A 72,089-nucleotide genomic window follows, 5' to 3' on the forward strand; every position below is an offset into this window, starting at 1 on the left:
AAGTCCTGCATGCTTGGTGAGTATGTGGGTCTCCATGAGTCTGTTTTCACATCACTAACGTGGTGATACCTCTTCTGGTTTCTTCAGGGTTGTAAGGCTAAAATTCACTTATTCAACAAAGAGGAGAGAGATACTGGGAATTTTCTAAACACTCATATACCAAGTTCTGGGAATGTGTGAATATAAGTAATTATGACTCCTCCCTCAAGTTGCTCAGATAGTTGGGGAAATATTTAAGAAAATAGCAATTTCAAGCTGGGTGTATCCCAGCTGCTAGAGGAGGCTGAGGCAGGAGGATCTCAAGTCACAAGTTGGAGGCCTGTCTGGGAAGTTTAGTGAGACTATCTCAAAAACAAGCAAATGAAACAAATACAAAAGAAAACCCCCAGAACACGACATGAGTATCACGGGGGTGAGCAAGGATTTGCTTGCAGGCACCCTGTGACACCTGCTTGATGCTGCCCCACCAACCTGAGAACTGCTCGGTTCTTTTCAAGGCCACCCTTGATCAAATACTGTCTGTCCTCTACAATTTCCTCAGGGTCCGGCTCCCCAAAATGTGGAAATTATGGATGCTAATTTAATGTGTTACTTCTTCCAGGTGACATATGTACATTTTAATAGAAGACAATTCAAAGGAGGGTATTTATGTGCCGTGGCAGGTAAACGGGGATATATTTTGAGTTAGGACTCACTCTGTGTAAGCACCAACTCGTTCTACTTCATGGAGTTGGCTGCTCCCCAGGAGCCCAGAGAGGAGACTCACCTCCCAGGGCTGTGCCGCCTCCCCATGCTGTGGCAGCACTGTGGAGCGTGGGACTCCTGGTGCAATGATGGATGAGACATCTGTTCCAAGATGGGCTATTACCAACAATTCATTACTGCAAAATGGACTTACCCTCATTAGCCCAGGAGCTCCGAGTTTAATGTGGCATTCTGCAATCTCACAGATTCTGCGGCACACATTGAAGGCGTGCATCACATTTTATAGAGCCAGGAAACCTGAACTTCAGAAAACAATGGAGATTTAGCATGCTTCTGGAATTAGTTGACATATTTACTCTTCATGAATAAGTCTGTTTTGTAGACAAACCCTGTAGCTCTCAGCCTCATTATTAGAAATTAGTTCGCTCTGCTGCTCTGCCCAAGGGCACAGTTCTCCTTGGGGAACAGTTTTGCCCTTATCATCCTGGTACTTGCTGTAGGTGAATAGGTTTCTGAAGTTCTGGCCCGGGGATGTTTCTCCTGGGCTGCCTCTGGGGAAGGGCTGGGCCTGTGGGTTTTGTGGGTCTTTCATCCTGGGTCACCTGTGTGATGTCTGTACTTTCTGCATCTGGCCGTTTGGGGAAGGTTTCTTTATTGTCCCCCTCCTTATTGTGCTTTTGAGCAAAATCATGGTCATATGTTCACATTATTTTGAGGACTGAATTATCCAGAATGAGTAATCAGTTTAAATAATGTGTGACAGACACAGTGTCAATTTGCTAAACTTCTGAGACTATAGGTACTGCTGGGGATATGTGAACTCCTTGTCTGAGCTCAGAAAATTATCCTCAGAAAATTACCCAACCACTTGTCACACTCCCCACAAAATGACAGTTCTCTTTCCAGACTTCTTTTCCTTTAATAGCTCAGGCAACTCTGAGGACTCTTCTAGCTAGAAAATTCTATGTTGCTATTGGCCAAACTACCAATCAACAATTCGGGGATTCTTTAAAACTCAGGCCCCAGATTACAAATGTCCTTCTTCATTGATAGCAGCAATTGTGGATGAGAAAGATAACATTTTGGGGACCAAAGCAGGGTCAATTATTCTATTTGTTCCCTTGGGATTTGTGCTTGGTTAATTATTTTCTTCCTTCTGATATGTCTCAGAAATATTCAGTAACCTGTCTCCAGGTGAAAAATGCTCATTCATCCACCCCTTTCACAAACATGCTATGGACAGTCATATAGAAACTTGTGTTTTCATTTCTCTGGGCTAAATGCCTAGGAGTGGAACCTCTGGGTTGTCTGGCGATTCTTTGTTTACTGTTTGGTGAACTGCCAGCTGTTTCCCAAAGTGGCTGATTATTTCCCATATTTGTTACCAAATTTGCAGGTTCTTTTCCTTCTCAGTACTGTTCACACATAATAACTGAACAGTTCTAGGAGAAGGCAGGAAATTTCACTCAGTGGTCAAAGAAAGGGAGAGGGGAGCTCACGTTCTAAAGTCATCTTCTCTGGGAACAGGTCTAGGCTCTGGGTCTTTTCTAGGGCTGGGTGGTATGAAAGGCAAGATGATATGAGAGCCTTTCATGGGAAGGAGAGGAGACTTCCAAGGATCAGGGTGACACCTCTTTTCTTCCCTGATTTGGGCATGGTCAGATCTCTGGTATCACCAGTGTCTTTTTTTAAAAAAATCATTATAATGGGATTATCATGATCACAAGGTTGTCTGGAGTGTCAACATGACGTCTGCCCTCCATGATTGGGAACATGGGACAATGAATGTAGAAGCATGTGTTTATCAGGCTTCAGCCTTAGTAAGAAGGGGCGTAGCTGACAGGACATCAGGCTGTCAGTAATTTCAGGGTTCCGGCTGGTGACGTTCACCAGCAGCTAGTCACTGATTCTCCATCAAGGTAGCAACCAGCCACCCTCTAAAGAGAGGGTAAGTGGAAGAAGTTACCGTTCCCATCCCTTCCACTTGTTGGAAGCCATAGCTAATATTCATCCCCATCCTCATCACTCATTCTAGATTTCTCTTACCTCCAGCTAGAAGTTCTGGGTTGCTGGCTTAGTGGGTTGCGTAGTATGCTTCTCAGCTTTAACTCCATAACAGCCATCCAGAGATCAGATAAAATGCATGGTCTGATTCAGTGGTCTGGGGAGCTGGCTCAGATGCTGCATTTCTGACAAGATTTTAGGTGATGTTGATGTGGCTGGTCCAGTGATACAATGGGTAGTGAAGACCTAGACTAAATTTGTTCCTTTTTGCCACATCCTTGCTGGACTGTAGTTGCTACCATTGCACCTTTCAGTTTTTTTTGCTGGGTTTTAAGGACCTAGAAAAGCATCACTGACCCTACCCCCACCCCCCAGGATTCTAGAAGCAATCCTCTCTGCTACCATTGCACATCAATAACTAGCTCCTTCTGGCAACCAGGGTTATTGATTCCACTAGTTTAGTAACTCCTCTATGAGCAGAGGAGTGCCAAGTGGCTAAGTGATGGTCTGAGCTTCTAGTTGAGGGAAACCCTCACTAGCATTAGAGTTTCTTTCATGACAAGAGGGACAGGTCCTCCCCACTCCTTTGTTCCCATAGTGTGTATCCTTGCTGATGGGGACAGAGCACCATATATGATGCTGGCTCCATGCACACACTGTATCCTAGATGACAGTGCCCTAGTCCTTCAGGGTATTGCTATTCTGCTATTCGTGGACTGCTGATTCTGGATGATGATAAGACCAGTGAATCCCATGGTCATGCTCTCATTGTGTCTCCTTTGCTGAGGTAACAGTGTCCCGGGAGCCAGCATGCTTGGGTGGCAGTTGGATGGAGTCCATTCAGACAACCCAGGTGGAACAGTGAGTGATAAAGCCAAGAGGAGGTGAGCAGATGTATCTAAAGGGAGAGGATGGAATCCAGTTCAGAAAGTGTTATGATGTCGATATGAGGTGTCCCCCCCAAAACTCACATAAGAGACAATGCAATAAGGTTTAGAAGTGATATGATTGAGTTATGAGGGCCTTAACCTAATCAGCGCAGTTATCCACAGATTTAGATTAACTAGGTGGTAACCGTAGGCAGGTAGGATGTGATTAGAAAAGTAGGCCACTGGGGTGAGCCTTGGGGTTTGTTTTTTGTCTCTGTGAGCAGACCTCTTTCTGCTTCCTGAGTGCCAGGTCCTGGGTTTCTCTCCTCCACCAATCACTTTCATGGTGCTGTTCTAATCTAGATCCAGATCTAGCCAATCTGGAGCCAGATTGGGGGTACGTTGGACAAACAATGGAGGATTGAGCCTTTACCCTTTCCACACCGGCAATGGGATTGATGAGGGCCCCTTAGGGCCAACTGCTTTCTAACATTTATGTTCTTCATGCTTTATGTAGGTCCTGGCACATGGGAAAGTTTTCATGATTTTTCTGACTACATGTAACAATTATGCTTAATAAAAACACTCATTATATACAAAGTGCTTGCCATGGAATACTTATTTCTTACTCAATGCTGTAAGATAGACATTATGAATGTTCTCATTTTATAGATGAGAAAGTTGAGGCACAGAGGAAATGATATGTTTGAAGTAATATAGCAAGAAAGGGCCAGAGCCTGGATTTGGACCCAGGCAGTCTGGCTTTGGAGTCCATGCATTTAATTACTGTACCCCTTGGCCTCTCAAAACCATTTTGGAGAAAGATTTGGAAACTATATTGTAAGTTAAGTGGTGATGAAGCTTGTAAGACTGGGTGAATGAGATGTCAGCTGTTTTAGGGGTAGGAGGGGATGTGCTTCATTGGATCATGCATCTCTCCTTTTGCCTTTTCCAGAGAAAATGCATCTTCTCCAGGCCTTGAATACCAGCAGCTCTGCTGCTCTGCACATCACTAGGTGGCTTGTGTGTGTGTGTGTGTTTTCTCTTCTCCCCCCACAGTGTATTTATACTCAAGACTGAGAAAAACATCCATTTGCTTCAACACATGTGAAAACACCTTAGCAACTTCCTGCAGCTCTGGCCTGTTGCTAAGCAGTGACCCTACTGCTACCATGGCAACATCATCAGGGACTCCAAAGCACTGTGGATACCAGCCTCTTGACTAGACCTAGGCCCTCTGGAGCTCGTTCACTCTTGGGGGCAGCCTTGCTTTCTTGTCATTTTGTCCTATCAGAAAGCCCTGAGGGAAGCTGCCTGGGGAGAAGAGCCCTCCAGTGCTTGGATGATAGGATCCTGGTCACATTGGCTGTGGCTTCACCTTTGCTGCTGTCTCCACTTCAGCCCTGTGGGGTGGAGTTCAGGATGGGTGCAGGAGAATGTGCAGGGAGCTGTTTGTCCGTTTAATTCTCCAGAAACCCCTTTTCATGTACTTCTGTCTGGCAGAGGGGAGCTGTGGCACACCTTTGGGTGTGGCTAGGTGAGAAAGCTGTGTTGGTTGGTGTCCCAGCAGGAAACAATTCCAGAAGTTCAAAAGACTTCAAAGGAGGAATTGCTTATGGAGATGTGGGCAGGATTAAGGGAATAAGTAAGAGATGGTGATGTACCTGGAAATAACAGAGGCAGGAAGCCACTACCACCTTCAGGGAAAGTTTTATGCAAATAAGTTTCCAGTCTTAATGTTGGAAACATGGTTCAGGGGCCACTCGGTAGAAGGTGTAGAGAGGGTAGGATGCAAATATAGTCATGCACGGCATAATAATGTTTTGATCAACCACCGACCACATGGTGGCTGTCCCATATGGTCCAGATGTGTAGTAGATATGCCATCTAGCCTTGTGTAAGTACACTCTATGGTAGTTGCTTGTCAATAGAACTCATTTCCCAGAAAGATATCACCATTGTTATGAGACATTTGACTGTATTATAAGAGACGCAACTGTTGGCAAGAAGGAGTGTGAAAGAAATACCTGGAACTCATCCTTTGGTCCCCTGCCAGTTCTTCTCATTGCCAAACTGAATTGTAAATAGGCCACAAGGCAGTCCAGATGTTGCAATCTGTTTGAACATCAGCCCTGGGGTACAAAGATAGGGAAGAATGGACTTAATGGGTGTGTATAAAAGGAGTGGGGTTGTGGGAGACAGAGGCTAATAATTTGATTAGGACAAAACAGCCTGAAAAGACCAAAAACTCCAACTGGATCTACCCAAGGGGTAGGATAAGACCCAGAAAGAGAGCCAGCTGCCGAGAGTGTGAGGAGGCGTATGTAACAGCTTGGCATGGCATCTAGGACAACAAGGTCAATATCTGGGAATTCCAACTTACCATCTGTCTAAACGACCTAGAACAGCACCTTCCCTGAACCACAGCAAAGCTGAGGGAATTTTATGAAAAGTTCACTGCTGGTAGGTTGAAGGGATAGAGAACAACCCGTTAGGTTCTTCTAAACCGTTCTTCTTGTTTCTTCCTCCACTTGACATTCCATTCGTGTCATTCTCCATTCAGGTGTTTTGTATAGACAAAGTTTAGAACAGGTTATGTTCAGCACCACCTGAGAACATATTACAAATGCATATTCCCAGGCCTCACCTCAGACCTACTCAATCAGAGGTGATGGGGCAGTGATGTAGGACAGATGAGTATGGGCACCTGAGAAATTTTCAGGAAGCAGGTTTATTTAGGTTCAGCAGTCCAGAGGGACTAATGTCTAAACATCTCTGGATGAGGAATATAGAAACACTTTAAACACTCAGTGGGGTGGTTACGTATCAGTGGGTGGATACATAACAGTTACTCTTTGTCCCATATTGTTAGGATAATCAGAAGTTTGACAGGTTTTTACCAAGAAAACAGATGATATGTTTTTTTGCACAATAAGCTTGATTGCAGACTCTAACTCTGTCACACCTTTTGTAGGCAAACTTGGCATATATAAGAAAGAGCAAGCTTCAAACCACAATGTTCTCTACAGAAATCCCACTGACATTTGGTTGAAATTTTTGGTAAAAATTTTTTGACAAGAAGAGAAAATTATGGCCAGGGTGTTTTGGGTGGGGGTACCTGGTCTGCTTCTGCAGGAGCAGCTTTGTTGAAACAAAGATTGTTTTAACCAGCCCTCCAGGTGAATCAAATGCATACTGAAGATTGAGAACTACTGGTTTACAGTGTGCGATCGGCTTACAATTCTCCCTTTTCCTGGGTGCTGCTTCTCTTACCTTCCCTGGCTCCTTGCTCTGTAGTCCCAAGCCAACTCTGCCCCATTCTCAGGTTCTGTCTTAGATCAGAGAGCTCCTACCCTGGGTCAGAGCCTTGGGTCCCCATTAGTCTGAGAAGAAAGTCTGAGAAGAAAGAATCTAAGGACCATGGTGATGGGCAATCCAAGTGGTGGGCTATAGGTAATTGATCTTTAGGAAAGTAGGTCCCAGCTGCAGAACTTGGAGTTCATAGATGGCACACTAGCTCCGAGGGAATTAGCACAGATAGTCCCAGAGGCTCTGATCCTAAGCAGATGAGCAAGTCAGGGGCCCCAGAATAGTGTTAGGGATGGGTGTTGATGTGAGGCAATTCTCCACGGGTCTCTCATATTTCTGCATATGTTGGAGGCAAGACACAAACTTCCCTTTACTCTTGACTATCGAGCAAATGACAGTTATAGTTATTAACCATTATAAAAGACTTAGGTTTCTTAAGCTTGGGGCTCCCACCCTATAATACAACCCGTTGTTTGTTCAAATGCCATCTTGCCCTCTTCATGTTGCTCTTTAGTTATTGGAATTTGAGAGACTGGTGCAAAAATAATGAGACACCAGTAATTGCTACTGGAATTACTGTAAGTAATAAGCTGTCTCTTATCTCTAACCCAGGGATTTCATGTCTTGTGCCAGCCTCCATGAATATGTGGCAGGCTAACTTCTTACCTTTCAAGTGTTGTAAAACTTCAGGCTCTTTACAGCTGTTGACAGGCACAAGGTAGGCCTGAGCCTCAAGAAACAAGGGTCTGTAGAGCAGCAAAGGTGAAGAAGCCTAAAAGAAGTAACCTATCTTCTGTTGGGGCTGGTCTAGGGGTGTGGGGCAGAGGTAACCTGAGACTGTGGGGATCAAGGGGCTCCATTTAGGAGAAAATGAGGGAAGAGGAGGCTAAGATTCAAGGTAGCCTACAGGCACTAGTGCCATACAGATAATTATCTGCTCTAAAAGCGACTTTTGGGTCCTAATGGGCTGTTTTAGTCTGTGCTGCTATAACAGAATATCAAAGATGAGGTCTATGAAGAAGAGACATATATTTTCTTACAGCGCTGGAGGATGGGAGGTTCAATATCAAGGCATTGTCAGGTTGTCTGGTAAGGGCTGCATCCTCTGAAGAGAGGAATGTTGTGTCTCGACATGGTGGAAAGCAGAAAGATAAGGAGAGCTGAGCTTCTTCTGTTAAGCCCTTTTTAAAGGGCACCTAATCTCATTCATAAGGTAGGAACCCTCAGGCCTAGTTACCTCTTAAAGGGCCCAATCTTTTAACACAGCTGTATTTTGGAGGGGCACATTCAAACCATAGCATGGAACATTTTAGCTCCTTGAATCTCACCTCTGTATATATGAACCATCTGACAAGTTTTATACGAATATAGGTGCCTGGATCCTACCTGAAAGGATTCTAATCTTTTGATAACAGAATGGGCTGGTTCTGGCTCATCAGGTCACCTAAAATTCAGCTAGGTTTAAGAACCACTCATTTATTCCAACTCTGAGGAAACTAACATTAGGGGAGTTGGAGTGACTTGACGCTTTGTTTCTGGTTCAAGTCCTCAGAGCTATGGATGCTTTCTGTGGCTCAGAATCTAGACTTGTCTCTGGCTGAAACCTCACCTGGAACTTGACCAATAGAGACTTTCCCTCTAGCGTGTATCAACCCCAGGACCCAGAAGGAAAGCTTCTGTTTCATCTTGTCAAGTGGGAGTCTGGATTGCTAGGCAACCAGACAGTCTAAGGCACCTGTGATGTTCTGGAGTGGTGCTTTGCATATTAAGGTTCCCTGGGTGGTTTCTGGAGACACTCAAGTGTTCTAAGGGCTGCACATAAGAGTGAGGTGTGTGGGAACACAGGTTCTCCACCATCTTTGCCTTACCTGCAGGGATGTTGTTACACATCAGAGGGAGATTCTGGTGCCTCACAACATTGGGAGTGAAGAGAGCCAGGGCTTTCTAACTCTTTTCCTGTGGATCTCAGGGCCGGGGGTGGAAGAGTGGGTTTTTTTTTTTTTATAACACCCTTTACAATTTTTTTTTAAAAGTTGGAAATAATTTCCAAGTTACAGAGAAGTTACAAGAATAAGAGCAGTATAAAGTATGTCCAGATTCCTATATTTTTAATAGTGTATTCATTTGCTTTATTTTTCATCCTCTCTCTGTGTAACAATTTTTCTTAACCACATAAAAATAAATTGGATTCATCTTGGCCCTTTACCCTGAAATATCTCAGTGCATATTTCTCCAAAATAGAGATATTCGTTTTTCTTTTGCTTGTAGAATCATAGGATAGTTATCAATTTCAGCAAGTTTAATATTAATGCAATATCTATCTAATCCATTTCTGCATTCCATTTTTTTTGTCCATTAACCCTATAATGACCCTTAGAAGATGTTTCTTCCAGTGCAGGATCCAATCTAGGATAATATACTACATTTTATTGTCTTGTCTCTTAGTTCTCCTTTAATCTGGAACATTTGACAGCCTTTTATTCTGGGTTTACCTTATACTTCCTTGTCAAGAATTTGGAATATTCATTTCAGGCCAGAATGCTACATAAGTGATGGCATATCCTTCTTAGGGTATGGTCTCTGGAGTCACACAATGTCAGTCGTCTTCTTCTTCTTCTTCTTAAATTTTTTTTAGTTGTTAATGGACCTTTATTTTATTTCTTTGTACATGGTGCTGAAAATTGAACCCAGTGCCTCACACAAGCTAGGCAAGCATTTTACCACTGAGCCACAACCCCAGCCCAGTTTGCTGCTTCTGAATTTTGATCAACTAACTGGTTGAAGTATTCTTTAATTTCTCCAATGTATAGTTACCATTTTATCCTTTGTAGCTAATAAGCAATTGAAGTCCAGGCAAGCATCAAAATTTCTCCCTAGAGTTGGCATCATTCCAATGATCATTCTTGCCTGAACCAATCTTTTCTCTAACGGTTTTGCAATGATGACCAGCATTTGGAGGGCTCTTTAAAAATGCAGGGGGTTGGATTATGAAAGGAGTTTCCTGTTTCTTGGCAAAATTCACCTTTGACCTTGGTAGGCAATTCAAGGCTAGGGAAAGGGATCCCTGTTTTTTCATGTCCGGGCAGGGGCTTCACATTCCCTCTCCCTATATTCCAAACGTGCTTTACCTTCCTGATTTGGGTTTTAAATCTAATAGGGCCTGTGTCTCGATCTCTATTTTGCATAGAATCATGAATAGTCATTTTGTCTTGTAATCAGTATCTCTGAGTTTTGAGGATGGTTCCTTTACTTATTTGTTTGTTTAGATAGTTAACCTTTGAGTGCCTATAATTATCATGCACTGTAGTAGGTGCTGAGAAAAGTGGTAAAAAGATGGATTTGGAACCTATAATCAAGAGGCTTAAAGTTTAGTGCAGAAAACAGACATTGTGCATATAATTAATAGTAATTTTTATAAGAGGAACAAGCAGAGATTGCCTTTGGAGCATGTACTGCAGAAGCTAGTCTAATCTGGGGCCAGGGAAGCCCTTCCAGAAGAAATGAAATTAAGGATGAGTTGGAATGATTTGGGCAGAGAGTGGGAGCAGCAGATGCACACTCTCAGAAATGACGGTGCCTGGTGTGGTGTGTACTCATCAATATGGCTGGATGTAGGAGGTGAGGGCAGGGGAGGCTCATGATGAAACTGAGAAACAGGTCAGATCCAAATTGTAGAAAGCCTTTTGAGTTTTGATAAAGATTTCAGTTTTTATCCTAGGAGCCAAAGGAAGCCTTTGAAGAATTTAAAACAAGAGTGGTAAAACTACATTTGTAAATTGAAAACATTCCCTCTCGTTGTTGTGTGGGAAATGGAACCAGATGGGTAGCAAAAGAACGAAGCCAGAGGGAAGTTACTGATCAGGAGGAGTCTGTAAGAAAATCCAGGTGGGAGATGGTAGTGGTTTGACTAGGGTGACAGCAGAAGGGCGGTGGCAGGGGGGTGGGGTTTGATCTCTCTGACTTCCTGTCACTCAGTAGGCATCCTGATGGCTGTATGGAGCTTACCTCCCTGAGAACCATCGACACTCTGTTCAGATACAAGACAGTGTGTGGTTGGAGGAAGCAAGCCCTTGTCCTAGCTGGGAGACATACATAGATTTCTTAAGCAAATTTACTCTTTTCTACAAGAAGTAGCTAACCATGAACCAAGTTTTACTTGTTGTTAAAGAATTAGATTTGCTGGATAATATCACATTCGCTCCTTTCCAGTTTTGCAAAAGGAGGTGGTCCCTTTACTAGGTATTCTACAGTTGAATTTGATTTGCTTTAACCATTTGTACTTCAGATGCATTATGGACATGACCACTTTTGGCTCCCAGACAAAACAGAATGATAGTGGAGTTTTCTCCCCCAACCCTGCATTCTTTGCTTTGACTGCAGTTTTTATGGCACATGATATGTCCCCATTAACTTTTATTAGATCCATAATTTTTTTTATTAACACTGAGTAATAACTGTTTTCAGTGGCATCACTCTTCCGAGGAGTCCCCGATTAGTAGTCCATGATAACAGTTGCTAGATTGAAGTTTCTTCTGCCAGCATTTCACCCGCAGTAAATCCAACCGTTCTACCTCATCTTGCTTAAAAAGCCATGAAATTTCCAGACATTATCAGAAAAATGACCACAGTCAAAGTGCTCTAAATGGAGATGGAAATTGAGCTCTGGCCTATTTGAATCGAGACGTTTCATAGTTATAGGTTGGGAGTGGGAACTCTCAACCCCAAGTGAAAACCCCTCTCTGTGGGATTTCTCTTTCTGAGGGAGATTATTGGTTGATTTGCAGGTCCAGGTTGGACTGTATCTGATAGAAGACAGGGGACTCTTGTAACCACAGCAATAGTAGTAGATTTTTTTCTTCCTGTGGTAAAGGGTGAAGGGTGAGTGTCAGGTAGTTTCCCAGAGCAGAGTGGGAAGGGGTACGGGGCTAGCTGTAATCAGGGTTGTGCTACCTGGTTCAAACTCTATTTAGAGTTTATAGAAAAGTTTCTGTTATCTAAAAGGCCATGGCTTTAGTCTAGTGAGTATCAGTTCAGTCCAATTCAACTCAGTTCCGTTCAACTTTATAGCAGATTTTTAAATATTTCTCATGTTGTATCCAGTCAACATGCCTCTATTCATTAAGATTGGTTAGGTTGCAAGTGAATGTAAACCCCAAATAGAGACAGAGAATCCAGGGCTCATGGGGAAGGTTGGAAAGTGGTCAGGAACCTGCCTGTATCTTGCTATTCTGGCATCTTAGTATGTGGCTTTCAATTATTGAGTCATCCTGTATACTTGAGATCCAGCCATCATGTCTGTATTCTAGCAGAAGAAGGGTAAGTCATGTCCCCTTCCTTCAAGGACACTTCCAGGCAGTTACACATGACCCCTCCATTTAAATACAGTTGGCCAGAGATTAGTCACAATCATATCTTACAAGGAAGACTTGAAAATGTTGTTACTGAAAGCTCAGTCCTTGTCCCCATTGCCAATTCAATAGTGAGGACATGATTTTGAGAAAAAGGAAAAAGGCGTTTTATTGCTTTGCTAGCATAGGAGAAGTACTGGGTTCTCCTCTCCCAGAGGCTGTGATTCTGCCCATCAGGGAGAACAGAGGGTTTTTAAAGAAGAGATTCCTTCCAGGTGTTCCCTGTGTGGGGTTGTAATTCACTTGTTAATTTGGGAGATAGCCATTTCTTAGATCTTCTGGTGCCATCCCTGAAGTCTGAATTGCTTGGTTCCTGTGGTGGGGTGTGTGCTCAAAGACTGATAACTTGGTCTAGTATGAGAAAAAGGTAATCCTCTTCCTGCCCCTAGGTTAGAGAGGGGAGAGGGAGAAGAAGGGGAAAAAAAAGTGTCCATTTTAAAATAAGCCTCAGTGGCAGAGCAGCAAGCGTTATATTCAAAGCATGACGTGGACCAATGTTACATTATTATTCCAGGCAGCTTGGGCTGTGCTAAAATTTGGGGGTTCTATTACTAAGAAAGTAGGGAAGTACATATTGGGGAATGGCTAATAAATTACACCCACATATACCCAAGCTTGTTTTTAAAGGTTCCCTATTTGTTCTTGAAATATTCAGAAAACAAGTTAAAACAAATGTTTCCTGTTCTTAGAAAACATGAAGTTTAAAATTCAAACTTGAAAGACTTGGGTCTGAGAGGAGGGAATTCTTTTGGGATATATATGGCTGGCAACTTGGAGAAACACTGGAAAATACTGGAGTATCCTCTGGCTTCAAATAATCACTCATCTACCCACTCATCCTATTTTAATGAGTATCTGCTATATGCTAGATATCGTGCTCATAGCTGAGGAAAGGGATACAAGTATATAAGTGCCCACATTCCAGGAACCCTGGATTGGGAGGAGGACAATGACAGGTGAGTTAATAATTTCAGCTGATAGATACTGTTATAGAAATAATCATTCATTTATTTGTTCAACCAACAAAGACTCAGCGAATACCTACTATGTAATGGGCAGGCTTCTAGAGACTGAGGATGCAAAAATGAAAAGACAAGATTTTTATCAGAAAAAATAAAATGCAGAGTGATGTTAGGGTCTATGGAGGTGTGGATAGGTACAGTGGGAGATGCATCAGGAGATGCTTCCCATAGAAGGGAACTCTTGAACTGAAAACATGGAATAAAACTTTTCCAGTACAGCCTTTTGTCCCTTGAGCACCCAGGGAATTGACCTCCTTTCCTTTCATGCTCATAAGTGATTTAATATGTCTTGGGTGGCTGAAATTTCCCAACAATCTATGCTGGAAACTTTTGAATAATTCTCCCTGTTATCCAATCAAGTGCTCAAAAGCATTTACTTGGTAATATTTCTTGTGTGAGTGGGTAAGAGGGGATATTGACGATTTTCCCTGGTTTTAAGCAGAGTTGTGATGGCAGTATTTGAAGCCTATCTTGGGTCTGAAGGGCCTGACAAATGCATTTCCACCATGGCAAGGTGCTGGAAACCAGAAGCAACTGCGTCTCAAATGAAATGAGGAGTCTGACAAAGTACATCCTATCAGTGGAATGAAATTAGATATCTGTCAAAATGCATTTGTCTTCTAAATAACCATCCATATGTTTTATGTTTTGGTATAAATAGACATTCATCAGTTTATCACAATAGTGCTGTCAGAGACCTAGCAATTGGAAAACCGAATTTTAAAGATCCTTCTAGAGCAATAACCTAAGCAGACTTTTGGGGGTTATTTTTCTTTTTTTCTTATTTCTTCTCTTCTTTTGATTTCTTTGGGCTCCCTTTGACAGCCCACAGTTTATCTCACTAAAGTGAAGTGAAACATCTATTTAAAATCAATCCAATATTACCATGTTCCAAAGCATTAATTCCTGTCTGGAATCAGCTCCTTACAGAGTGTCCTTTGCTTCGTCAGCCTTCTCTCTTCAGGTGTGGCCTATGTGTGTGTTGGGTGTGTAACCACTGGGTGCCTGTATGGACTCCCTCGGGTTCCATAGCTCCTGTTCTGCTGAGAAGTGTGGCCTTGGGCCAGGCCAAAAAGGGGGATTGGCAGGGATGCTTGTTGAGAGCTTTTTCCCCTCCTGTCTGGCCTCTGTCCTTCCTAATTTGTCCAGGCAGTGGGCTGTAGGAATCAAAGTAAGTTCTGAGGAGGCAAGCCAGAGGACTGGCAAGCCAACATGCCTCAGTGATAGGCATTTCAGCCTGACTGTTTCTAGGCAGTGAACTTGCTGCTAAAACAATTACTATCTTGTCAAACATTCTGTCCAAGGAGGAAAATTAATATGATAACTTTGCAGACAAAAGCACATTTTGACCAAAGTCCAACACTATGCATTTAAATAAACCCTGGAAATTAATGCTGTGATTAGCATTAGTATTTGCCAATGACATAAATTCATTATTCAAAAAAAAAAATGATTGAAGAGTCAAGCCAACCAAAGATCCCCTGGAGGAAGGAAGAACAATGTGGAATTTCAATCAGGTTTTCAGAATGGGCACATGGCAATTCCTAAAGCAGGGTGGATCGCCTCCTCTTGTGGTTCTTGTCCTCTTAGGAGTTCGACTCCTTGAGCCACTGTTACTTGGTACAGCAACTACTGGTCTCAGAACCAAGGGAGGTAGGGTGGAGGATGGATGCAGGCCATGAAAGGGGACAGTAAGGAAAATAAGATCTAGAATCTCTGGTGGTTCAGCTTCTACTTCCAATGACAGAGGAAGAGAAGAAACAGATGGAAGAAAATATGACTTTAATTGCCTACCCAGGACTCTGGATGCTGGCTTCAATTTGTTCATTCCATCACCACCATGTTTATTTGCACCCCTTCCAGCACACTTGCTCATTAGTCAAAGCAAAGTTCCTATCAGGACAGAGCTTGGTGCTTCAAGCTCCATCAGCTCATTGTGAAAAATTAATTCCTATTCTTAGAGTCTCAAACATACAAAATTTCTTTATGATATTTTCAGCACATACTCATTATAGTATGGCTATTTTTTTAGGTATCTAGATTTTACATAATAAATGTTTTGAAGGAAAGAAGTTGGACTTCCCATGTGTACAATCCAAGCCCTAGCACAGTGTTGGCTCTAATGTTTTGACCCTACTATTTCGATTCCACGGTAATGAATAGCACTTTTGTTGGGTGTCAGACACTGTTTTGACACCATCAATCAAATTGAGAGCTGTTGATACCATTGTGTGATCAGAAGTTTGTTCTTGGCTTTTTCAGTGGCTTGGAGAAGAAATTCACATCTTTCAAAGTATTCAGAATGATACCAAAGAATTGGCTTCAAAATCTAACAAACCATTCTTGGATCACAGAGTAAGCTTGCAAAAGTGTTTACTATTCTGTGTGTGTGTGTGTGTGTGTGTGTGTGTGTGTGTATTAGATATAAAATACTTTTTCCAAGTCATTATGAATTTCTGTGGTTGAAATAATCAACACAGAATAAAATTGACAGCAACTAAAACAACAATGATTTACTAATAGGGATCCACATAATACAATGTGATAAGTGATATTGGATTCAAGAAAACTGGGATTGTTCAAAATGGTGGTAAAGGCAACTTCCTAAAAGCAGAAAAAATAACTTGTCATTATATGGTATGGTCAAAACTTGATTAATGAATCAAATATTTGTTTAAAATGTTATATGGAAATTAATTCTGATAAACATTAGTTTTGTTATAAGTAAATAGACACAAAATTGGAATAGTTTAATAGATGTTCTATATAAAACTGATGATTTTAAATCCACTTTGTAGAGTTCATAACTGAAATAACTTTCTTCCTGGAAATACATCAAGATAATATAACTATAATGAATATAATTAAGAGAGACATGAATGCATTGATAATCCTGGAGCAAACTGTCTTCAGAGTCAAGGGTAAAACTGTAGGTCCAAAGAGGGATAATAACAGTCTCCAGATTCTGTACTTTGCTGGCATGTATTTAACAAAAGTATAAATAGTTTCCTTTCTATAAAAAACAATTTTAACAATCTCTTTTTCGCTTTTTCAAAACAAAATTTGAATCGATAGTACAAATAACATAACAATATGTGGGCAAAGCCAATCTACATTCCACTTCTGACCCCATTTTAGTTCTCTATTTCAGTATTTAAGGGCTCTTTACCAATTTGCTATTTGTCTTTCCAAGGATAGTTAATACCAGTATTTTTCAAATGTTTTTTGTCCATAACACAGTGCAAGAAATATACTTATTCTTGCATATTCCTATCACCTACTATGCAATCACATAACTAACAAAATGTGCACAAAATGCTTATCTTTACTATATGATTAAGAAAAACAAAATGGTTATCAAATTATTTAATCAATATTTAAACAAAATAGAAATTCTCAAAGTAAAAATAGCAAGATTAAAGAATGTTGGTAGTAATTCCTTAAATTGATTTTCCACATACAAATGATTTGCTACCTAATTTTAAAAAACTGCATATACAAATATATATCCATATATTTCATTTAAAAATCAATATTAAAATATTATACACACAGAGCTACATTTTTAAATTTGTATTTAACATTTGGGAGAATGTTTTATATTAGTATATGTAGGTCTGCTTTTTTTTCTTTTAATATCTTCCCTCTCTCTCTCTCTCTCTCTCTCTCTCTCTCTCTCTCTCTATATATATATATATATATATATACATATGAATTTATATAATCAATTTCCTGTTAATAGACATTTATATTTTTTCCTTTTCTCCTATAAATAATACAATAGTGAACATTCTTGTGTATACTAGCTATTAAGTAAGTTTTTAGAAGTGAAATTTAAATTTTGGTTGAATTGCTAAGTTGCCATCCAAAGATGTTGTGCTATTTGGAGCTCCCAACAATAATACAATATGATGCCCCTTTACAATGAATGAATTATAAAACTTATTGCTCTGTTAGTCTACTAGGAAAAAAATGCAATCTCTTTGTGATTTTAATTTAATTTACATTTCTTTTAATATGAATGAAACTGGAATCTTTTCTCATGATTAAAAATCAGCTGCCTTCCCGCCCCCTCCTCCCAATGTTTTGCACTAACTTTTTTTCTATTGGGTTTTTGGGCTTTTTTTCCAATTAACTTGTTTAGTACTCTTTTGTGGGGGAAATTAATGCTTTGTTATGCTTCAGCAAATATACTTCCTTCTTTATTGATTGACTTGGTTTTTGGTATTTTTGTCATAAAGACATTTTAAATTTATGTTGGTGGGTTTTATTCACTTTTTTGTGTGTCTTCTGGGTTTAGTGTCATACTAACTTCTTCCTATTAATTATGTTTTTTAAAAAAACCTCTCATGTTTTCTATTAGTACTCTTATGATTTAGTTTTTTTACATTTGAATAATTTAGCCTTCTGAAATTAATTTTGGTATAAAGAAACGGAGATGGCATTTTTATTTTGTTTGTTTCGGATGGACAAGCCAGTTATCACAAATCATGTATTGAGTAATCCATCTTTTTCCAATGTGTTGAAAAGCTACCTCTACATAATCAAATTTTTATATAGGGTCTGCTTTAAGTTTTGTTAAATTCACTTCCTTCCAATTGATTGTTAATTGTTGTGCCAGTAAAGATTCTTTTAGCTGTGACTTTATAACATAACGTTTTATCTGGTAGGGCTAATATATCCCCCATGCTCATATGTATTAAAAATATTTTGCTTTTTATTTTTTTAATAAATTTAATGGTCAACTTGAAGATTTGTTCTTCTCTCTACCCTTTCTCCCAATTTTTTCTTTTGGATCAATTTAAATTTATAGATTAATGCAGGAAAATTGAGTTCTTTCTATGAAGAGGGACTGTCTTTCAATTTATATAAATATCTTATTTTTCCTTTATATAGTTATTCAGTTTACTTCATATGGGTTTTATATATTGCATATCAAGTCTTTTCTAGATATTTTTTCTTTTGAAGTGCAATTATAAATGGAAGTTTCTATTGTTTTTTCTGGTTGTTGGTTATTGATTAATTTTTATATGCTAATTTTTAAAAAAGTTATCTGAATCTTGTTGTTTGGGATATGTTTTTAGTTGAATCTCTCTGATTCTTATAATATTGGAAAAAAATAATGATTTTTTCCTTCTATCCAATTTTATTTTCTGTTTCTTGTGGTTTCTAAGGGGCACAAGAATTATATGGTTTTATTATGACATGCAGAACAATCAGGCACGTTTGTCAGAAGCTTTGACTAATGAACTTGTTACTGAACCCAAGTCCATTTACTCATGGCTCCAAAAGGGCCCAACAAATGAAGAACAAGTTGTTGGAGCAAGGAAAAAGATTTCTTCTTCAAGTCAGCAAGACTAGGAAGATGGTGAAATGGTATCCTGAAGGGCCATCTTAACTCAGTGTAAGTCTCACACTCCTTTTGTCTTTAGACAAGGAGGAGAAGCAGAGCTTGGGTAAGGAAATGACTGATGACTGTCATTGTCTTGGTGCCTCTCTGGTGATGTGGAATGGGATATTGTAAAACATGGTGTTTGGTGACCTCTTGATTTGGCACACAGTCATGATGTCCCTATAAATCTTAAAAAATATCATAGTTGCTCTTGTGTCATTAGTCTTGAAAGGAATATGAGATTAGGAAAATTTTGGATAAAACAACACTGTGCTCCTATGTTTGAACAAACACTCCTTAAGTGATTAACAAGGGTTGTGTGCTCAGGGAGGCATAGGCTTTTTCCAGGAAAAGATCACAGAGGCCTTATCTACAGCAAAGCTAGGAGACTAACAGCACATTGCTCAGCTCTGTGACCCCGCCCCCCAAATTAGTGATTTTTAAAGCCAACTAAAAGCAATGATATAAGCAAATGAGGTGACAAGGTTTATTTATTTACTTTCTTATTTGTTTGTGTATTTATTTATTTTTCCTTCCTTTGGTTTCAAACCTCATAAGTGGTAGTGGAGGGAAGGAATTGTAAGCAAGAACTCTGGTTCCAAAATCCTGGGTTCAGATCCCAGTTCATTATTTATGGGCCACATAATCTTGAGCAAGTTACTTAACCTTTCTGGGGCTCAACCTACCCATCTGTGAAAAAAGAGAATCCATGTCACAAGGTGGTAATAAGAACTGACTCAGAACACATTAAAGTATTTAGTACTATTGTTCACATGGTGGGTGCTGGAAAGCATTAAAAATGTTGATTAATATTGTCATTAAAGTCAGAACTGAACTACAAATATCTAGAACATATTTATTACATCTCTAAACCTCTAAGAATCAATCCCCAAACTCTTCAGCTTTTCCCTTTATTATAACTGGTTCTCTATAAAGAATCTGATAAGTTTATAAAATCTATTCACATTAAGATAATTCATGACTGGTCATAAAGGTCACTTTCCAAGACCTTGTCTTTTGAGTGGTTACAGAGTCTGAAGAAATGAGGAAGCAGAGAAGCTCTCTTGAGAAGCCAGTTGACATCAGAGGGTTTGATGGTCACTCTGTAACTGAAGCTGTTAGTTATCTGGCACCTTAGTGGTGCAATGATTAAAAAAGACCTTTCCTTCGCTTGAGGAACACAACAGTCCAAAACATGAGATAGATGCTCTTCTAAATAACTAATATTTACTTTATAGGTATCTCGTTTTTCTAGACAGTTTGGGAGGAACCCCAACAAACTACCTGGGATCTCTCTGCATGTATGAGGCAGTAGACTATGTGGAGACTCATGTTAAGGGAAAAAATATGAGAATGTGACCCCAGGGGAAGGTGAGAAGTAATTTTAAGTGACTGTCACTCAATAACCATTTATTGATTTTTTTAAAACTAGTGTTTTAGCTAGTTTTTTTCATTGCTATGACCAAAAGACCTGACCAGAGCGATGTAGAGGAGTACTTGTACTCTTAGTTTTATTGGCTCATAGTTTCAGAAGTTCAGTCCACAATCAGACAGCTCTATTACCAGAGGCAAAATATAAACCCCAATGACCTATTTCCTTTAGTCACATCCTATCTGCCCGCAATTACTGCCCAGTTAATCCATATTAGTGGATTGATCGACTCATATCTAAATCATACATCATATCTCACACCTAAACCATAACATTCTGCTCCTGGCTCCCAAAAGTTTGTGCCCATCTCACAATGCAAACTACATGTAGTTCACTTTCAAGAGTCCCCACAGTCATAACAGTTCCAGCATTACCCAAAAGTTCAAGTCTAAACTCTCATCTGATACAAGACAGACCCTTGACTATGAGTCAAAACCCAAAGCAATTTACATATATCTCATACATAATGGCACAGTGTAAACATTTCCATTCTACAAGGGAGAAATAGGGACATAGAAATAACCAATGTAACCAAAGGAGACTTAAATCCAGCTGGGCAAACAAATTTGGTATCTGGGGCACTTGGCATTATGTTTTCTCCAAAGGGCTGTGTAGCTCCATCCCTATGGCTTTGTTGTTTGAAGCCCACGTGGCCTCTCTCTTGGCTTGTTTCTGCTTGATTCCTGCAGTTTTCCTGGGCAGACATCCCACATTACTGCATTTCTTAATCACTGCAGCTTTGACTTTCTTATCACATCTTCGTGAATCACCCTCTCAGGGGCAGCCTGCAGGGACTTTGACTCTGCTACACTTTGCCTGGCCTCCCATACTCTCCTTTGAAGTCTTGGCAGAAGCCTCCACGACTCCCTAACTCCAGAATCCTACAAAATTCTGCAGAACTAATACCACATGGTGGACACCATGGTTTGTTGCCATCTTGAGCATTAATAAAGCCTCCAGGGACCATGGTTATAGCAGCTTCTGAGTGCATGGGCAGTTGAATCCCTATGGTCTCTTCATAAAGGAATTTTTACTTATACACCCTTGAGATGGGGTGGTCTTGCCAGTTCCTGAGATGCCTTCAAGTCATCTTTCCTATTGTTTCTGGGTAAGTACTTAGCATCTCTTTAGTGACTTTAATGTCTTTTACAACCAAAACTTCCTTGGACACAATTTTACTTGCACTTTTCTGGCCAAACTGCAAGTTTCTCAAATCTTTGTTTTGCTTTCTGCTCCTGATCATCACAGTAAACTTGGCTAAAATCTGCTACAATATCCATGCCACCACCTGAATGCTGTGCTTCCTTGAAATTTCCTATCCAGATTAATTAGTCAATCACCTTTAAATTCAGCCTCACAGTTTCAGGATGTGGGCAAAATATAAACAACTTCTTGCCAACACGTAACAAATGTCCTCTAGTCCAATTTCCAATAGATTCCTCCTTCTCCTCTGAAACCTCAGGAGTCCAGTCTTTATTGTCCATGTACTATGGCATTCTGGTCTCTTGAACTCCCTCCAGAATCACCCATAAACTCTGCTTATAACATTCCAAAACTTCTCCAGCTTTCATCTCTAAACTTCTCAAAAAATTTCCCTACCAAACTCCAAAGGCTTCTGAACGACACGGTTATGTTAATCACAGCAACAACTCTACAGTGCCAATTTCTGCTTTAGTCACATACTTCATTGATGTGACCAAAAGACCTGGCAAGAACAATGCAGAAGAGGGAAAGTATATTTCAGCTCATGGTTTCAGAGGTCTAGTTCATAAATGACTGACTCCTTAGCTCTGGTCCAAGGAGAAGCCGAACATCGTGGTAGAAGGGCTTGGCAGAGGAAAGCAGCTCAGAACCTAATGGCCACGAAGCAGAAAGAGAACTGCTCACCAGGACAAAATATGAACCCCAAAGTTACACCCCCAGTGACCTATTTCCTCCATTCACACCCTACCTGAATGTTATTATCCAGTTAATCCATATCGGTGGATTGATTCATTGATAAGTTTAACCCTCTCATCTAATCATTTCACCTCTGAAATTTCTTGCATTCTCACAAATGAGCTTTTGGGGGACACACAATATCTAAACCATAACAACCAGACACTAATATGTCAATAATACCTTCTTTAGTCTATTCTATAACCCTCAGAAAAATGCATTATGGGCTTCATTTAACAGATAAGAAGGACAGAGGTCCAGTAAGCTGAAATCATTTTATAAACCTAACTAGTTTGTGAGGGTGTTCTACTAGTGAGGGAATAAAACCAAAAAGAGTTTCTCGCTTCAAATCTCAAGGACATCAATGGTTAACCCCACTGTACTTTAAACTCATGTTGAGTTTATTTACTCAGTCAGGTTATATAGGTTATTGAAACCCAAAGGAACCATCTGAGAAAGATAAAATCCAGTCTGAGCTGCACGGTAAAGGATACCCTGGTGAGGGGTGCATGCGCCAGAGGAAAGGGCACCTTTTCCCATTTCCTATCATGGCAATGCACAAGCTATCTGCAGCTTTGACACTGAGGGCAGCACAGACAGGGGTGATCAGTATTTTCCTCACTTGGGGTGGCTACTAGATCCCACAAATGACACAGAGTCCTGGCCAATAGACTGAACAGCTTTCCCAGGTGTGTGTAGGCATGTCTGTTCTGTTTCTGGCTCTTTAAGTGACTAAATTGGGTCATGATATTCTGCAACTGCTATTGCTCTCCCCTGGGCATAGCTGCCTGGGAGAAGAGCAACCCCTTCTTGTGTTGTTCTGCAGCCCTCCCCCTCCCTAGTGGCCCTACTATGGGTTGAAAAAAAAGTCAGTGGTATGTGAGTGCAGAGGAGGGGAGCGTTAGGGTGCCCATGGTGGTGAAAGCTGCTCACAGGAGGTGACATGAAAGCCTGGCCTTGAAAGGTAGGAAGGTGCCTCCCAGGTAGAAAGGGAGGAATGATTGGCATGCCCAACAGCCTTGAAGAGAGGCTACCCCAACAGAGTGGAAATGGTAAAAGGAGTCAGCAAACCTGCTTCACTTTTCAAAGAAAGCTCAGCAGTGGCTGGGCCTCAAATGTGTTGAATCCTGCAGGCCCTGGGGCTGGGGGGGGGGGAGGCTGGCATTGTGGGCTAGCAACCACTTAACCCCGTGGGCAGCCTGCCCTGAAAACAGGTTCTGGAGATCAGCTTTCAGGCCTAACTGGCTAAGGCCCCAGGAGGTACACGGGGAAGTTGCTACACCAGCATGAGATCATGAACATTTTCATTCACAGACACCCTGGGTAAACCCCAAAGAGTTAGCAAGGGAAGAAGCCTTTTTAAATTTGAAAAGAGAAAGAAAACCCAGAAGCCTCTGAAGACTCCATTACAGACCAATCGGGGTGTGCAGAGACTTCAACAAAGCCTACTATGGTCAAAGGGAGAATGCATGGTAAGGATAAGGACAGAGACCCTTCCACACCCGAAACTCATGGGAGGCAGAGGTGGCAGGCACTGGGTGCAGCTCCCGGGTGGCCCCACAGTGGTGGGACACACAGAGCAGGAAGGATAGGAATCCAGGACTGGCAAACTTGGCCCCGCCTGGGGAGAGCTGCACAGCTAGGTGATAGCTGCCCAGTCGACCTGTCACCTGACCCTGGAGAGATGCACTGCTCAGGGAGTGGTCAGCTCATTACCTGCTTGTGTGTGTGTGTGTGTGTGTGTGTGAGAGAGAGAGAGAGAGAGAGAGAGAGAGAGAGAGAGAGAGAGAGAGAGAGAGATTTTCAAAGCCCTGTCCTCCACTCTTTAATGTGACCTGCAATATTCATCATCCTGCTGCCATCTTTTATTTTTGTCATGGTTATCTAAGAAAACTGAACAATTGATAGCCCAAGGGAAAAGAAAACACTAGAGTCTAGAGTCCAACAGACCTGAGTCAGCCCCCTAGCTGTGTGACTCCGATCAGCTCATTCAACATTTCAAGCCTCAGTTATCACTTCTTATAATGGGAGAAATAAAACCACAAGGAACTTTTCTAATAGGGAGCTATTAAGAAAACAATATTTACAGAAAAGTTGCTAAGACAGCACAGAGTTTCCAACGTAACTGCACCCCGTTTTATGTTCATGATTCTGATCACTGAACCCAGGGTCTCTCACATGCTAGGCAAGCCTCTACTACTGAGCTACACCCCCAGCCCTTTTTATTTTGAGAGGGGGGTGTCTCACTGTGTTGCCCAGGCTGCCTTTGAACTTGGGATCCTCCTTCCTCTGCCCCTGAGCAGCTGGGATTATAAGAGCACGTGGTAACGCCCAGTTTAGTTTCTCCTGCTGTTAACACTTTACCTTGTATGGTACCTTGGTCACAATTAATAAACCAATATTGATCTATTGTTATTAACCCAAATCTATACTTTTTAAAGATTTTCTTTTATTCATTTTTATTGGTTCTTTTTAATTATACATGACAGTAAAATCCAATTTGACATAATTATAATTATAAAAGCATGAAATAAATTCAGTTCCTAGTACCTCTCCTTCCCCTCCCCCCATCCTTGTTCCCTTCTCTCTACTGATCTTTCTGCCATTTACCCATACTGAATGTATGTGCATGATGGTGAGAGTCACTGTGGTACATTCATATACGCACATAGGAAAGTTACGTCAGATTCATTCCACTGTCTTTCCTTTCCCCATCCTCCCTCCTTTCCCTTTATTCTAAGGTTCTTTCTCTGTTCTATTTCTGAACCTATGTTAAATGTAATTATCATGTCTCCTTAGGCTCTTTTTGACTGAACTGCTTTCTCAGACTTAGCTTGTTTTTGATGACCTTAACAGTTTTGAGGAGTATGGGGTCAAGAATTTCATAATGTCCCACAGGCGAGACTCTTCTGGCATTCTACTCAGAGTTATACTGGTGGCTATAAGTTTTGGGGAGGAAAACCACGGAGGTAAAGCCATTTCCACCACATTGTATCAAGAGTGTATACCGTCAACATGACTCACCACTGTTGATGTTGACTTCAATCATTTGTCTCAGATAACATTTGTCAGTTTTTTTTTTAAATAGAAACTGTTAATTCACACCTCTCCCCACTTTCCAAAGTGTGCTCTGTGAAGGTGTCATTATGTGGTGCTTGTGCTTAAAGATGGGGGAGTTATACTCTACCTCCTTGAAAGTGGAGTATCTACATAAATTATTTGGAATTCTTCTGTCCTGAGGATGGTTTTATTCCCCCCATTTATTTGTATCAGTATAAACTCATAGGTATTTATTTTGTGCTTTAGTTTATAATGCATATGACATTATTTGTTTTCTTGCTTGAATTATTCTACCTTTGGTCACTGGAGTTTCATTTTAATTGGGCTGTGTTCTTTCTTACTGTTGAGGATGAATGAAGAGTTCTTTTCATATTTTGAATATGTGTCCTTTACCAGATATGCTTTATTTGCAAATATTTTCTCAAGTCTGTGGATTTAAAAAAAATATTCTCTTTACCATGTTTTTCACAGAGCAAGAATTTTAAATTAAAAAAGTGTCCAACTTATAAAATTTTTCTTTCATTGATCATGCTTTTGGTATTTTATCTAAAAACTCACCCTCAAATCCAATATTGCATAAATTTTCTCATTTGTTTTCTTCTAGAGGTTTTATAGTTTTGCATTTTACGTTAGGTCTCAGTCTGTTTTGTGATGGTGTAAGAGGATACCACAGACTGGATGATTTATAAAGAATAAAAGTTTATTGATTCATAGTTCTCAAAGCTAGGAGGTCTAATATCAAGGTGCTGGCATCTGGCAGGGGCCTTCTCGCTGTATTATCACATGGAGGAAGGTGGAAAGGCTAAGAGAGACAGTACAGACTCCCTCATCAAGCCCTCTACTGTGTTAATCCATTCATGAGAACGGAGCCTTCATGACCTAAGCCCATCCTGCTAGTCCCCACCTTCCAACACTATTGTCTTAGAGATTAAGTTTCAATTTGAGTTTGGAAGGTGCCACCATGAATAAGGCATGTCAGACCACATGGAAAACAGATCCTTCTGCTCTTCTAGCAAGCTCAAACTTGGGCTCTACTCTCAGGAGGAGAAGTCACAGAGTTCTCCCAGGTGAAGAGGAAAGGGTGCTATCTCTGAAGCCACCAGCTCAAATTCTAGCTTTTCCCTTACCGGCTGTGTGGGCTTGTATACACTACTCAATTTTACTGGGTCTCAATGCAGACTTATAATGAAATAAGAGCTAACTGTTAAGTAGCACCTCCTATGTGTCAGAGGTTGTTTTAAACATTTTGCTTATAAATCAATCAATTTCTCTTACAGCCTCATGAGGAAGATTCATATTATCTGCATTTCGTTGTGAGGAAATTAAGGCTCAGTAAACATGGGAGGGTCAGAAATAAAATATTCTTAGGATTGTTATAATGATTTTAGGATTTGATATATGTCAAGTGCTTGGCATAGAGCCTGATATCCAGTGCATACACAGTGTGTAATTGTATATGAATGCTTGGCTCCACTTCTTTCTGCAAATCCTTTAGATTTTGCTTTGAAACAGAATAGAAAAGTGCACAAACCAAGAATGTGTAGGGGATTTATCACAAAATGAACACTCACAAAACACCAGCCAAGTTAAGAAAATAGAACATGTCCAATACCTTTCAAACCCACCCCCTCAATCTCTACTCCTCTTGATTCCCAGTTATACCAAATCTTGATTTTTGTGGAGATTGCTACTTTCTCTTTATAATTTTACCAATTTATATACATTCCTGAACACTAATTTTGCAAGTGTTTTGAACTTTATCTAATATGTATTCTTCTGAGTTTTGCTTAGCATCGTTTGAGACTTATCCGTTTAGCCATGGTGTGTTTATTTTCAGTGCTATATATTGCTTTACTGTGTGAGTACGCCAACAATCTTTATCCATTCTACTCTTTTTAAAAATATATTTATTTTTTAGTTATAGTTGGACACATTTCCTTTATTTATTTATTTATATGTGGTTATGAGGATCGAACCCAGAGCCTTGCACATGGTAGGCGAACACTCTACTGCTGAGCCACAACCCCAGCTCCTCCATCTTGCTCTTCATAGGCAAAAAAGTGGTATCTAGTTTTTGGCTGTTACAAATAGTGCTGCTATAAACTTTCTCATACATGGTTCTCAGTGCTTGTGAGAAATGACTGCCTCATGAAGTCTGTATTTGTTCAACTTTAGCAGATACAACTGTTTTTAAAGTTGGTGTATGAAAGTTGCCTTTCTGCCTCATCTTCATCCAACACTTTATTTTGCCATTTAATAGCCACTTTTGGTGAGGGTATTGTGATATCTCCTTGTAACTTTAATTTGTATTTTTTAAAAAATTATCAGTGAAGTTAAACTCCTTTTTGTAAGTTTAAGGCCATTTGGATATCTCCTTTTGTGAAGTATTGGTTTCAAATTTCTTGACTTTTAATTCTATTGATTTGTCTTTCTAATTTTAATTGATTTGCAGAAATTCTTTATATTGAGAGTAGGAGGTCTGTTATAGATAAGTCAATACTTTCTTCATCTGATTTTAGGATTTCTGTGTGTGTTTTTAGTTTTCAACAGTTTAATATGGTGTACCTAATTTTATGTTTTTATTTATCCTTACTGTGAATTCTTGAATCTGTGACTTCATGTCTTTAGTCAGTTTGGTGAGGTTCTGAGCCATTTCCAATTTAGTATTTTTCCTTTCTCTCCTATTTTATTTTTATTTTTTAAATCTCTCATTTTGGAATGTTGATTAACTATTAAGTATTAAACTTCCCTGATCATATCCTCTCTATTTCTTACCCTCTTCTTGGCCTGCTCTCTCCTTCTTGTAACTTCCTGCTTCATTATGGAAAATTTCTTCGTGAATTAGTATTTCTTTCTTTCTTTTTTGTAGTTCCTTGCCAAAATTTTCAACTTTATCTTTTATGTTATTGAACATAGGAAACTTAGTTGTTTTCAAGTCTAAGTGTGATGGAACTAATATCTAGACACCCTGTGGCTGTGTTTTTATTGTTTGGTATTCTTGCAAGTTTTTTTCCATGTAGTTTTATTCCTCACATGCCCTGTTATTTTTGATCATGTGCTGGACATTATATTGCAAATTGCTTGTAGGAATACTATTGAGGTCCCAGATATTACCTCCTTCCAGAGAGAATTTATATTTACTTTTGGTATGGGTTTGGAGAGACTATTAGCACTTTAAGAACACCTCAATTCAATTTTAGGGTTTGAAATGATTTGAAGTTGAGCCATAGTCCCTAAGACAGCTGATAAACTTCTGATAAACTGATAAACATACTCTTAAGCTCCATCTTAAGAGTATGTATCACATTTCCCCTGTGGTAATTAATAGTCTCTGGACTTGTATTTCTCTTTTCTTTGCTCCTCAAGACTTCCAAAGGTATTATTTATCAGTCTATAAGTCACCCACTCTGGAATTAACAAACATGCCTAAGGGGAAAGCAGCTGGAAATGACAGGCTCACCTCCTGGGTGCCATCATTTCCCAATCCTGAAATAGTAATTTTACCCCGTTTTGTTAGTTCTCTGATCCTTCAGGTAGGTGTTTGTATATATTGTTCAGATTTCCAGTATCAAGGTTGGTTCTAATTATCTTGTTTGCTATGGTTGGAGTTAGAAGGCTCCCTTGTAAACTACCCAAATTAGAATGCATGCAGGTTTCTGTTTCCCTCTGGTGTACATGACAAATCTATAGGTTGTTTTAGTAGGGGTTTTCTGGGTCTCATTTCTTCAAATTCAGTCTCAGATGTTCCACCTCTGTCCCACTCCTCCTGTCAGGTTGGGAAGCTACTTTTTAGTTTTATTTTTTCTCTTCTCTTCTATCAAGATAACTAAATTCCTCTGTTCTATAGGCTTTCCTAATTACTTGGCTGAAATGATCTTTCCCTCCTTTGAATTTCCCTTCCACTCTGTGGGTAATCATGTTTAACAGTTAACTAGGTACATATTAATTATTTTTTAGTGTGTGTGTGTGTGTGTGTGTGTGTGTGTGTATTATAAAGCTCTTAAAGGCAGAAATATGTTATCTTCTTTATAATATCTTCAGCTTCTGGACTTATAGTACATGTGCAAAACATAACAGATCGAGCATCTCAGGTCTGTCCTCCAAAAACTGTGTCTTGCCTTTATATAACAGAATGTCACATCATGTCACATTGTAACATAGTGCATTACTGCAGTATTAGAAAGTTTCCACTGCCTGGTCAGCCTCCATATTCCTACTCTGGGAGCCTGTGCTGAAGGCACAGATCCAGGCATGCGCCCCCATATTCCTGTAACAGCTGATTTGATCATGATATATCCCTGATCTACTCATTAATGAGTTCCTTGATCAAAACTTAAAAAAAAAGATATGAAGCTTGAAATTGAAATGCTTCCTTAATAGGATGTCTGCAAAAAAGTCACAGAGATTCTACTCAAGAGATCATGCAGAGTGCTGGGAGTGTGCTCAGTGGTAGAGCACTTGCCTACCACTGGGTTTCATCCCCAGTGCTAAGAAAAAGCCATAAAGAGGAAGAAAAAGTTGTGGAGGTGATGAAAATAGGAGTAATCAAAGAAAGCTTGTGAATAAATCAGATGGGAAATAAGCATTTATGCAGAGACTGAAAGAGATGAGAGTCCACGTGGGCCCTGAGGGTCAGCTTTTATTTCCAATGATAACTCAATATCTTTTCAGGCCCAGTGTTTATAATTTTAGGTATCACGTCTATACTTTTGATCAGTTATGTGGGCTTCTACTTTTGGTAACCAAAGGGTATAGACTAGAATAGCAATGTATCTTCTTTTTGTATCAGTGAAGGTGCTTTTGGTGCATGTAACCAAAACCAACCCTGGCTATCTTAATCAAAAAGGGGACATATTGGAAGTACAAAGGGAGATAAGAACTGATAAATGGCTGGAGAGTCAGACATGGAGGACAGACAGGAACCCAGTGGGACCATAGGACCAAAAATCAGGAGGACTAACAACTGCCTTTTTTAGCAGGACCTGGCTTGCCAGATACTTCCACTCTTGCTGTGGACACTGTGCCTCTAGTGGACTTTACTGCTGCCTTTGCCACTAGTCTCCTGGTTGCTTTTGCATTTGTTATTTTTTCAAAGGTGGAAGCGACCATATAGTAGTGTCTGATTGGCTGAGCCTGAATCACATGTTCCTATCCCAGAAAGCAGGGAGAGGAAGGATCCTGTCCCTTTGGGTTTTGTCATGGGAAGCAGGACCCTGCTACTGGTGAAATGACATACAATAAGGTGGGGAGGGTGACCTAAAAAATGATGGATGTTGGAGAGCTGGTAATGGCAAAGATGTTATTAGTCTTTATGGGACCTTTTTGGTTCAGATGAATGTGGTCGAAATTTTAGCTCCTATAGAAGATGAATGGAACACAAAATAATTAGGTAGGGAAAAAGATAAAGCATTAAGTTTGAAACAGCTCCTTAAGGGTGATATATGCAGCTGGCATGTGCCTCTTTTGCCCTTTCCTCTTCTGTTTCTTGTCTGGATCATGGTCATGATGGCCAAAACTCTAGTAAACATGTTGTGATCTTGTAAAAGGAAGCCATGCGGCGGAGATGGCTGAGTAGAAAGATAAAAGGATTTGGGGGTCTTTGATACAGGATGAGACACCATGCTCGCTTCTACATTGCTTTTACATGAGCAAATGCTCATGTGTTCAACACAGTAGTCTGGTTGTGTTTCTAGCAGCTGAACATAATTCCTAATACATACAGCCATTATTTTTTTATTACCATGAATGTTGTGAAGGCTAAAAAATTGAGTCTTTAGCAACATGGCTGTTGTTCATTGATTCAGAATTCCTGTCATACCATATTTTCCAAAAGAGCTGAGAGGTAGATGATAATTTTTTTAACCAAAAAAAAAAAATCTACTAAAATGATCGAGTATGGATTTTTTCAAAAGACTTTTACAATGCATTTTGCAAAACTTGGCGATTTCCTGGTATGTTACTTTCTCCCTGGTGAGGGTTCTTTGTTATAGGAAAGAGTGACTCTGATTTGGAGCATATCACATCCACTTATTACAGCGATGTGGGATTAGGCAGACACTGACACATGAAAATCTAAAATAGAGATAATCAGAAAAGTATTTTTGATTTTCTTCAGATTTCAGAATTTTGTAATATTTTTAAAAAATTCAAAAATCAAAAGAAGACTACTTGGAGTAGCTACACATCTGCTCTCCTCTTCCTGGTAGACTTCTACCATCATTGCTCAGGTCTTCTTGCTTCCCTTTGGCATAGGAGTAGACAGCATCTCTCTCATGTGACCCATATTGTAAGCTAGAATGGAAGAGGACTGAAAGTGTTGAAGAAGTAATTGACTACTTAAAGGTCATTAGGTAATTTCTTTATTTCCTACTTTTGCTGAATTCCAGGCTACATGTAGGAATCTAGCTGAATATGCCGATAATATTGCATGGACATTAAACAAAGGAATTAATGAAGTAAAGGAGGCAATAATAGCAGAGAGAACTTCAAGGGGTGGCTTAGCACAGATTATCCACATGGAAAGTGTTAGCAATACGGAGTGCACTTCAATTGGCAGCAATTATGGTATTAACAAGAAAATTAATACTGACCACAGAGGATTTCTAATTCCAAAGCCTAAACCATAGGGGATGATGTTATCTCATCTTTCCCAGGTAGCATTTTCTTATTTTCTCTTCAAACTAAAATTTTGAATGCCCAGAGGGCAACACAACCATCTAGCACAGGACCTTAAGCAACACATGCTTAACCCATGTGCCATAATGAAGTTTGCAGAGAGATCTCCTCGAGAAGACGCGTGGTTAATTAACTCACTATGAGGGCACTGCTTGGTAGTTGTGAGTCTGAGAGACCTTGTCCAGGGCAAAGAAGGCAGTACACAGCCAGCTCCTCAGGCTAGAGCCAGAGCTGGGCTTTCTGCTGCCTGTTTTCATCCGTACACTTGCCAGGATTTGGTGAGAGTACCAGTGGGAAGGCTTGTGCTGTTTAATCATGTCTGGATATTTTTGAGAAGAGGCCTCTGGAAGGTTATTTTCCTAAATAGCTGAGGAGCTCTGGGACAGAACAAGGTCAAGAAATAAGGGGCCCAGACACAACAGATTTGTCCATTCAGTAGATACTTGAAGGGAAAAGGGGACTAGCCTTTGAGGGTGGCAAAGAATAGAAGCACATCTGGGTACCCCATAGAACGGTGATGTATTGAAGAATCCACAGGCAAATGAAGAAAGCAAGGAAGCACTGTGGGCAGTTCTGCAGACCAGGAACGTCACCAGAAAACAACAGCCACTCCAGTGTCCCCATTTTGGTGGCTGCGCTTACTTCTGCTTTCTTGTCGTTTTAGTCAGTGTTTTCATTGCTGTGACCAAAACACCTGACAGGAACAAATTTAGAGGAGGAGAAGTTTATTTGGGACTCACGGTTTCAGAGGTCATAGTCCAAAGATGGCTGACTCCATTGCTCTGGGCCCAAAGTGAGGCAGAACGTCATGGTGGAAGAGTGTGGTGGAGGAAAGCAGCTCAGGACACCAGGAAGCAGAGAGAGTGCTCCACTCAGCAGGGACACAATATAAACCCAAAGGCATGTCTCCAGTGACTCCCCTCCTCCAGTCACACCCTCCCTGCCTACAGTTACCCCCAGTTTATCCATTCAAGAGGATTAATGCCCTGGTGGGATTAAGGCTCCCAATCAATTCACCTCCGAACTTTCTTTCATTGTCTCACACATGAACTTTTACAGGACACCTTTTATCTAACTCTAACACTTGTGAAGCTCCTTAATCCTTTGCTGCTCATGATGTTTCCTGTCCATACAGCTTCTTTCCCCCTAGGGCTGTTTGCTATTCCATGGACTCCGCTTTCTACTTTCTCTCCAAGATCTCTCTGCTTCTATAGGCTGCTGAGAAGACTCCCTGGGCAAGCCTTCATGGCTATATGGAACCTTCTCTGGACATTATCTTCCTGCTAGGTCATGTCAGGTATCTGTGTGAGATGGAAGATGGGGTTTTGGTGCCTGAATTCTACCATTTAGTCCTTTTTCCTTAAGGGGATCCCTGCTAAGAGAAATATACCAGAATAAAAAGAAAAAAAAAAGCTGAATTGTAAGCAAAGCACTGTTTGTGTCAAGTTTTATTGATATGGTTTGAATGTAGTTTGCACCCTAAAGATTCATGTGGAGCTTTGGTCCCCAGCCTGGTAGTGTTCAGATGGTAGAAATTTTAAAAGGAGAGGGCTAGTGCAAAATAATTAGATCATCAGGTCATTGCCCTTGGATGGGAATAATGTTATTCTTAGAGAATGAATTAGTTCTCTTGAGAGAGTTATTATGAAGTGAGGCTATCCTACACACTTGTCCCCTTCTGTATGTAGCTGTTTCTATCTGCTTCTCCATCATATTGTGAGAAACCAAGAGGAGCCCTCACCAAGGGCAAAAAATAGTATATAAACAACATAAAAATAGTCTCCCAAACTGAGATAAATTTATTGTCTTTATAAAGTAATAGCCTCAGGTACTTTGTTATGGCAACAGAAATAATTGAATACAATCTTCTATTGCACAGTGCTAAAAAAAAATTCTCTAGAAAAATGTGTCTTAAAGTAGGACACTTATGTGAAGTTTCCAACTCCTCTCCCCCTAAATCTGTCTATCCTGTTTCAGGTGGAGAAGCTGGAATACAGTGAGGAAGGAAGCCAGGCTTGACTCAAGAACATGGGCCTTGCCAAATGGGAAAAGTCTATTATTGCCTAAAAGGCCAGACCACTGTTTGAATGAGTTAATTTATAGAAAGGAAGTAAAAGAGAAGACAAACATTGATCCTGACTCTGAAGACACTGTTATCCATTCACTAGTAACTGTGACCTTCTTAGAGCTTCACTTTAATATATAACTATGTGGTTATTAAACAGTAGAAAATAGGACTAGTAACAATTGAAATGTCCTGTAAGTGTACACTTTAAATCCGATTATAAAGACTTAGCACAGGGCTGGGGATGTGGCTCAAGTGGTAGCGCGCTTGCCTGGCATGTGTGTGGCCCGGGTTCAATCCTCAGAACCACATACAAACAAAGATGTTGTGTCCGCTGAAAACTGAAAAATAAATATTAAAAAATTCTCTCTCTCTCCTTCTCTCTCTCTCTCTCTCTCTCTCTCTCTCTCTCTCTCAAAAAAAAATCATTACTTAAAAAAAAAGACTTAGCACCACATAAAAGAATGTAAAATACCTCATTAGTGTTTTGTATCCTTGCTTACTTGCTTAAATGACAATATTTTGGATATACTGAATAAAATTAAAATTAATGTCACCTCTTCCTTTTTCCATCTTAACAATATGGGTACTAGATAATTTGAAGATGCACATTCAGCATCTACTAGATTTCTGTGGAACAGCTTTGTTGTGGTCCAAATATGTTGGCTGTCCAGGGAGTAGCTGGGAAGGAGGTGGGCAGCAGCAGGGCCACAGTGTGGGGAGGTGATCTCAGTGAACACTGCTGGTTTCACCAGCTCTGACTGGGGCGGCAGGGTGACATGATATACAACATGACCTCTGTGTAAGGAGTTGCTATGGCTCTTTCTCTTAGATGTGGGCTCTTAGCCGGGGAGGCACCCAGGCATTTCAGACTCATCTCCACTATGACTAATGAAGTTTGTTTATTTGTTCTTTCATTCAACAGATGTTTATTGAGCTCCTGCTATGGATTGGTACTCTTCTAGGCCCTTGGAACACAGGCTTGGGTTAAAAAACAAAACAGAACACCTCATCTTCTGGAGTTTGGGAATAGACAATAAATAAGAACCGATTCCATCAATGTCATAAGGGGATAGTTCTGTGAAGAAAAGGCAAGATAAAGTTGCAGAGAGTCATGGGTAGGAGTGGGTTCTCTTTTAGAGGGTGGTTAGGGAGGGTCTTAATGACATTCGAGTGGAGGCTTAAAGAGGGTGAGGGAGCAATCCCTGAGGGTACCTGGGGGAAGTGAAGACCCTGCAGTGGGAATATACATGGTCTACAGAGAACAAGTCAGGAGGACAAAGCATGGTGAGGACAGAAGAAGAGTTCAGAGCTAGCAGGGACTGCTCTGTAGCCACAGAGGGCCCTCAGACATATCCCCAGATTGACAGGAAGCCATGGGGGATTTGAGCAAAGGAGTTGACAAAAGGACTAGTCTGGTCACCTATGAAGAATGAAATGGGTGGTCGTCTGGAGCAGAGTAAAAAAGTTATTGCAATGGTCCAAGACAGACAACAGGGCCTTAGACTGGAATAATAGAGTTAGTTTAATTAAATTGGCCAGAAGCTATCCCATACCAGGGAGTTCTTGCATAACAAACTCCAACCTGGTTTGGTATGTAAACAATCTAACTTAGCAATATCTCTTTGGAATAACATACCTGGGCTCAGCAATCACAAACAGCCAACTTCAGCCAATCACAGGCAGCCCACTGATCAGGCCATGTCCAAATAAGGCAAAGGCCCAGCTGTAACCAATCAGCTATTTCTGTACTTCCTGTCCTGTCTGTGAATATTCCCTGTCCCCGTTGCAGACCAGAGTTCTCTGATCCTCTTCTGGTCTGGTGTTCCCCAAATCATGAATTGTTTTTTGCTCAAATAAACTGTTAAATATTTTGTCTAATTTTTTTTTTCTTGTAGCCAGCTTAAAGGATTTGCTGAGGGATTGGACCTGGGCTGTGGGGGAAGGCAGCAATCCAGTGACTCTGGTGGTCTTGACTGGAGCAATTACAAGGATGTAGTTGCCATCAGCTGAGCTGTGTGGACTGGGAGAGGCAGACTTCCTCAGGGAAGGTCAGGATTCAGTTTGAATCCACTGAAGTGTGAGATCTCAAGTAGACATCTGTTTTAGTTTGTTTTCTGTGGCTATAATGAAACAACGGAGTCATTTATAAAGAACAGAGATTTATTTTGGCTTATGGCTCAGGAAATGGGTAAGTCCAGGAGCATGATCCTGACATCTGGTGAGGGCTGCACATTGCTTCATCTCATGGTGGAAAAGCAGAAAAGCAAACAGGTACACATGAGAGAAGACCAAGCACGGGGGGTGAACTTGCTTTGTAATCATCTGCTCTTGTGGATCACGGACTGGTTCCTGCAAGAGCCAACTCACTCCTGGGACAAAGGCCATATCCTCCTTGAAGAGGTGTTACTTCTTAAAGACAGCACCTCCCAAAGCTGTGATATCAGGGACATAAATTTTAGAGGGCACAAACCACATGGAAACCATATTAAGTCCAAAAGGAGATGGCAGGTAAGCACTTGGATGGGTGAGTCTGGGTCATGGGGGAGAGATCAGAACTTGAGAAGTTTCTCAAAGCTGAAGGAACAATTGAGAGTCACACACTGAGCTAAATGCCTAAAGCTATGAAACCACCAGAAGCGTACACAGATGGAAAATGAAGGCTGCAGCCTGGGCCCCTCTCATGTTTAAGAGCAGGCAAGAGGAAGAGGAACCAGAAAAAAATTAAAAAGAGAATAATAGCTAGTGAGGTGGGGGGACTCAGGAGAGAGCGGATGCTGGCATTCACACCCACATCTGTGTGGCTTCCCACTCCACGGCCAGGCATTGATCTCAACGCTTACTTGTTAAGAACTGCAAAGATTTGTTCTTAGGTCTGTCTCCCTCTACTAGATCATGGGCTCCTTTGTATCCCCAGGTCTAATACAGATTCTGGCATTTAGTAAACTCAATAAATGTTTGTTGAATAAATTCATAGGAATTTTTAAAAAGGAGAAAGGGCAGTCTGGCATTTTTGTTATTTAGTTTTTATATGCACTGAAATGAAATTGTTGTTTTTTATTTTCTTGGTACCAGGGATTGAACACCCAGGTACTTAACCATTAAGCCACATCCCAGCCCTTTTTATTTTTTATTTTGAGACAGGGCCTTGCTAAGTTGCTGAGGCTGCCTTTGAACTTGTGGTCCTCCTGCTTTAGCCTCCTAAGTTGCTGAGATTATAGGCATGTCCACTGTGACTGGCTATGTGGTTTTGTTGTTGTTGTTTTTTAAAACTCTATTATATTCACGGATTTGTGATAGGAATGAGGGAGAGTGAAGTGGCAATGATAAGTGGCTACCACTAATGTAGCCTCGGTCACTTTGATGGGGTGTAGCTCTGGTCACGTGTACTGGCAGAAGGAAAGAAGGCTGCTGCCATCATTGCAGACGTCAAATCATGTGAAGGGTAGGATGTCCATCAGGCAATCATGGAGTTTCCATTGTCCCAGACACTCATGCACCATCAGGGAATTAGCTGAGGTGTGCCCTGACCCAGAGCTGAGTCCTGAATCTGCACAAAGCAGATTGCCCTTGGGAATTGTCCTCCACACTGGTGTCTCTCTGAAAAATCAAACTCCATTTTGTGCTCAGCGAGAGTGGCTGGATAGCTATTTTATTATTGATCAAACAGGACTCTACAGAGAGCCCGCCTGAGATGAGAAAAATCTTAAAAGGCTCCCTTGGCTAACTCAGGCAGCTATGATTCAAACCAAAGAAACAAGCCCGATGCTCATTTCAGGACCAGAGGCCTGACTGTGTGAAGACAGAAGCTGAAAGACTTTCTATCTGACAGTGTTGCATCAGGCACTCTGCATGGACATCACACTTTCATTACCGTGATCAGAGCAAGCCACGTGCACACCTCTTCCAAGGCCACACTACTGGTTAGATCTGGCTTATTGAGAAATACTTCATTCTTTTGGATAGTTGTTATAAATATTCAGGTGTTGGGTGGCATATAGCCAGTTGAGCAGCTTCCTGTATGTATTGATGGTAGTAGTTTCCAACTTCTTGGTGGCTGTTCATAGGGAAGTTGCAGGCTTATTTTTAAGAAGGCCTCCTTAGGAAAAGAGAGAAAAAAGGTAGTGTACAAGGCCTGTCATATACCTTACTCCATTTAATCCACAGAGATAGATAGGATTTAGATCCATGTGAATGCTCATAGAACTTATGAAAGGTCACAAACTTCTAAGAACCAGAAATTGGAATCAGGCCCAGGAAAATAGCAGAAGTGAGATTCAAATCCAGTACTTTCTGTTGCCAAGGAGAAAGAACTAACAGAAAGGGAGAGACTAGAAATGCAGTGGGGAAATCATTGATGGCATAACTGTAACTGGAAGAAGGATCTCTTCTTTAATTCTCTTTCTCCCCAGACTGGGAAAAAGAATGACACCTTTTAAGAACTTACTTAATCAAGTCCTTATAAATGGTGATTTCAAAGCATCAGCACATCTTTATGTAGCTAAAGGAACAGCCATTAAGGGGTGGGAGGCTCAGTAATGGGCCCATTTTTTATTCTCAGTGGCCCAAAGGGGTACAATTTGAAAAGGGTTGGGGACTGGGAGGAGATGCATTAAACTAGAACTGATCTGCACAGCCATGTAGCACATTAACTCCATTGCAGGCGGAGATGGCCTTGCCAATTAAGGAATAAAGAGGTAATGTTTCTTTTCCTCCTTATGCTCTGAGAATTAATATTAATCTTTGGGAAATTGTGTGCATGTGCGTGCGCGCACACACACACACACACACACACACACGGCTCTTTTGGTCTGATTAAAAAAATTGCTTCTAGATCTGCACTACTCACTCTGGTATTCACGAATCACATATAACCATTAATATTTAAATGAATTAAAATGAATACAATTAAGAATTCAGTCACACTAGTGGCTACTAGTTATTATATTGCATGGCATTCTATCATTACAGAAAATCACATGGGACAATGTAGCTCACAATCCTCAGAAGAGCAGACAGCAACTCACATTTGCAGTGAGACCCCAGAGGGGACCAAATCTGGAGTGTCGAGTCTCACCTGAACTGTGCTGAGCAGAATTCTGTGTTGGTCGATTGAACACATGAATGAGGACATATAACTGATGGCTATAAGGACAGGAAGTTGAGGACAGAGGAGGATGTTAGGGTTTACAGTTTGGATGAGACGCATGAAGCTGGGTGTGAAAGGCAGGTGTGGTGTGGAGGAAAGGACACCGGGATTGAGGAGATCAAGGCCCTGTGAGGCAGGTGTGCTCACGGATTGCCATGAGTGACTTGCACTTCTTTCCTTCTTTCTGATGAGTCTAAAAGAAAAGAGAAAGGTGGGATGAGCAGATGGTGCCAAAGTGGCTCTTCCTTCATTTCCAGGCATCTCAGAAAGTGGTTTACACTGGCCTCTACTTTCTCACTGAGTTCTAAGTGATATTTCCTGCAGATCTTGAGGGAGTCATAAAATACTCTCTACCTGTACAACACCTGTATTGTTTTCCCAGGGCTGCTGTAACAAGGTGCCCAAATTGTGGGCTTAAAGAAATTAGGCAGTTCTGAAGAATCGAGGTCCCAAATCCTTGTGTTGGCAAGGCCGGGCTTCCCTCAAAGACTCCACGGAAGAGTTCTTCCTTGCCTCTTCTAGCTTCTGTTGGTTACTTGGAAACTTTGTCACTCATTAACTTTTAGGTCCAGTGCTCCAGTCTCTGTCCCTGCTTTCATGTGGCCTTTTCCTCTGTATGTTTGTCTTTGTGTCCAAATCTTTCTCTTCATTTAAGGACATCAGTCATATTGGATTTAGGGCTCCCTTTATTCCAGTATGTCCTCATCTTTATTGTATCTGCAAAGACTCTATTTCCAAATAGGGGCACATCTATGGGATCTAACTGGACATGAATTTTGGGGGAGGAGTGTACTATTCAACTGAGTACAGTCTCTGACTGAGCCCCTTATCTACCAGTTTAATGCAAGTAGAAATAGAGATTTTATTTCTCCATTTCTTCACTAACTTACTTTAGAAAGGTTTTTGATATTCACTTTGCCTGAGGAAGTTATACTAGGCATGAGGTAAAAGGAGGATAGACACAGCTCTTGGCCTTAAGCTTGCAATCTTGTGTGTGACTGGATTTAAATTTCAGCTTTTCTCTGAGAAGCTGATAGTGAGTCAAGAACCACGTTGTCTTTTTTATAAAGTTTAGTAGGCATGTGCTCTAGTTTAGATCCAGATTGTCCCCCAACACCCTGTGTCTTGAAACATTGATCTCTAGCCTGTGGCTTTATTGGAAGATGGTGAGACCTTTAAGAAACGTAGCCTAGCAGAAGATCTTGGGTCATTGGGGGGTGTTCCCTTATAGAGGATGTGGGACTCTGGTCCCTTTTCTGCTCTCTCTTTCATTCTGTGCCACAAGCTCCTGCCATGATATGCTGCCTTATCATAAGCTCAGAAGCAATGAGGCCAACCAACCATGGACTGAATCCTCCAAGACTGTGAGCCTAAATAAACCTTCACTCTTGTAGGTTGATCATCTCAGGTGTTTTGTTCTAGCAATGGAAACACAGCATGTGAGAGAGGAGATACGGTTGTCTTCCAGGTAGTCCAGGAAGAATAGGAGCAAATCCATGGTGTGCAGGGTCACAGCTGTAGTCAAGGACAGAGCTTGAAAGGTGTCTTCTTACCCTGCTTAAAGGAGCCTTAAAACCTGACCCAGAGGAGGAGTTGTTAATATCACTTCAACAATATCCCTGTGCAAATATCATTTTGGGGATGTTATATGATTCATGTAAATAGAACTGTCTTTGCAAAAGAAACCTATTTTGATGGTATTATATTTAAGGCTACACACAATTTTAATATATGCAGAGTTATCTTGATGCCATAATGATCCATCCACAAAACGGCTATCCAAAACATGATCTCTTTATTAGAATTTGATATTGACTCATTAAACAATAATAAATTTCCCTCAATCCAGTTGGGGAAAAAATGGAGAAAGCTGGGGATTATTTTTTTCCAAATGAGGTCGATGAGACTCAGATGTCAGATTGAATGCGCTTCCTGCACTCTGCCTCTGCCTCTCTCCTTCCCCAGGGCCTGCCAGTTCTGCCTTGCAAGTATAGGATGCTCTCCTTTCCTTAGGAGGCCACTATTCACATACACTTCCTACAGGAAAAAATGCCTACAAAATGGCTTAGAGTATATGGGGTCTATTTTGGCATGCAATTGAACTTTACATTAATTACCCCCTGGCCCCAATCAAAATGGTTTTTCTCTTGCAGTAAGGTGCTTTAGGCTGGTCCAATTCCCCTGGGATGGAAGAACAGTCTGGCTGGTACTGGGTAAATCTGATAAACAACCTCACTATTGCTCACATTATTCCTTTAGAAAGATCTATAATGGTTTTCATGCAAAGCTAATGTGAATGTTGAGTGTACCAGGGCTCTCTTTGGGTGACCTCCAATTACTGCGTCATTATTAATAGAAGCTCTTCTTCTGTTTCCTCTCATTTTGCAGCTCAATTACAGAGATACCCTCTCAGCTTCTGTGTCCTTTCCATTTGTTTGTCAATGGTTGGGGTGTAATTCAGGTGGGGACAGTCCAGTGGGTGCTAGGGAGCGTGGCCAGTCTGTGTCTTCTAATTGAAGCGTGTGTCACACTATTATTTTTCAAAACAAGAAAATTGCTGTGGGGCAGAGAACATTGATTGTAAGTGAAGTGCTACTAGAAGCAATTAAAGGGCTCAGAAGGTGCATTTCATTAACGCTGTGTTGTCGCCAGGCTTGGCCCCTTCCTGAAACCATCCAGCAAATCTCATTTTCCCTCTCGGGGGCTAAAGGTCTGTGGAGGTCTCCGTGAGTCTAATGAAGCCGTGGAGAAGCTGGGTCCTGAGGGGAGACCGGGAATCACACACAGTTCCTCTTGTGACTGTGACAGGAATTTGAATCAAGGCTTCTATTAACAGGAAGATGACCTCTCTTCTACCAAGACCCTGTACTTGTGCAACTGTGATGAGATAAAATGGGGAAATGAAGCCATTAATTGAGTTGAGTGATGAGAACCTTCTATGGAGAGAGAAAACACTGCTGCTAGCCCCCAAAATTTCCAAGTTTATCATTTAAAATATACACCTAAAATCTATCCCTTCAGATAGGCTTCTGTGGAAGCCTTTTATTTGGCATAGTCTTAACTGTCAAAATGTTTCATTACATAAGAAAACATGTGTACAGCTAATATTTTCAAAACAGTTGCTCTCCCTGCGCAATCGCAGATCAGGCAGCAGATGGCCTGAAGCCACAAAGAAAGTCAGGTATTCCTAGCAGGCTCCCACTGCGCTGTCTGGGGAGGGGAGGTCCATCCCTTGATGGAAAAATACAGAATCGCTTCCAAAACACTTTGCTTGCTAAGATGGTCCAGTCAATGGGACAAGAGATGAGGCTCTAGGGAAAAGGGTTTAAGAAGTGTTTCTGTCCCTGGGCAGCACTTTATCTGGTCGTGCAGATGTGCCCTGCCAGCTCCCGCATCTTGGTCCAGTGCTGCAGGATCCACACTCTGCATGCAGGCAGCCATGGTGTTGAGTGACTAAACCCAACAGGCCTGTCACTGTAGCTTCAAAACAACTTTCCTGATGAAATTCATTTTTTTCCAGCCATTAGTATAATAACCATAATCAATCTTCTCATTGCCAAGCACACAGAATCCCTGTTACAGCCAATTCTCAGTGATGTGAAATAACTGATATGCCAATCAGATAAATATTGTGTTAAATGGCACTAAACAACAGTGACAAATGGCATGTTATACACACATTAAAAACGTGTTTTTCCTTAAATACATTCAGAATTCAAGGGCATCAGATTCAAGTCCATCTTCAAATCAGTCGAATGATAGGAAGGGAGGGTTGTCAGATCTTTTGGGTTGTTTCAGTATTTATTCCAAAACAAGCAACTGCAAAACTTCATGGCTTAAATAATGATGATGTTTTGTATTTCAAGATTCTGCCACTGGTCCTGGGCTCAGCTAGGTGATCCTTTGGTTCCAAGAGTGGCTGGGGTCTGAACATCCAATGGCCTCTTCACTCCACAGATCCTGCCTTAGCTGGGATGCCTGGAATGGTTGGTGGCTGCTGGGGGCTCTCTGTTCATTTTCTCTGTTCATGTGAGCTCTCCAGTGAGTGGCTGAACCTCTTCTCCTGGTGGCTCAGGGATCCAGATGAGAGTGTTCCAAGTGGGTAAATCTCACGGTTAAGTACTCACCCACCTCTGTTTGTGCTATGCTTGCTAATGTCCCATCGACTAAGCCAAATATGTGTCACGCCCAGAGTCGATGTGGGAGGAGACTATGAAAGAAGGTGTGGTTAGAGGGCAGTGTGGCTCATTGGTGGTTACCAGAATAACAGTCTAGAAGTGTTCCTGACAGGGTCACAGGATGAGATTCCATGGAAAAGCTTTTAAGGAGTATTTCTTTCCCTGGGCAGCACTTTATCTCACCATTGTGGGTACATGCACTATCTAGGTACCAGAGACTATTGCTCATACCACCAGGAAGCTATTAAAATTTGCCACCTTCTCCTCCCTTCCTCCCTTCCCTCTTCTTCCCTTTCCCTGCTCCTTGATCCTTCTTGGTTTTATTGATATAAAACTTACACATCAGACATGGTGATATCCATGTTTATCAATTCACAATAGCTAAGCTATGGAACCAACCTAGGTCCCATTTTAGAATGTTTTTATTCTCCCTGAAAGAAAACTTGTACTCATTCGTATCATGTGCTACCCCACTCCCACGCCCCCTACTCCCAGCCATGGGTAATCCTAATCTATTTTCTTGATATGTTTGCCTATTCTGGATGGTTCATATAAATGAATTAATACCATGTGTGGTCTTTCGTGACTTGCTTCTATTGATTAACATGTTTTCAAGGTTTATCTAAATTCTAGTATGTATCTGTACTTTCATTGTTTGGATACAGTTACATTTTGCTTATCCATTCATCAGATGATAGATATTTGGATTATTTTTATTTATGTCTACCACAAATAATGCTGCCATGGACATTCATGTACCAGTTTTTCCATGGCTGTATGTTTTAATTTCTCTTGGGTAGATACCTAGGAAGTGAACTGAGCAAATTGATGGGTTGAAACTCTGCATATAAAAATTTGAGGAACTGCCAAATTCTTTTTCAAAGTGACTGCATCATGTTAAATTCCTATGTTTGTTTTTAGACTATCAGAGGAAAGATAATCCCTTGTTTAAGATGGTTTGGTAAGGAGATAGAGGAAAGAAAATACTATTGCATAACTACTTTTGGTCTCAGGATATTATAAAACAGTATTTGATTCCTGATACTGAGACAAATAATTGAATTAACAGAAAGGTCTGAGTATTCTTGTGTATTAGATTCTAGGCCCTAAGGCACCAACAGGCAGCTGTGGCTGTGGCCGGTGGGCTCTGGGCTCCCTGGCTCATGCCCCTGTTTCACGGCCAGATTGACCTGCACTTGGCAGCTCTGATGCCTGCATTGCCCAAACACCTCCTCCACAGGACAGAGGCTTGTGGCCCCTGGGTTACTGCCATGGGACAAGCTGAGAGAGGCTTGGACTACTCTGTGAGTTTCTGATATGTCTAATCAAGTTCACTTTCCAGGCATTTCTCATTTTGTTGACTCCCTTCCTGACCAGCCTAGAATCTTGTGGTCCAGATTCCTGAGGCAGACCAGAGAGGTCCAATTCAAAGCCTAAAAATCTCCCATCATAGAAAAGTCCAGTTAGCAAGTTCCTTTGCATAGAACATAGTGAGGTATTTCTGTTTTCAGAATCAGAGGCTCCGAGGGGTCATGGGATTCAGGCAACACAGGCTACGTATTTGTTCTTATTGACTTGGCTAGTATCAGAAAGCCATTCTTCCTTACCCCTCCTTAACCCCTCTTTGGACAGTTCATCTCCTGAGGTTGTGGCTCAGATGTCTTTTAGATACAAGGAATTGCATCTATGAACTGTGTGTGGAAGGGCTGGGTCTCAAAGGCAGACTCTCTCCATTTGCTTGGCATCCCTTATTCCAGCCTGCCCACCCCATGGCTCACAGGCACCAAGTCCCCTCTGGATCACCGCTTGGATAGAGAGGTTCCATCCAGAACCTCGAACAATGAAAACCATCTTTATAAAAATATAGCTAACTTCATGCCCTAAAAGGATGGGCATTCTCTGGGTGGCTCACTTCTCTGTATGGAGATTGTCCACATATTCTGTCCCTCATAGGAAAGTCTGGGCAGCTGAGGATAAGGCTGGCTTTTCTTTTTTTACTGTTTTTTTTTTTTTTTGTAGTTGTCTTGCAGATGCTCAATCACTGAACATCACAGAGCAGGCTTGCAGTGAGCATTTGAAGAAGGAATAAATCGATGAGTGAATGGGGAGAGTGACTTGAAGGAGAAGGAGGTGTCTTTGTGTATCTAACAGACTCTCCATGATGAGGAGCTAATCTCATCTATGTGACTCCCAAGTGGACCACGGCCCAGGAAATGGACGTTATGGGCAGATTTCAATATAAGGACAAACCTCCTTTGCATTAGAACTACTACCTTTGGAAGGGGCAAGTTCAAACACGTTTACTTTTGACTGAGTCCAGACAGAAACCAGACGTCTATCTGGAGAAATAAGTGAGGGGACTGCCGGCTCAGAGCTGGAGGGCCTCTTTGGATGCCCTCCAGTGACGAGGTCATCCAGCTGTGACTGGGGCAGCTTCTGTTTTTCCAAACTAACCTTGAAATAGACTCAATTCCTTCTCACAAATTGACTCCAGCAGATATTTGGGAAACAGATTGTACTTGAGATTTTGTAGTGGAAATCGGGGAAGGCAGCCATAGTTCTGTCTTCCATGTTCCCCTTAGACATCTCTCCTGGTCTCTCTCACTGGCCGCTGGCCTCTGCTTTTCCTCCTCTGTTTCTTTCTTTCTCTTCTCACCTTAGGATTTCCCACTGCTCTCAGGATGCTCTTCTCTCCTGAACAGAGCCCTCTGCTTCCCAGTTCCTCTGACCTTTACACCTGTGCTCCTCACCTCTGCTCCCATCCACGGTGCCAGCCAGTAAAAAGTCTATGGCAACTGGAAGCCATGTCTTTAGAAAGGGGTCTTTGGGCTTAATGACCTGCTGTTTCCTTCTGATCTTTGGTGAGAATTAAACATTTTCAAATTCAAAGGAAGGAGGAGAGAGAATGAAAACGAATGAGAATAGTTTTCTTTTCCATTTAAAGGAACATTTTACCCTCCAAGCTCCCAATGCCTTCTCCACCCAGAAAGAAGAAACATGCATTGTTTGATGATGGTGAGGTCAATGGATGTGAACAGTATCTCTCTCTCTCTCTCTCTCTCTCTCTCTCTCTCTCTCTCTCTCTCTCTCTCTCTCTCTCTCCTCTCTCACTCTTTCTGTCTTTATTTCTCTCTCTGTCTCTTGACAGGGGATTGAACCCAGGGACTCTCTACCTCTGAGCCACATCCCCATCACATTTTATTTTTTATCTCGAGACAGGGTCTCTCTAAGTTGCTAAGGGTCTGGATAAGTTGAACTTAGGATTCTCCTGCCTCAACCTTCCAAGTCACTGGGATTATAGGCCTGTTCCTCTATGCCCAGTTAAGAGTTAGTATTTCTCAAATAGCGTCAACATCATTAGTAAAGCCTTTTTTTTCTGAACATTAGGACAGCAGCCCCCTCCTCCAGTGGCTCCACATTTCCCTTCTTATCAAACCACAGTTATGGTTTTATATTTATCTATGAGGTTATTTAATTATTTTTTTGGATTCCCCCATAGGATTTTAAACTCCCTAACACTGGGGACTGTGTCCATTTGGAAGCACCACTGAATATACATGGGGCCCAGGGAAAATCTGGACACAGAGAGGCTCCAGTAACTGAGAGTCCACATGCATCTCCATTGGCTTGCTCTCCGACTGCCTAACTGTCTGTTGCTATTTATTTGTTGAAAGAATGAATGGAAATGAAAAGAAAGAACACTATTTTTATATGGACAGATGGGACAGTCTTTGGAAAGAAATTCTTATGGTTGTGTTTGATTTCAGGTGCTTGAGGGGAAAACAGATGAAGCCCAGAGGAGAGCACCCACCCTCAGGCTCACACCCTTTCACTTGCCCTTCCATTTCCCAGCCACAACTGCAGATGCCACTAGAGCTCAACCCTCCCCTTTAGGGAGCCTGCCAGACAGAATAGAGATAGCCTTTTATATGCCTGTGGGACTGAAGGACAGCAACTTCTTTATTTTATAGGCAGGGTGCTTCCAGAGGAAAGAAGGAATAGTTAAGAAATTTGGAATAAAGTAGGGGTTTAGAGGGAGAAGCCTAGAGGAAGCAGGAGGCTTAGGGAGTGGGGCAGTCTCTATAAGCATCGTGTTCCTGGAGCCTGGGCAATAAAGCTCATTCCTTGAGCAGAGTAAAGGGGCAAGGTAGCCAGACCAGGGCCTAGCACTGAAAAGGATGAGGTCTCTGCCAGTTGAGTGGACAGAAGAGAAGGAAAAGAGGAAAGGAAAGAAGAAGAGTCCAAGTCAGGTGCAGAAGGAATTGCAGGTAGGCCAGGTATGCTGATCAGCCTACCTGCATCTAATATAAGCCATGGGATGATGGAAAGTGATGCTTATGATTTCAGGGCATTTGCATCTAAATTTCACACTGCCAGGTGCTGCCTCCAGAACCAACCTGTGGTCCCATCTAGACCTTTAGTGATGGTGAGGAAAGAGCAATGGCACTAGCAGATACCTGGGACAGGACTGCAGAAGAAAGAATGGTTCAGGAGTTCCATGGGGAGGGGCTCCAGTAACTGAGAGTCCACATGCATTCTCCATCGGCTTGCTTTCCGACTCCCTAACTGCCTATTGCTATTTATTTGCTTTTTGTTTATTTGATAGGACCACATATATACACACAGTTGCTTGCATGCACAATTAATCAGGCAGAGTATTTCTGATTTGTGGTTTAACCTTGCCCTGCACTTAAAAGGTCTGGGTCCCAGGGCCCTTGGCTGTCTCACATGGTTCCCTAGCAACCAAATGAGACAGGGAAATGTGCACAGTTGCATCACCACAAGATGTTAGGTCAATTAATATTCATTAGCGGTGCCTGTGTTTGGCTGCTAGGAGACATGATGAAGAAAAAAAATCTTTGTTGCTCAGAGGGGAGGATGGAAAGGAGAAGGGACCGATGAATATGTAGATTACATACAGAAAACATGTTTTCTTATACTAGTCCATTGATCTATTGCACATGTGCATATAAAATTTTTAAAAAATTTATAATTGTATTTGCAATTATTCTTCTCAGTTTATCACATGGGAATAAAGACCAGAAACAATAGCAAGAATACCCTAAAATATTTATGGCCCATTCAGTACACCTAAAATCATATCACCAGTAACTATTTTATTTATTCTATGATTTTATTTCAGACTCCTTTGTATGCCCAGTGTAGAAAATTCAGATGCTTGAAAAATACATAAAAGAAACATAAAGGAAAAAGCCCAGAAATTTCCTGTATACTTATCATGCAAAGATAACCACTATCAACCTTTTGGTATATGTCCTTTTAGTGTTTTTTTTTCTCTCCAGAGATGATGCACTCACAGCCACATACAGTTTTATAAAAAAAATATTATTTTATATACACCATTTTATGACTGTACTTTACAATTTGGCATTGTTATTATGAACATTTTTTTATATCTATAACATCATTTTTATTAGTTGCATAATATTTTACTTCCTATGATTTGTTTAACCAAACTTCTATTTTTATTCATGTGTTTAGGTTGTTTATTTATTTATTTATTTTGCTATTATCAATGATATTGTGGTGAGTGTCCATCTTTGAGCTCTTGTCCAATTATTTCCTTAGAGCTGATTCCTAGAAGCAGAATTGCACCTTTGGAGTCTTTCATGCACTAACATATTTCCCTTCAGAGAAAAGAGAAGTTTCTACTTCTACCAATAATGGATGGAGGTTCCCGATGATCTTCTTTTTAAATGACCCTGGGGAAGATGATGACATTCCCAATGTTTTATCAGCAACTTCCCTTTATGATACCAAGACTGGAGCCCTGAGTCCTTTGAAGGAGAGGGCACAAGTTCTAGAAGATGGGGATCTGGGACTGCAGCATATTCAAGATTTTGCCTTGGTTGGGTCAAGTGTTTCCAGGCAATTTCCCCTTCATAGCTGCACACAGCAGCCTGAAACAAGCAAGAAAGCATCTCTGCAGAGATGATGTACTCCATGGAGCTCAGCCTCCTGCCCCATCCCATATTCCGAACAGACTGCTCCTGAGAACATACACCTGGGAGGTGATACACATACCTGCTCTCCTCACTTGGCTTTAGTCTCAGCTCCAGGAGATGATAGGATGGACTAAGGGAGGCCATTAGTGTTTCCCTCTGGCAAAGACAGAGGACAGGTGTTGGCTGCTCAGTAGTCCTGAGGAGTCAAGAGAAATATAAGCAAAAGCGCTTGTGGCCTGGGAAGTCTTCCTAGTACTATTCTAATTTAAGACAGTTGCCTTTTTATTCCTAGCTAACAGAACTCTCTGCTACTCTTAAGGTGGTGCAGGGTATGAGAACAGGACACTGTTTGGCCCATTTTCTGAGTTTGAAAACAGTCTTGGTCAAGGATGATCAAATACCATAGCTGAACTTACTAATCAATGGAATTAGCACAAGCACTGGCTCCCGCAGGACCAGAATGGGAGAGGAGCTCACTCTGGAGAAAATAGTGGGCCTTAATGAGGTGGATGGCTCAGGATGAGGATGAGCAGCCAGATATGGGGCAGAATAGAGCAGAGGTTCTTAAAGTGTGGTCTGTGGACCAGCAGCAACTGCATCCTGGGGAGCCTATCAGAAGTGCAGCTCTGAGTCCCTCACAAATAGAATGAATTGGATTCTATGGGGATGAGACCTAGGTTGGGTGTTTCAACTAACTTTCTTGTAGATCCTAACTCACATTCAAGTTTGAGATGTACTGCTGCAAAGCAGGGGACCTTAGTTTTCAGTCTTGTTTTTACCTGCTATCCCGTAGGACACTAGGGAACCAGTCCTTTCTTTTTCTTGTCTTTAAATGAGAATAAGTAGACTTAATACTTCTTGCTGCAACCCTTTCCTTTGCAACCCTTTTCTTGTTTGTATAATCATCTAAAAAAGATTGTGTGTGTGTGTGTGTGTGTGTGTGTGTAGTTTGGCCTGATTCTTCTTTTTCCTCTCCTTTCCTCTTCCATGAGATGATAAAGATGCAGCTTGTTGGAAACAAAAGCCCTAAGTAAAATCCAGCCAATGATGCTTACTGCCAAGTCCGTTGGGGAAATGGGTCTCAGGGTTCCCCAAGGAGCCACTTGGCAGCTCCCCGTGGGATGACAGATCCTTCCTAGAGAAGAAGGAGATAGGTCCTCAATCAGGAGCACAAAGGAAAAGAGGTTTGGATTGGGCTTGATTTGAATTTGTGGATTTCTGTCAGCTTTATCACTTTGGAAAATGCTCATTCCAGTTTGAACTACTTTTTCTTTTTTCTTAAAATTAATCAGTTCAGTTTACAGATCAATACAACATCATTTCTCTGGGTTCTGAGGACAATCAAGGATTCAGCAAATTGGCGAGGTTCATTTTGCTTTGGGGTTTTGATGCACCTGGGTTTGAATCCAGGCTCTAACAGTAAATGAGTAACTTGGGCAAGTCATGAAATCTCTGTGCCTCAGTTTCCCCATCCACAAAGTAGTAGTGATACTATTAATCAGTGGAGTATTACACAATGGAGTAATAATACAATGTAGATTATTGTGGAGCTTACATTGTCTAATATCTTCCAAGTACTGAAGATGCAGCTTGGCTTTTGTTGGCTCTGATCACTATTCCAGTCTCTCTTGCTCAAATTCAGACTTGCAGAGTTTCCATGCACCTCGGCCTTGTTGGGGACAGGGCTCATATCAACTTTTTGTGTCATTTCTAAGCCGGATCCAGCTGCATTTGGAGCTAACTGCCTCTCATTTGTTTACAAGGTAAGTCCTTTCTCTCTTTTCATCTCCCTCTCCCTTCCATCCAATTTCCATTTCTTTTGTGAAATGGTTAAAGTGCTTGACATAATTAGCTGTTAATTGTTAGCAGCTGTACCCATTATCAGTTTAATGCCTAATTAATTGCAACAATTAATGCTGCCTGTCCTGTCTTAGGAACTGTTGATGAGGGAAGGCTGGTGTTATTGAATTTATATCTTAATTAATTTACCTCTAATTTTTAGCATTAAACTAAATCCCAAATTGGGGACATTTTCCTTATATGAGTAATCAATGAGAAGAGGGTCTCAGTGCAACGCTCCGTGGCTTGGGTCCATCCTGTGCAGGTTGAGTGTCTCTGGAAGTCAGCATTTGCTCTCAGGAAATGGGACTTCCAGCAGCTCTAGGTCACCTATTGCATGGCAGGTCCCTGTACACAAGTGCACTCTTCTCTGGAATTTCCTGTTTGAGAATATGACAAGCCAAGAGACCCAAAGCAAATTGATTCTTCTCCCACCCTGTTCAAACCTACCCTGGAGCTCAAGGTCCACAGTAAATGGCTTGTATGGGAATCTAAGCTGGACTGAGCATCTTCAGGGGAAGTCTGTCTGGATTGTGATTGCATCTCCAGCACCAGGAGGATGTTCCACCATTGGAGGGAAAACTGAACAGAAAACTTCAGCCTCTATTTACCCAGCATCTACTGTGAGCTAGGTTTGGGGCTGCCTACTTCATATGTCTTTTTCCTAATTCTCATAGTAACCTCACCAGGTGGGAATTATTTTTCTATCTCCGTTTTGCAGATGAGGAAACTAAAACTCATGGAGGTTAAGTAAGAGGAAAATACTGGGATATATTTCAAACGGCCTGACTCTAATTCTAGCACAGGCCTGTCACCGTATAACCTTACCTTTGTGCAAATAAATGAATGGGTGAATCTTACCACTGTGTTCTGAGGTTAGTAGGGTTTGCTAGAATAAGCTGTTGAAAGTTGGATTATTGGAGAAAAGATACACATATTTATTAATGTGCATGGGGGCAGTCACCCACCATCCACACAGATTCAGAAGCTCATATACCTCTCTCTGATGGGGAGGGGGAAGGAGGATGAAGGAGGACAGCAGATAAATTTTAGGGGAACTTAGCAGGCTTGGAGAACATTCATTGGCCTGGGACAGAGTCCTCTGTTAGGCTGTAGAAGAGACTATGGTTAGTAAATTCTCTTTGAAACCCTGAATGGGGATCAGAATAGAAGATAATGGTGTGTGACAAAAGTCTGTCCAGGCCTGCATCCGCCTGCCCATTGGCAGACCTATGCCAGAGCTCAGGCCCCAGTCCAGGACCTCCCCTGCAGACCAGCAGACCAACACCAGAGCCCAGGCCCTGCCCAGGATCATCTCCACCACCCATGGGGGAGCCCAGGGTAGACCCAATTCTGCCCCCAACCCCCGGCCCACCTGGAAGCCCAGGCCTAACCTACCTCCCTCTTGGGATACTGCAGTCATTGCCATAGCCCTCCCCACATAATAGCCTTCACCTTGCAATAACAGACAGGGTCTAGAAGCAGCCACATCTTGGAGCAGGCATCCCAAAGCCAGTGTAAGGCCCACCCTTTTAGCCCCATCTTTGAAAGAGGTTGCATCCATCATGGGACACCCCCTACTGCTATCTCAAGTCACCTTGTCTATTGCTGCCACCACCTTTAGTTGCAGTAGCATCCATCGCAGGACACTGGTAGGGTCTGGAAGCCCAACACCAAGGTGAGGTAGAGATAATCTACACAGATGCTTTAAGACTATAGGGTAGAAACTTGTACTACCTCAGAGCCGCATGGCAAGAAAGGAAGATACACAGACAACATGAAAAAACAAGGGAAGAAATTGTCCCAAACAAACCAGGATACTACAATAACAGAACCCATTGCCAGCAAAGTTGATGAAATGTCAGAGAAGGAGTTCAGATTGTACATAATTAAAATGATCTGTGAATTAAAGAATGACCTAAATGAGCAAATACAGGCAAAAATTGATCACTCCAACAAAGAAATAACAGAGCAAATAAAGGTAGCAAAAATTTACTTCAAGAAAAGAGAGATTCTGAAAAAAAAATCAGAAATCCTTGAAGTGAAGGAAACAATAAACCAAAAAGAAAAAAAAATAGAAAGCATCACCAACAGACTAGATCACTTGGAAGACAGAATGCCAGATAATGAAGATAAAGTATACAATCTGGAAAATAAAGTTGACCACAGAGTCAAGATGGTAAGAAAACATGAACAGAACATCCAAAAATTATGGGATAGCATCAAAAGACCAAATCTAAGAGTTATTGGGATAGAGAAAGGCATAGAGATTCAAACCAAAGGAATGCACAATCTCTTCAATGAGATAATTTCAGAAAATTTCCCAAACATGAAGAATAAATTGTAAAATCAAATATAAGGGGCTTATAGGACAACAAATGTACAAAGTTTCAGCAGATCTACATCAAGTCACATTATAATGACAATGCCTAACATACAGAATAAGGATAGAATCTTAAAGGCTGCAAGAGAGAGGAATCATCAGCTTCACTCTTCTTGCTAAGGATTGCTTTGGCTATTCTCCATCTCTTATTTTTCCAGATGAATTTCATGATTACTTTTTCTATTGCTATAAGGGATTCCATTGGGATTTTGATTGGGATTGCATTGAATTTGTATAGTGCTTTTGGTAGTATGGTCATTTTGACAATATTAATTCTGCCTATCCAAGATCAAGGTAGATATTTCCATCTTCTAAGGTCTTATTTAATTTCTTTCTTTAGTGTGTTGTAGTTTTCATTGTAGAGGTCTCTCGCCTCTTTTGTTAAATTAATTCCCAAGTATTTTTTTAGGCTATTATAAATGGGGTGGTTTTCCTAGTTTCACTTTTAGTGGATTTGTCAATGATGTACAGAAATGCCTTTGATTTATGGGTGTTGATTTTATATCCAGCTACTTTGCTGAATTCATTTATTAGTTCTAGGAGATTTCTGGTGGAATGTTTTGGGTCTTCTAGGTATAGAATCATATCATCCACAAATAGTAATAACTTGAGTTCTTCTTTTCCTATCCTTATCCCTTTAATTTCTTTCGTCTGTCTGATTGCTCTGGCTAGGGTTTCAAGAACTATGTTAAATAGAAATGGTGATAGAGGACATCCCTGTCTTGTTGCAGTTTTTAGAGGGAATGCTTTCAATTTTTCTCCATTTAGAGTGATGTTGGCTGGGGCTCAGTGTAGATAGTCTTTACAATGTTGAAGTATGTCCCTGTTATCCCTAGTTTTTCTAGTGTTTTGAACATGAAGGGATGATGTATTTTATCAAATGCTTTCTCAGCATCTATTGAGATGATCATATGATTTTTATCTTTGAGTCTATTGATGTGATGAATTACATTTATTGATTTTCATATGTGGAACCAACCTTGATCACCCTACTTAATCGTGATGCACTTTTTGATATGTTTTTGTATTCAATTTGCCAGAATTTTATTGAGAATTTTTGCATCTATATTCATTAGAGATATTGGTCTTAAGTTTTTTTTTTCTTTGATGTGTCTTTTTCTTTGATGTGTCTTGACTGGTTTTGGAATCAGGGCAATATTGGCCTCATAAAATATGTTTGAAAGTGTTCCCTCTTTTCCTATTTCATGAAATAGTTTGAGAAGTATAGGTGTTAGTTCTTCTTTAAAGGTTTTGTAGAACTCAGTTGTGTATCCATATGGTCCTGGGCCTTTCTTGGTTGGTAGGCTTCTGATGGCATCCTCTATTGATTACTATTTATTGGTAGGCTTATGATGGCATCCTCTATTGATTACTATTCCAGAACTAAAACTATACTACAAAGCAATAGTAGTAAAAACAGCGTGGTATTGGCACTGAAATAGATCTGTAGACCTATGGTACAGAATAGAGGACACAGAGTCTAATCCACATAACTTCAGTTATCTTATATTAGACAAAGGTGCCAAAAAAGTACATTGGAGAAAAGATAGCCTCTTCAACAAATGGTTCTGGGAAAACTGGAAATCAACATGTAACAAAACAAAGTTAAACCTTTATCACCACGCACAAAACTCAACTCAAAGTGTATCAAGGACCTAGGAATTAAACCAGAGACCTTGTACCTAATGGAAGAAAAAGTAGGCCCAAATCTCCATCATGTTGGATTAGGCCCCAACTTTCTTAATAAGACTCCTGTAGCACAAGAATTAAAACCAAGAATCAATAAATGGGATGGATTCAAGCTAAAAACCTTCTTATCAGCAAAAGAAATAATCAGTGAGGTGAATAGAGAGCAAATCTTTACCACAAGCACATTAGATAGAGCACTGATCTCTATAAAACACTCAAATATCTTAGCACCAAAAAAAAATCAATAAATGGACCAAGAAACTGAACAGACACATCTCAGAAGACAATATACAATCAATCAACAAACGAAAAAATGTTCAAAATCTCTAGCAATTAGAGAAATGCATATCAAACTACTCTAAGATTTCATCCCATTCCAGTCAGAATGGCAGCTGTCAAGAATACAAACCACAATAAGTGTTGGCAAGGATGTGGGGAAAAGGCACACTCATACATTGCTGGTGGGACTGCAAATTGGTGCAGCCAATCTGAAAAAGTCTGGAACCTAAACACCTTGGCTATGGATGGTGTGTACCAGGGCACTTTGTGCAGGACGGTAAGTGATCCCTGGAGGGCAGGTGCAGGCCAGGAACTAGGGGGTGACACCACTGCAAAGTTTGCAGCTTAAACTCTGAGAAGAGTCATATTTACTGTCCAGTCATGGTAGGCCAAAATAATAGTCCTCCAAAGACATCCATGCCCTAGTCTCTGGAATGTGTGTATGTGACTTCAAGTGGTAAAAGGGAACTTGCATATGTGATTAGGAATTATCTTCAATTATTTGGGTGAACATTAAATGCAATAATGTGTAGCCTTATAAGAGGGAGACAAAAGGAGATTTGTCACTGAAGATGAGGAGAAGGCAATGAGACCCAGAGGCAAATGTTGGAGTGATGTGACTACAAGCCAAGTAGTGCTGGCAGCCACCAGAAGCTGGAGGGGTGAGGAAGGGAAATGCCTCTGTTAACACCTCTATTTCAGCCCAGTGATACAGATTTGGGGCTCCTAGATGCCAGAACTTTAAAAGAATAAATTTCTTTTGAAGTTTGTGGTAATTTGTTAGAGAAGCTGCAGAAAACTACACATGAAATATGTTTTCTTTGTTATAATCTGATCACATCATTCCTGAGCTTCAACAAAGTTTTGTTAGGCTTTTAAAGAAGTTGACGCTGGGCATGGTGGTGCATGCCTGCAATCCCAGCAGGGAGGTTGAGGCAGAAGGATCACTAGTTCAAGGCCAGACTCAGCAACTTAGTGAGGCCTAAAAAACTTAGTGAGATCTTATCTCAAAATGAAAAATAAAAAGGGCTATAGCTCAGGTAAAGTACCCCTGGGTTCAATCCCTGCTACAAAAAAAAAAAAAAAAAAGGAAAGAAAGAAAGAAAAAGAAAAAAGAATAAATTATTGATGATAGCTAGATTTTTCCCATTTTCAGATTTATCTAGTTGAGAGATTTCTTAGGTTCTTAGGAGTAAATATGCAATCCTTCAGGGTAGTTAATTTAGGATTAAGTCTGAATGAATAATTAAAATAAAATTATTGCTTAACTCAAAGAGAAGTTTGATTTTTTTTTTTTTTTTTTGGTATAAAAGGAATCTAGAGTTAGGCCACCTGCAGTGGTATGGCATTCTCACAGAGTTGCCAGGGACTAGGTTCCTTATCTGATTGCTACAGCATGTGATCCTCATCCTCAGGGTTTAATATGAGTGCTAGCATTCCAGGCATCACATCTTAGTTACAGAAGTAGGATGGAAAAAGGGGGAGAGAAGAATCTATCCTTTCCCTCTTAGGGAGGCTTGTAGGAGGTTTCCCCCTCATTTCTGCTTGCATCTCCTTGGTTATGGATTATTCACAGTGACACAGCTGCAAATGGATAGTTAGAATGGAACTATTTTGCCTGAGTGACAGTGTGCCCAGTTAAAACATAAGGCTGTTAAAAAAAAGAACAAGAGAAGTAGACATTTGGAGGTAACGAGCCATTTTTTTCCTGGCCAGCTATTCAAGTCCTATAGTTCCGTTGGGAAGCTGAAGTGGAGGGATTGAATTATAACTAACTCATGAGCGTTTTGTTTTTCTTTCTTTTAATACTTCACCTGGAGTAGATTTTGGATCTGATGCTTCAATCTAAGTCTCATGTTTGTTTATAAATGGGAAAGAATCCAGGCAGGAGTGGAGAGCATGGCTGTGGGTCCAAAACCAAAAGAACAGGAGAGGACCTCAGTTGTTTGGGTTAAGAGGTCCTTTTTAAAAAAATTATTTATTTTTGGTAAGGACAAAATGATCTGTTTTCATACACATTCAGGGATTTTCCTGTGGACAACAGAGCGAACTATAACTGATTAGACAAGGAGTTGGGTCGGGGGGCACTTTTTGCTCAAATATGGGAAACAACTTCCTAAGAACTGAAGAGCCAGGGATGGAACAGCTGTCTCTGGGACGCGACTCCCTTCCAGGAAGGGACTGTGGGTTAGGCAGGGGCTGTGGGGGTGGGGGGACTGTAGGGGGGCATCCTGGGTGGGAGGCAGGGCTGGAAGTCTTCCCTACTCATCCCAGGACTCACTGGGGAGTCAGAGATCTCTGCCCAGGACCCAATGCTATGGTGGGCTGTGTCTAATTAAGAGTCAAATGAAGGAAGCGGGTGGAGAACTTTCTGTGCCCCAGGGAGACAAAGCAGTGATTGTTGTTGGAGGAAGGCCCCGGGGTCTGTGCCAGCATCCTAAGGACAGGCTACAAGGAGTGTGGCTCCAGCCTGAAGCTGAGCCCCATATTTAGGCAGTCCCCCATGGGAGGGGAGCAGGAAAATGTAAGAGGCTCTATTCTATTTGACTCCTACAGTTTAAGGTTTGGTAGGGACAAGCAGCCAGTTCAGCATCTACAATACGAGCCTGGCAATCTGAGGTTCTCAGGGTCAAAGGGAAGGGCAGGCCAGAGAGGAAGAAGAGGCCTGCATCTTTTCTCTGAGGAAATCTATGTGCAATTAAAGACTAAAGTCTCCTGAGGATTTCATGACATTTCTCTAAGAGGCTATGACTCAGAGAGTGACTTTGGGCTGATGTTCTTGTGGGTATTTGGATGACACTGGCTCTGTTGGGAGATGCCCCTAAATAACACATGAAAAGGGGATACTTCTTCAGCCAGGAGTGGAAGCATGGCTCACTTTCCATGAAATGATGGCTCAATTCCCACTAACAGTGACAGGAATATAGAGAGAATATGAACATGCGTAAGACTGTCTTAGGAACTTGAGATGGTCTGGCCTCTTGATTGCAAGTGGCAGATGCTGCTTCTAACTAACTGTCACCTGGAAGAGATGCTTCAGAGAGTTCTAAACTCACAGCTTGCATTCCATACCACCCTGTATCTTCATCTCTCCTCTGTACTTTAGCCAGACCCCAGCTGTCTCCTACACCAGTGCCCTGATCAAAGGGTCTTTGGAAACAGGAAGGTCCTCAGCAGAGAGCTTGCAGACAAGACCCAGCCTGGTCTCAAGGCCTGACATGCCTTCCTACTTCAGCTACCCAGGAGTCTGGGAAAGTCAACTTATGTATGCTCAATCAGGTACTTTGCCAACATTTCCAATGTAGGGCCAGGGCCCTTTGAGGGCTTAAATTAGTGGTGGTTCCTGAGCTCTGAATAGGAATTGCAGCTGAGAAATTCCCAGCAAGTCTCTCTGACCTAACCTGAGCATCTCAGTCCTTCCCATCACATTCTCTGCCTCCACTTGACCTGACCCTCAGACTCCTCAACCTCTGGACTCAGGTGCCTTTGTTGGGTATGCATCAGCTTTCTGAGGAACGCCTTTAGTCTCAGCCTGGAACCACCTTGGGAATCATCCTGACAGCCTGGGCCTGTAATGCTAGATTCCTGGGAACCCAATAGAACTCTAAGAGCTGAATCTGATGCAATCACACAAGAGTCCAAGCTCAAGCCTGGACTCACAACCGTTTCCTACGCAGTGGTCCCAAGGAGTGAGTCCCGGTCCTTTGTTCAGTGAGATTTTATAGGTTTTGGGGGATACTCTTGTGTCACAACATCACACAGCAAATCATTTCACACCACGGGAAAATCAAACAACAACTCTTAACATTGATTAGCACATTCACTGGCGGGAACAAGTGGGGTAAGGGTGATTGGTGAGTTCAAGAGGTGGACACATTTGAACTGATTGGAGAGGGGTGTACATGCTAAACTAACATGTTATCAATCTACTGGAAGGATCACCTGGCATTTCAGGTATTTTCCCTGTCTCACGCTGATTGGTGGTTGCTAGGGGGTTGCTATGGGTCTTCACCTAGTGTAACTGAGTTGTCTGGGACATCAGGGACACCTGGCACCGCAGATCTCTCCTGTTTTTTACAGGAGAGTTATTTAACTCAGCAGGGTGGCTGTGTGCCTAGGAATACTCTGTGGGTTTTTCCAGGGACAAGGGTCATGGCCCCTCCCTCTGGACATGCCTTGAGGTAGAAGCTGGTTTCTCAAAAATGGAGTCACATCAGTTTCTCAGGCCCATTCTGGCAGAAGCCATTTTGACAAATGCTCAGATGCTTTTCCTTCCTTCTCGGGTATTGTGAATCCGTGTCTGCTCTGCTTAACTAAAATCCATTTGAGGCTGAGCTTTTCCTTTGGAACAGGATCGGGGTGGGTCACAAAGTATTAAAAAGGTCGGGACAGATTTATTAAGCACAAGAGATCTCAGTAAGTCTTGACTTCTAGATTGTCACTCTGTGTCCCTGTGATTCCTACCTGTAAGGGTCAGGGTTTCTAGTTCTAAGCAATAGAAGCCAAGTCTGGCTAATTTAGCAGGAAAGGTTCGGTAAGAGGAAGCCGGCTGTCACACAGCGTCAGTGGGGCCTGGAGAAGCAGGCTGGAGGCTACACTTCCAGAATAATGTTCCATTATACATAAGAACTGGCCTAATGAGAAAGCTGCTGTGGCTGCTGCTGCCGCCAGCTGGATCCTACAATTTGTATCACTGCCAGGAACCTGACCATCACTGCCACTGCTGCCTTCAGGGTCCATGCCACATCTGTCCCAGGAATGTCACCTTGTCACCCTTGCAGCCCCTCTGCCACCTGCTGTGTCTTAGCTACAAGGAAGGCCAGGGAAGTGAGTGATCTTGTTTCCACCCTTAGGAGGCATGGCACTGAGGGTAGGAAACTCCTCCAGTGTAAGGAGAGTGTTCAAAAAGTCCTGGGAAGGTGGAAGACTTGATAACTGCCCACTACACCAGCTTCCTGGTGAGGAGGAAGTTTCCGTTTCACTCAAGGGTGCTGCCTGAAAGGGTGGGTGCAGCGACTGCATCCTCAGAGGGGAGTGGCAGAGGAGCTGAGGCCTTAAGGGCAAGACTCAGGTGAGAAAGGCAAGCTCCTGGTGGAGCAATGGAGGGCAGGAGCCTGTAAGGAGCCTGCGGTGACCATGTCCAGGGGCTTCCTGCTGGCATCTCCAGGGACAGATGACAGGATTCACCATGGGTCACTTCTCTTAGTCTTGGGCCCTCTAGCCCTGGGCTTCCAGGCAAGACCAGCAGACTTTCCAGAGTTGCTTGAAGAAAAATGGTGGGTACCCATCTAAGATTCACCTAGGAGGAAGTCAACGTGGAAGGCAACTAATGAAGCCCCAAAGTGGGACTTAATCCATCAATGTCATCTCTTTTAAAAATACTTCCTTCCTGCTGTTCCCAGCAAGATGTGATGGCTACAGAGTCTTGCTTGGGGACTGAGCTACTCAGTACCTAATACAAGTTTCCAAATATAAAGCTGACACTTATTGAATACCCTGTGTCAGGTGCTGTATGGAGGCTTTACATAAATTAGCTGCTAATCCTTATGGAAACGCCATGAAGTAGGAGCTAATATTACCCCTATTTTACAGTTGAGGAAACTCAGGTTCAAAGAGGATAAAGAACTCCACTCATTGTTAGCTAGTCCTGGCAAGTAAGATTTGAATCTTAGTAGGCTGACCTCAGAGCCCATGTTGCTAAGCAACCTGGTATCTGGTCCTAAAATGATGCTTGCCCCCTGACTCCCCACCCCATGAGGCATGGACTCTCCTTTGCCCTTCTGGAGTTCAGTCTAAGACAAAGCTAGAAATCTCCACTGTGTAGAGACATCTATGCTAGATCTGCACATAAACATAAACTCAGCCCTTTGCCAGGTGGCACAGCCTATCCACCCGCAGATGCTGCAATCCAGAGCTTGACTAAGTCACATTAGAGCAAAGGGTGACCACGGTGTTGAAGGGCTGAGACCAGAGACAGCACTCTCCAGCAGGTGTGTGAAGGTCTCACTATCTAGAGGATTTCCAGGGAACTGCCCAAGAAGGGAGAATCCAGGTGTCTAGGGCAAAAGAAAAAGCAGGAATCACTGAAAAGGAGATAAATAGAATGGCCTTACCTGGGAAAGATTAAAATGAGGATCACCCAGACACACCTCAGGGTTGGAGGAATGCCCTCGGGCCCTAGGAGGCTTTTCCTCTGAAGCCTACCTTCCACGTGTTTTCTGATGATGTCCCCGAGTAGCTGCCTCCTCTACTGAACAGCATAATGCTCAACAAGAAAGACTAATTGCAGTGTCCTGCAGGGAGCAAGTGCTTGATACGTGCTCATTTACTAAGAACAAATAAGTTCTATCCTAGGGACAGCAAGGATTTGGTGGAACTGGAGAGAGACCCAGTCTGGAAAAGAAAACCCTAAAAAAAATGTCCTCTTGGAGGTTGGGTTCTGTGTTCAGTCTGGGCAGAGGCTGTCCTGGAGACGGCTTACCTGACAGGTGGAGGTGCCTGCGAGGATGCTGCCATTGTACAGTCCCCTCTCATTTCACTGGGGCTGCTGCTGCCAGTGGATTTCCAGTCCCCGGCACCTGCCTGCTGGGAGCAGGAGGCTGAAATCTCTCCATCCTTGCTCCCAGTTGAAGGAGGGAGACAAACTCCAGGCTGAAAGCTGCCAGGGAAGGAGACAAAAGGCAACAGGGGTGAGAACTGGTGGAATGCCAGGAGTCAGCATGGTGTCTTGGAGGAAGGTTGAACACTAGAGTCATTAGAGTAGATATTTATTGTGCGTTTAGGATACATCACACTCGGTGTCAAAGACAGAGGATTGAGTAGTGAGTGAGCCGGGCGATCCGGCCCTTGTGGTGATTATAACTGAGTGGAGGAGACCATGACTCCCTGCTTCTAATGCATTCTGAAAAGACCATATTGGGGTGGTATTGGGTCCTGTGGAAACAGAGGAAGTCATGGAACCCAGGGTTAGGGAATTGAGAAGACACATGTAAGCTCAAATCTTTTTTTTTTTTCCTTTGGTGTCGGGTATTGAACTCAGGGGCACTGGACCACTGAGTATTTTATTTAGAGACAGGGTATCACTGCGTTGCTTAGCACCTTGCTTTTGCTGAGGCTGGCTTTGAACTCACGATCCTCCTGCCTCAGCCTTTCACATCGCTGGGATTACAGGAGTGCGCCACTGCACCTGGCAACTCAAATACTGATTAGAAATTGTCCAGGGGAAAGGAAGTGTTATGGACTGAAGGTCTGTGTCTCCCCAAATCCGTATGTTGAAATCTAATTCCCAACGTGATGATATTTGGAAGTGAGGCCTTTCGGAGGTGGTTATGAAATGAGTGTGGAGCCTTTATAAATGGGGTTAGTGTCCCCTTAAAAGAGATGCCAGGGAGTTAACTAGCCCTCTACCACGAGGACACAAGACGAAGGTGCCATATGTGAATCAGGAAGTGGGTCCTCACCAGACACTGAATCTGATGGCACCTTGGCCTTGGACTTTCCACCTCCAGAACTCTGAGAAGCAAATTTCTTTGGTTTATAAGTCACCCAGGTTTTGTTATAACAGCCCAAACTAAGACAGGAAGCAAGGGTGTAAGAAGATGGTTTCAGATAAAGACAGAAAAAAAAATCTGGCCTATTAAAGGATGTGAAATAAGTTCCATCCAACTGGATGCCAACTCTGTGAGAGAAAAGTCTGGAGAGGTGAGCAGGGCCAGCACCGGAGTAGCCAGGGCTGAGGACAGCTCTGGCCCCATGTGGCTTAGTTTCTGTCTGGAATTGCATCTGGAGAAGCCTAATCCAACCACAAAATGACAACTTAGATCTTTACCCACATCTCTTAATGTGAAGACACATCCATTTCACAATCCACAGGAACACTTCTCAGAGATCTCCTTTTCTCCTCCCTAATTGTCTCACTCCCCAATGGCTCCCAAATCCAAAAGGGCTTCTACAACTCAACTCACTTGATTCCTTCCCTGCCCCTCTTATTGGCCCCTCCCCTAGCCCATGGGTGCAGGGAAAATCAGTGCTTGGAGTTGGCTCAAGACAACTGTAGCTCAGAGTTTAAGGCATAAGCCCAATAAGGCTTCATTGCCCCAATGCAATTCCTGGTCTCTGCAGGTCCAGCTAGTCTTAAACGGTCAGGATTAGGGGCATCTTTGCCTCTGAGGCCATCACACATCTTGATTGTAGCATTTGACCTGGAGTCCTAGATCCAGGCAAGGTAGAAATAAGGACAGGTGATTCAAGAAGACCCGACTTGAAAGAACCAAAAATCTGAGCCAAGATCACTCATCAAACCAATGGAACTGGGGAGAGGTAGCTAATCCAGGTATGAGGTAGTTGGGCAGAAAATGGGAAATTATATAAAACCAACAAGTTTTACGGGGCACAGTGGGGCACACCTGTAATCCCAGGTACTCGGGAGACTGAGGAAGGAGGATAACAAGTTGGAGAGCAACCTTGGCAATTTACTAAGACCCTGAATCAAAATGAAAGATTAAAAAAAAAAAAGGTTGGGGATGTAGCTTAATTGAAAAGTTCCCTGGGCTCAACCCTCAGTTTCAAGGTAGAAGATAGAAGGTGGAGTCAGAAGAATTTCCCTGAAATTCCTTGGGGAGGGCAGCACCATTGTTAGGCAGCTTCAGCCTCCTGGCCGGGCAGCAGACAGCTGAGACTCCCATGGTTATACATGTCATTTCCTCCAGACAAAGGGGGAGAGAGGGAAAGGAGAAGGGAAGGAGGAGAGGGAAGAGGGAAGCAGGAACAGAAAAGAGACTAGGAAAGAGAGACACCATGACACCCTCCACTCTACCCACAGGCCTAGAGCAAACAGAAGTTGCTGGACTTTCTCCAAGGGTTTCTTAACTCCTGATTTTTCCCCCCTAGGAATGGTTGTAGAATATTCTTTTTCCTTTAAAAAAAAATCCAAGCAGATTTATGCTTCCAATTAACTTTCTTGTTCCTGGAATGCTGTGTGGAAAAATCATGATCCCAGAAGCCAGTTCTAATCCTCAGCTGATGACAGGAAGCACACATTGAGAGAGGCTTCCCAAGGGCACACTAGTCTGGAGTGGCCCTGCAGAGAGCCAGAGCTAGAATGACCTTAGGGATGTGTGGAGCAGGCGAGGCCAGACCAATCATGAGCGTGTTTGGACTACACACCACCAGCCATCCAGTTGCTTCCAGGAGCCAAATTGTGGGCTTCAGTTTCTGTGGCTCTGATGAGCTGGAAAGCCACTGAGGGATCATCTGGGTGATTATCCTGGATGGGGAAAGATTCATTTGCTAAGATATGCACACTGCAACTTCTCAGGCCTTAAGTCTTGGATGCTGTGTGTGTGTGTGTGTGTGTGTGTATGCACGTGTGTGGTGTGCACAAACATGCCCAGTATGCCCTTCTTGGGGTTAGTAGTTGACAACACATTACATATGGGTGGGTCTAGACACAGATGTGGCCTGGGATGTTCCAGTAACCAATGCACATTCTGCTCCTAGCTCTATGGGTCCTGCTGCCAGACCCTGAAAGACCTAGACCAGCTGGGTGGTTTCTTGGGAACTTGTCTCTAACAAATGTGGTGAGATGGAAAAAGAAAAAAAGAAAAAAAAAAGAAAACTTCTCTCAGAGTGAGTGTTCTATGGACTCAGCAGAAATGCTTTGATAAATCACTTGGGGGTACAGGGTGAGACCCACAAGGAGCAAACATTATCAACAACAAATGGTAGTCAACTTGCCTTTTCAGGCGGCTGGGTCCCCCTAACCAGGAGGCTCTTGTTTTAACAAGGGACGCGTGTGTTTGGGGCTGGAGCACATTGCTCAGGGAGTCTGAGAGCTGGCAGTTTTTCTCCTTCTTTGACTCTCTCTGCCTCCAACGTAGGCGCTCCTTTATGGCCTCCAGCTGGCCTGCTCTTGGAAGTCCTTCTTGTTTGGCCTGTACAGAACACTTCTTCTAAGAAAAGGCCCACTTCTGTTCCATTCCCCTTCAGGAAGCTTCCCCTCTCCCTGGCCTCAGTGCAGGGCTCCTAAAGGCAAGCCCCACACACCCTCTTGCCTGCACCCTGCTGGTCTTGGCTCAGGCACCTGCAATTCACCTTTTTCTCCCAGACTGTGTTCCTGGTTCACTGAGAACTGGATTTGCCAGCTCTGGTCCTTTTGATTTTGGCATTGTCCTTCCTGGGTCTTTGAACTTTGGATTGTTGCAGTTTTAGGCTCTGTCCACTCATTGTTTCAGATGAGAGGACTCTCTGCCTTGGCTATGAAACATGGAACCTTCTAGGCATATCCGCATTTGGGGCCTGTTGGGCCTTATACTGAGATATGCAGACCTGAACATAAAAATTTGTGGGTGGGGAGATCCTTTCATCTTGCTGGCAAGGGTTCACCTTTCATTAAGGACAGCACCTGCACATTTGAGCCTGGAGCTGGCTCTGTGAAGTCAGAGTTACCTTTAATCACATACCTACAACCTTCAGTTTCTGATATCGTGGGAGTCGTGTTCTATAATGTTTGCATGGATGCTGAAGGAGAAAATAATGAATTTTGTTGAGAGCCACAGCCAAAGGGGCCCCAGCAAACTTCCAGCTGCCAGCTGATGATTGGCTCACAGCAGCCCCAGCAACATCTAGCTGATTGGCTCCTCTACGGAGCTGCTCATTGGGCTGTTTCCCTGCCCTTTCAGACCACGAGCTGCTCATTGGGAGATTTCTTTGGCTCCGCCCACGCGACCCAGCCAATTGGCCTCAAGAGCAGGAGGATTGTGGGAGGTGGTGAGGTTTGTGTGTGAGAGAGGCTTGTGGAAGCTGGTGGTGGCAGTTGGGCTCTGAGGGTTTTTTCCTGAGGAGCTGTTTTGTTTGGCGTTTGTAGTTCTAAAAATAAAGTTAGTTTCTTTTGACAAGTGGCTCCTGAATTGTGCCCAGACAGACTGCGGCAAATTTGTCCCCAGGGAAAATATAGGTTAGGTTCTTGTGAGCCTGTTGTCATGATTTTTTGTAAACTGACCAATCTATGCTCACCAATCCATAATCTCATATTGTGTGTTTCTGTGTAAAGCCACCTGTATCAGTCACTTTCTGTTGTCTCTGACAAAATATCCAAGAAAAACAATTTATCAGGAGGGGAGATTTACTTTGGCTCAGGGTTTCACAGGCCTCAGTCCATGGTCATTTGGTCTTATTGCTTTGGCCCTGTGGCAGCTCAGTTCAACATGGTGGGAGCCCATGGTGGTGGGAAACTTGACCACCTCATAGCAGCAGGGATGTGAGAGAGAAGAAGGGCTGGGTTTCGATATCCTCTTCTAGGGCACACCCCCAATAACCTCATTTCCTTCTAATAGGCTCCACCTCCTAGGCCTGCCACAGGCTGGCAACCAACTTTTGTTCCCCTTTGGGGGACATTTAGGATCCAAACCATAGACCACCTGACTTAGTATATATTGTTGATTCACTCACATTAAACTCATGGCCATTGGCACTACAACTCATTCCTGAGCGAAGCTGATCTAATGCACCTATATTCTCTGCAGGGCACATCACGGCCTTATTACACGTGGGAGTAAAAGGAATTCATTCAGCATTACACTCAGGGGCCAGTTTAAAGGTAAAATCAACAACAATAACAAAAAACCTCACAGAAATACAAAATAATGTGGCACTAAATAGACCATGAAAAGAACAGTTGTTTACAGCAAGAAAACTGAAACAGAAAGCAGAACGTCACCTTCTTTGATCTTAGTTGGAAATACTAACATCAAGTTCGCTTAAAATTTACACCGCTCTGCGCATGCCTGGGGTGATTGTAGAAGTTCCTCAAGCCTGGGTTTTGGAGTTCCAAGTAAATTTTAGTGAGTAGGGAATTTGCAAACATGGAATTGGCAAGTAATGAGGATTAATTTTATGTGCCAGGCTGTGCCTGAGGGAGTAAGGACCAATGTGGCTCATATTCTGCAGATTTTCTTGGAAGGCCTGCATCTGACCCTCCTTGGGGCCTACCAGCATCTAAGGCTGGAGGGGTTTTCTGGCTCCACAGTTTGTGTTCCAAATGAAACATTTCCAGGGGTTCAGCTCCTTTGAGGCTGGAGGAGTGACCTTCAACAGGACTCACCTTAATATTTAAGGTGCAGAACATTGGCTCTGTTTGTACTGTGCAAAGAATAGCCCCTTGTAATTTGGTTCTTTTTGAACAGTTGCTAATAATTTTGCACTCAATTTCCATTTAAATGGAAACATTAACCTCTGGGGCCTGCAGAGGAGCCTAGAAGGGGCTTGTAAGTACAGCTCTTATCTCTACAGCTCAGAGTGTCCCGGGAGTATAACCAAACATACTTCTAAACCATTTTTCTCCTTAACAGATGAGGGTCTCACTCCTGTTTCCAAAGACCCTTGCCCTCCCCCCCAGGAAAAATGTCCAATTTCTTATTTACTTGCCTGCTCTAATATCAGGAAGTTCTTCCTTAAGTTTAACCTAAAGCTTTTCTGCTGGAACATAGCTTTATTTTTCCTGAACCATCTTCTGGAAAGACAATGGAAATCTACCTCCTGAGCTGACAGTGACACTCCCAACGAACTGGGTAAGAGACCCTGGTAGGGATTAGAAGAAAGCCCAGTAGTCATCAAAAATAGCATTTGGTCAACCACTGATCAGAAGAAGCCATATGATGCCATGTGGATCACAAAACATTTTTCTTTTTCTTTTTTTTTTTTAAAGAGAGAGTGAGAGGGACAGAGAGAGAGAGAGAATTTTAATATTTATTTATTTTTTCTTAGTTCTCGGCGGACACAACATCTTTGTTGGTATGTGGTGCTGAGGATCGAACCCGGGCCGCACGCATGCCAGGCGAGCGCACTACCGCTTGAGCCACATCCCCAGCCCCACAAAACATTTTTCTATGTGTTATTTCACCTTAGCCTTATGATTCCTCTGGAAAAAAAAAAAAAAGGAGCTCCACTTACCTAATTCCATAGATGAGGAATCTAGGGAATACATTCCACTCACACACTCATGCCAATTAGACTGGTAGGGCTGGGACCCAGAGCCCTGGGCCTGTGCTCTGCATTGACTAGGAAGTGCTGGGAGCTCCTACATCAAGATGAAGGAGGAGGAGGAGAAGAAGCCTAGAATTCAGTTACTAGATACTCCTAAATCCTCTTGTAGGGACAGAAAAGGCAGGGCACCAAAGATAGCAGGAAACAGTTTTATTTGGCTGCAGCCAGGTTCAGAGGGCACAGCTTTTGCTGTAATCAATCAATCCCCTGAACCCTGAGTTTAGGTAGTTTCAAAGTTTTATATCCAGCATGTAAGGGGAGGGGTCCAGAAGTTCACAGACTGCAGAAGTTCACATAAAAGCAGCTTTTTCTTTCACTGTTTTGGGCAAGTTAATCCTTCAAGGACAACACCTGAGAAGGGGAGAGCTTCTTCTCCCCTTTCTTTCCTCCCCCTGCCAGCTGTTACCATGGAGCCCAATTGGTAACTTATCTTAGAAATGTAGACATCTCTGTGAAGCCTAGCTCAAGGCCAGAGGTCTTGTTCACACATTCTACAAACTATTATACTGGATACGTTTGTGAAAACTAGTGGGGGGGTGTCCAGCACCTGGAGTGCTGATAACTTCCCAGCCAGTGGTCAAGTAAAACAGGGCAATACAAAAACAGGAAGTTCATCTACATTGAACTCTTTTGCAGAAACTCTTTTGCTGACAGTCCTAAAATCAGCCATGGTGAAGATTTCTGGAGAAGCCCAGTTAAGACTTTTCTGTGGAGAAAGGGGATGCCACTACACTCTGACTTCCTACGTAGAGATATCAAGTAAAAACTGGCCTTCGATGCCCGGTCAAAGGCAGCCAAATCCCAGGCTGAATGGAGGTGTTCCTGAAATCCTTGGTTCTCACCTTGATGACTGTCTCCTGCCTTGGTCTCCCCCATTTTGCAGATGTTATCCTCATCTGTGGAAGGACACGGGGCATGTAGATACAAACTGGCCTCTGCCTACTGTACACATGCACCTGTAGGGAGGTGGAAACCCCTCTGTGTACCCTCTGCCTGGGAGACCCTGAAATACTACATACAATCAGACCTAGTTCTCTTATTTATCTGCCCAAAGGACGGTCTTCTTTTCTTTTCACAGACTCCTTATTGTCTAGAGCTGGCCCTTGGGAGCACATTTGAGGTCACTCATTCAGACGCCACTTGGCCAGGGTGGAGAGCCAGGTCAACTTCCACCTTCAGATCTGAAGTCCTTCCTTCTCTTCCAGTGTTTTCCTGGGTTGGGGGAGGGAGGCCCAGGATGTGGAGGGCAGGGAGGGCCGCATTTGCCCTCCCGAGGGGCAGCCCAGCCTCCCTGCTCCTGACTTCCCAGCCTCTCTCTTCAGCGTCCCTTTTGCTTCCAAATAACTAAGGAAACAATGGGTTCTTTGGTCAGCTCCCAGCTTGCAAGGAGGCCTGATTTTCTTTTTGCCACTTTCTGTCTGGGTTCTAAAAATAGTAACAATTAGAGAAGTCTGTCCATCATTCCCAGCCTTTCTTGTTCTCATCTTCATTTAAATTCCACTGGGTTTATCTCCTGTAATTTTGGACTGAGCAGGAGGAGCCTCTGCTGACTATGATTGAGTGTGCTGTGTATACATGAGTGTGCACGTGTGTGTTCAAGTCCATGTGTTTGTGTGTGTGCAATAGGTGTGTTAATACATGCATGTATCAATGTACATGCCTGTGTGTATGTGCACACAGGCACGTGGGCATGTGCAGGTAGGTGTTCATGTGCATGTATGTACACATACATATGTATATATGTGTGCATGTTTATACACATGTTCATCCCTGTGTGTATATGTGTGTATACACGTGTGTGTTGTGCATTTACCTGCGTGTGTAGGGGAATTTGAGATCAAGGAAAGGCAGAAAGGAGTGTGGGCCAGTTATCTGTAGTCATGCGCTAGTTCTCTCCTGGATGTGGGTGATGGGGGTGGATTTGCTCTCCAGTCTTTGCTGCTCTGGTTCCACTGCCTGGACTGACCTGAAGGCCACCTCAATGGGCTCCGTGCACTGCAGCTTTCTGTTGAGTTTGACCAAGGGTGAGTGCTGGAGGTGGATGGGAAGGAAGAGCCGGGGTTTGGCCCCATGTCTGTCTCATGCAGAGTCCCCTGGGCTGTGCCCTCCCGCATTCCTTGACCATGGCCTCTCTCCAGGCAGGCCTCTCTTCTGGCTTGCTTTTTTCTGAGCCTCGTCATGGCCCCTTTATTCGTCTGGGTCACTGCATTCTCTCATCTCCTTATGCCCTGCCCATGCTTTTGTAGAAGTTTACATTAAACCCTCCTCAAATAATCTAGTGGGACGTGCTGTGCATTTTCTGTTGGTGCCCTCACTGATACAGCGCTCCTCTCTATTTCTTGTGAAAATGTTTCCTCCTCCTCTTCTGGGCTACATGGCACAGCTGCTCCATATTTAATGATAACTAAGAGTCTTGTTCCTAAATGCCTTCTTCCAGATCTTGGGTGAAGTCTATACTCCACCAGGAGGGCCAAAGGACTGAGGGGCTCTGAGGGTGGCCCTCTGTGATGGCTAATAGTGTGTCAGCTTGAGTAGGCAGCGATGCTCAGATGTTCAGTCAGATACCAGTCTGGAGGTGCTGCGAAGGCGGCTTGCGAATGTGATACATTTACATCAGTGGACATGGTGGTGGGCCTCCTCTCATCAGCTGAAGGCCCTAGAGGCAAAGACTGAGGTTTCCAGAAATAACTGAGTCTGGAGCCTGCTGCACAGGAACCCTGCCTGGACTTCCACCTGCTACTGCCCCTCAGTCGCACAGGTGTGAGCTGCAGCATCAGCTTTTCCCCAAATCTCCAGGCTGCTGAGCAGCCCTACAAAGTTTGAATTTCTCAGTCCCCACAATTGTGTGAGCCAATTCCTTAAAATAAATCTGACTTTTCCTTCCTCTCCCATTGGTTCTGTTTCTCTGGAGAATGCCAACCAACACACCTTCCCCTCACCATCACCTTCTTCCAAGGCGCTCACATGGCGTGTCTTCCTGCCACACCACCTGTCCTAGGAATTAAGTTTTGGTTCAGACTTAGGAACCTGGGAGAAAGGAAGTGGGTAGGATGGGTAGGGAGTGAGTGTGAATTCATAACAAAACTCGTGCTTCTGAAGATGTAAAACTGGTCACTCGGGGAACTCGGAATGCCCGAGGGCAGAGCCAAACTATTGACTCTCAGGAACCATCAGATCTGGTGGGGTGGGGACAGGGACAACAGACAAAAGCTACAGAGACTCAGGGAGCTTTGAGAGCCATCCTGAGGCTCAAAGGACTGTAGAGCAGAGTTCTTAGGCCTTTTCCTGCTGGGAGGAGCAGGACAGACAGGAGCCCCTGGATCCGCCTGATCCTGATACTGTCCCAACCTCTCTGGGAAGCCATGGGAGAAGGAGCTTCACAGAAGGCTCCTGATCAGCCCTTGCTCTAACACAGGGATGGATCTATTCTGTCTCCTCCTCTGCTGGGGCTGGCACAGCACTGTGCCCAGCAGACACTGCCAACTGCTACCCAGCTCCAGCTACTTGGGGCATGGGAGCAAAATTCATGGAACTCCCTTGAATTTTACTTTCCTCCTCCTTGTGGACCAAAGGAACCCATGCAATTAAAAAAAAAAAAAAAAAAAAAAGCAAGGAAGGAAGGAGGTGAGGGGGGGTGAGAGGAGAAAGAAAAAGAAAGAATCTTCATCTGATTTTAGCAAATCCCA

This window comes from Urocitellus parryii, chromosome 4 (assembly GCF_045843805.1).
Source record: "Urocitellus parryii isolate mUroPar1 chromosome 4, mUroPar1.hap1, whole genome shotgun sequence".
NCBI classification, from domain to species: Eukaryota; Metazoa; Chordata; class Mammalia; order Rodentia; family Sciuridae; genus Urocitellus; species Urocitellus parryii.